This window comes from Haliotis rufescens, unplaced genomic scaffold (assembly GCF_023055435.1).
Source record: "Haliotis rufescens isolate VD_foot unplaced genomic scaffold, xgHalRufe1.0.p SCAF_3, whole genome shotgun sequence".
Taxonomy (NCBI): domain Eukaryota; kingdom Metazoa; phylum Mollusca; class Gastropoda; order Lepetellida; family Haliotidae; genus Haliotis; species Haliotis rufescens.
In genome coordinates, this window is record NW_025964001.1 from 67,655,626 (window position 1) to 67,727,372 (window position 71,747).

The 71,747-nt window shown below is 42.6% G+C and overlaps 4 protein-coding genes across 8 annotated transcripts in view; all 4 read right to left on the minus strand.

Annotated features, from left to right (window-relative positions):
* Positions 1 to 8,196: 8,196 nt before the first annotated feature.
* On the minus strand, positions 8,197 to 11,428 carry LOC125384449. The gene is made up of 3 exons (XM_048403714.1): positions 11,110 to 11,428; positions 9,340 to 9,489; positions 8,197 to 8,459 (listed from the first exon to the last, which is right to left on the minus strand). Exons 1-3 carry the CDS (start codon positions 11,285 to 11,287, stop codon positions 8,311 to 8,313), a joined length of 477 nt encoding a protein of 158 aa, XP_048259671.1. The 5' UTR covers positions 11,288 to 11,428; the 3' UTR covers positions 8,197 to 8,310.
* Positions 11,429 to 16,160: 4,732 nt separating this feature from the next.
* Positions 16,161 to 30,809, minus strand: LOC124123853. 4 transcript variants are annotated; one of them, XM_048403716.1, is made up of 3 exons: positions 30,520 to 30,809; positions 17,809 to 17,958; positions 16,161 to 16,425 (listed from the first exon to the last, which is right to left on the minus strand). In XM_048403716.1, the coding sequence occupies exons 1-3, from the start codon at positions 30,695 to 30,697 to the stop codon at positions 16,277 to 16,279; spliced, it is 477 nt and encodes a 158-aa protein (XP_048259673.1). In that variant the 5' UTR covers positions 30,698 to 30,809; the 3' UTR covers positions 16,161 to 16,276. The 4 variants fall into 4 exon arrangements, with proteins under 4 accessions (XP_048259673.1, XP_048259672.1, XP_046342995.1 ...); XM_048403715.1 differs by lacking the exon at positions 30,520 to 30,809 and adding an exon at positions 19,681 to 19,968; XM_046487039.2 differs by lacking the exons at positions 16,161 to 16,425; positions 17,809 to 17,958 and adding exons at positions 25,481 to 25,736; positions 27,007 to 27,156 and having other exon boundaries at positions 30,520 to 30,803.
* Positions 30,810 to 45,002: 14,193 nt separating this feature from the next.
* Positions 45,003 to 48,651, minus strand: LOC124123860. The gene is made up of 3 exons (XM_046487045.2): positions 48,332 to 48,651; positions 46,077 to 46,226; positions 45,003 to 45,315 (listed from the first exon to the last, which is right to left on the minus strand). Exons 1-3 carry the CDS (start codon positions 48,507 to 48,509, stop codon positions 45,167 to 45,169), a joined length of 477 nt encoding a protein of 158 aa, XP_046343001.1. The 5' UTR covers positions 48,510 to 48,651; the 3' UTR covers positions 45,003 to 45,166.
* Positions 48,652 to 62,767: 14,116 nt separating this feature from the next.
* LOC124123846 overlaps positions 62,768 to 71,747 on the minus strand; it is a 20,647-nt gene continuing 11,667 nt past the window's right edge. The window contains exons 1-4 of one of the 2 annotated variants that reach the window (XM_046487032.2): positions 71,414 to 71,576; positions 65,902 to 66,110; positions 64,927 to 65,088; positions 62,768 to 63,589 (exon numbers count right to left, since the gene is read on the minus strand). In XM_046487032.2, coding sequence (XP_046342988.2) covers positions 63,426 to 63,589; positions 64,927 to 65,088; positions 65,902 to 66,106 — 531 coding nt within the window. In that variant the 5' untranslated portion in view covers positions 66,107 to 66,110; positions 71,414 to 71,576 and the 3' untranslated portion in view covers positions 62,768 to 63,425. Of the gene's footprint in view, positions 63,590 to 64,926; positions 65,089 to 65,901; positions 66,111 to 71,413; positions 71,577 to 71,747 lie in introns of those variants that run through there. The other variant, XM_046487031.2, reaches the window with a different exon arrangement.

The following is a 71,747-nucleotide window of genomic DNA, read 5'->3' on the forward strand; positions in this document are numbered from 1 at the left end:
AGAACGGGTGATCATGTCGTCAGCGAACCACACCCTAGATTCCAGTCGTGCAGAAAGATGAGCCTGACAAGATCAGATGCGACTTTGGCTGTGTTTGACAAACTATCCAAGACGTGGAGAAGAATCCCTGAGACTGTCAGGAATAAAAGACAAAAGCACCTACTGCGAAATATCAGGACAGGATGAAGGGCAAAGTGTCTCAACATGGTGTGAAATCCACCAAAGAGAGAGACTCGAGTGACAAGCCAGTTGGGGGTGGGGGGTGGGGGTTTGCTCTTTTCAGGGGAGAGAATTCGTCACGGTTCTCGTCTGGCTGCCCAAGTCTTGTGATTCCTTCTATAGGACGCCATTTCTGGCAGGGGTCAAGCTAACTGCCGCACACCTGGCCATACACAAGCTGCTACACAAGGGAACCATCAGCGCATTAGCAGAATCAGATACCACCTAAGATTCTACTCACCAATCTTCCTGAAGAAAATTACATCGGAAATATGATACCCAACTTTAAAGGACTCAACAAGCATTATCTTGTTTGGGTCAATCAAGAAATTGAGGAAAACCCTCAGACCAGGAGATTGGATGATAGGCCTAGACTTACAGGAAGCCTATTACACGTCCCCGTTCATCCAAGTTGCCGTAACTATCTGCGATTTGGAGTCAATGGGCAGAGGTAACCCGCTCTCAATACATTGTCAATGCTGGGGCAAAATTCCAACAAGTGTGTACTATCACCTCCAGAGGACGGTAACGTAAGAGCAAAAGGAATAATCTGAAGCGCATTCCACCAGCCCATCAGGTCCCGATGTTGGCAGATGGCTGGCCAATGCATCTGACATACTCCAGGCTACAGTTATGTCCCTTACAAGCCTTTAAGAACACAACCACAGAGCTAGATTTAGACAAATTAACTCGACTTCTGTCAGCTCAGCTATATATGTGTACGCAAAGATGTATAAGCAACTATCGAAATAATTAATACTGAAATATAACTCATTCATGAGAACTGCTTATTTCCAGATGAATTTAGAAATGACAGGACAGTTCAATGGCTATCAGCGACATCACACCGGAGCACGATATGCACGTGCAGCATGCCGCACATGAATTTTTCAAACTGCAGTATCTGTACACCACATTTGAATAACATGTTGAAGAATAATATTTGAACATGGCGCAAAGAAGTTTATCAGAGGCGCAAAGATTATTGGTATGCATTCGACAGGTATGACCTTCAAAAGTAAAGGATTCCAACTAGGGTATTATTATACCATAATGAACTGACTGTTATGAAAACACCAGCAAACCAAGGCGGTACGGTATTTCACACAGACTAGACGAGGGATGCGGTACGTCAAGGTGTGGGGACATGGCCCTGCTTCGGCTAGTACGTCATCATCCCCATGCAACATCTTTTCTGAAGTGCCAATGGGGGCGGTCGGGTAGCCTAGTGGTTAAAGCGTTCGCTCGTCACGCTGAAGACCCGGGTTCGATTCCCGACATGTGTACAATGTGTGAAGCCCATTTCTGGTGTCCCCCGCCGTGATATTGCTGGAATATTGCTAAAAGCGGCGTAATACCATACCCACTCACTCACTCACTGAAGTGCCAATGGTTACCCAATAGACGGACGCCAACCAGAACGGGAATCGACATAAATCAGCGGGAATGAGGTTCTGAAGGGTAGTCAAGTGTTCTTCCTTGCCGTCCATCATCGGAGATTTTGTTCAGCATGGTTTTTGGCCCAGAGAGCTTTGAACACCGGGACATAAGACCGGTACAGACTCAATTGGAGGTAGCTTTTCACCGGGAATCTGTGCAATTGCCCATTCAGCAGATCAGACGACGTACTGAGCACACGGCTGTTATTTCCGGCCCCATAACATCACTGTACACGGACGCGCCAGACGAGGGTTGGGGTGCTCGCATGGATGACCTCACAGTATAGGGGAAATAGACTACCCAAGACAGGAAGATGCACTTCAACTGTCTGGTAATGCGAGCGATATTTCAAGCATTGCAAGTTCCACTACACCACTCGCCAGTGCTGATCGCTTCAGATGACACCACAATGGTAGTCCACATGCAGCATGAGGCCTCATCTCTTTTTGAAGGTTACTCGTTAAAATATGCCTTGGCAGAATCAGTGAGCTTCAGAATGGATGCAGGTCACATACCAGGACAGTTGAACATCCTTGTGGATTTGCATAACCCAGAAGAACAAGATCGTGTCCACAGAATGGCCCCCATACCGAGATATTCAAGTGGATAACCTCAATGTAGGATACCCTACATCTCGATCTATTCGCCACTGGGGGCACGGGTGGCCCAGTCGTCTAAGGCGCCGCGATTCGCTGTGCAGAGTTGCGTCCCTTGGGCACGCCAGAAACCTATGATTGTGGGTTCGAATCCCGGTTCGCCCCGATTATGTTTCTAGGTTTGTCAGCACCATGCCCGTGCTCGTGGGTTTCACCGAAGTGGTAAACGTCTAAGACCTGCATCACTTCGGGCTTTCCTTCCACATTAAGCTGACACGCCGTGATATGACTGGAATACTGTTAAAAGCGGCGTTAAGCCCAACTCACTCACTCACTCACTCTATTCGCCACTTGCTTCATCAACAAGCTTCCTGTGTACATCAGTCCAGTACCACACCCACTGGCCCTTCATGTGGACGCCCTACCCATGAGCTGGGAGGTATTTCAGACATGGCACTAAATGAAGGCTACATATTAACTCTGGCTTCAATCATACAACGTTCCTCTCCAGGTACTCACCCAGTACTAATTCGACTCATGAAGTTCTTGGCACTGGAAGACATCCAAATAATATGGATATTCCCCAAATTGAATAAATTGTACTTCAACATTAATGAAGCCACCATACACACCTGTAAAAAATTCTTCACTACTATATAATAGCTGCAAGAAAAACAGCTTTCCTCCAAGCTATGGCCACTGCAGCCCGGGTGACGGAGTGACACGCTATTGTTATTTTCTCAATAGCGCACACACAGGACTGGAGCACAGTATCTTTTCGGTCACTACCGGGATTTATTGCCCCAAATCAGTCATCAGTATTTGGCCCCCCAGGCACAGGAAGTAAGCGATGCCTGCACAGTGCATTATTCGGACAGTCTTCTGTGTGCTATCAGACGCCTGAGATACCACATCATAGCAACTCAAAGCCACAGATCTATTTCATGCAAGCCACGTCAAAAACATAACCATTGTTACTGTGGCAGGATGGCTCAAATCCGCCACAGCAGACAGCCAAGCACGAATTGCTACAACTAGCTCTGACAACAAGCATGGCTTCATCAAACAAGAGGTGGTGAGCTGTCAATGGAAATCCCACAGTGCGTTTTCTCCTTTCAAACCGATCTCGAAGGACCATACATTCTGGGACCCGTTAGGGCAGCTCCGTAGATAGTCACCAATTAGTCCTGCCTGGCTTTCTTCTTTCGGGAACCCTGGGTCGGGGAGTGAAAAGTACCTCAAATTCAAGATACGTTGGTCACCTGAACCCTAGTCTGTTTGTGCGCAGGCAGATCACTGCCTGACACTGAAATCATAGATCGAAGGGATATGAGGTGTTTCTCATGACAGTCAAGGATGTATCATTGTAGTGACCACCGGAAGTAGCGTCATGGGGAACATAAGAATTGAAATAACATAAATATCACCGACAGGAAACAGCAGTGACGTCATCAGTAGAAAACCTAGAACTGGTAATATAGACGAGTGATGATATGAAAGACCTCAGAACCGGAAGTGATGTCATAAATACCCCGGAATTTCACATTTCGCAACAATACTGACGTCACAGGAAGGGAAGTGACGTAATTAAATGTCGAATCTAGAAAATCTAGATCATAATATCTTACAATATACTTCCGTTTTATCCAGTGTATATATGTATTCCTACTTCACTGTTGCCAACTATCTAGGGATACTAAATGCCAGATCCAACCGATCACTCTGGTGTATACTGGCTGTAATAGAGGTAGGGTATTCGACAGAATTATAAAAACAACAGTTATCATTGTGTACAATTCTAAGAATACTACCTCTGTTACATCAGGAAATCCTGGCACAGTCAGGCTGGTTAGGCTCATCATCAGCTCAGGGCCCTTGCCCCCTCTACATGCAGCCCAGACAGCGAATGGGGCTTCTCCCAGGAAGCGCTGCCTAGTCAAACCCACCCAGAACACTTCGGACAATGTGAAGACTCCCTAACACTGCAGCCTTCTGCATTACCTAGATTGTCTGAAGGGCTGTATTCTCGTAGCAAACCCGGGTACTTTCCCAATGTCAGTCAACAGATTGGGAGGTACCCCAATATACATATACATATCCCTATATATGGTGAATAGATGTGCTGAGAGTTCGTTGCAAAGTTTCTACTTTTAACCACAGAAGACATTTTTGGATGGCACGTTACTATAATACTATTAACTTTACATTATACAAGGCCGCAGATCAGCTTTCGGTTATCTGGGTATTTTTACCCGGGAGGTTGATCTTGATTGGGTATCCACACGTTTCAGATGGATTCAGTTTCTTTATCCACTTGTTTTTTGACAATTGACTATTTTAACCTGTTTCGTAACATTCCCTAAAAATGATTTCACTAAATGAATAGTAGTATACCCGTCTGCGTCTGCTTGCAGCTCCAACTCCGGGAGGCCATTGTTCTTGGCAAAGCCTAACATTGTAAGAAAGACGCTATTTTATTAATCACCTATTTGGCGACTGTTTAAGATGAACTGACAAGGCACAACGTGCTTTTAAATTGGTATCTATCGGTATTCAAGTTTGTCACACAAACATTTCCGAATGTCCGTCAGTGAATTTCGCGATCGGCTGATACACAATAAGTTTATCTAACAGTTGTGATAGACGCTATCATTGTTTTAGTTGTAATATACGCTGTCTGGCTGGCTGTGTCTGAGCGGCAAAAGAAACGTCAACCTAAATAACATTGCATGAAAATTGTCAGTTAAATATCTGGGTACTTTTTGTCAAAGTTTCTAAAATTTAACATTAACCTTCAACATGAAATTTGATGATTACAAACAAAGTAGATGACAATAAAACCGATCGCCCAAACGCATCACGGCAACGGCCATGGTAACCCGATGCACGTGAGTTCCGTGCAAATTGAAATGCACATGCATTCCCCCCATTCCTTGCCTTATAAAAATCCACCAAGATCGGATAACATTCATTCGTTATTGAATTGCTACCACATGGCAAGATTGACAAGAAATCAGCGTAACCAAGTCCTTGGACGATTGCAAGCTGGACAAACCGCCCGGCAAGTAGCCAATGCATTTCATGTCCGCCCAAGGACCATATACAGGCTCCAGCAACGGTACCAGACCACCAACACTAGAGATGACCAAGGGTCACCTCCGACGTCAGGATCGCCAGGCCTGCCCTCAGTCCCGATTTAAATCCCATTGAGCACCTGTGGGACGAGATTCAAAGACGGCTGAATGACGTCCGACCAAGGCCGACAACTGCAACTGAACTGCGTCAGGCGTTCCTCAGAGTGCGGGCTCAAGTGCCTTTGGCCTTCATCAACCGCCTCATCCATTCCATGTATCGACGTTGCACGGCAGTCATCAATGCACATGGCGCACACACGAGATACTGACTTGTGGTGCAATTTTCTCACAGACTAGTGTTGTTTCAATTTAAGAACATTTGACACTTTAATTGCAACCTTGATGATCAGTTTTGCCAAGTTTCATCTTTTTAATATGTCTCAAAGTATGTTTACAGTGTTTGGACAAATAAGGTTTCTCATATATCTATCCATGGTGACGTTTCTTTTGTGGTTCAGTATACAAGTAACCAGCTGATACCGAGTGAGTATTCCTGCGAGTGGCCACATGCTATCCCAGCAGAGATAACGATGGATAACGCTTTCAGCATAGCAAGGGAGTTTCCTGATAATTCTTGCGATATAGCCAGGAAAACACGTCGAGGAGATTAACATTTGGACAACAGCTTGAAATAGAGGCGTACAGGTTAAGGTCTATTTGACGTAGGTGTTCCACACATCATTGTGGTCTTTTAAAGAATGGACGAAGGAAATCGTTAAACATTTGCTAATTGTTATTGAGCGTTGAAATGTCGGGATATTCAAAACGATCATCTAAAACCTTCAAAGCGATGTTTATGTTGTGTAAACATTTTCAATGAATGACATTTACATGTTATCCAAGCATTTGTTGACGGCGACATTTGTAAAATAATAAAAACACCGAGTTTCACCGAAAACTTTGTATGAGTCAAAGGAACAAGGTCAAGTTAGATGACTGAAAGTCTGTCATTAATAACACATAATGTGCATATGTGTGTCTCTCTCTATGTGTGTGTTTGTGTGTCTCTGTGTGTGTCTGTGTGACTGTGCATGTGTGTGTCTCTCTCTATGTGTGTGTTTGTGTGTCTCTGTGTGTGTCTGTGTGACTGTGCATGTGTGTGTCTTTTGTTGTCTCTATGTGTGTGTTTGTGTGTCTCTGTGTGTGTCTGTGTGACTGTGCATGTGTGTGTCTCTCTCTATGTGTGTGTTTGTGTGTCTCTGTGTGTGTCTGTGTGACTGTGCATGTGTGTGTCTTTCTCTATGTGTGTGTGTCTCTGTGTATGTCTGTGTGACTGTGCATGTGTGTCTCTATGTCTGTGCTTGTGTGTGTCTGTCTGTGTGTGTGTTTGTCTGTCTGTGTCTGTGTGACTGTGCGTGTGTGTGTCTCGCTTTATTTTTTCTTTGTCTGTGTCTGTCTGTGTCTGTGTGACTGTGCGCGTGTGTGTGTGTGTCTCTATGATTTTTGTGTGTGTGTGTCTGTGTGTGTCTGTGTGACTGTGCGTGTGTGTGTGTCTCTATGATTTTTTGTGTGTCTGTCTGTGTCTGTGTGTCTGTGTGACTGTGCGTGTGTGTGTGTCTCTCTATGATTTTTTTTTTGTGTGTGTCTGTCTGTGTCTGTGTGTCTGTGTGACTGTGCGTGTGTGTGTGTCTCTCTATGATTTTTTGTGTCTGTGTCTGTGTGCGTGGTGCGTCGTGCGTGGGGGTGGTCCTGTGAGTGATGACATATGAAGACATATCCGTTATGTGTTGCGTTGACTGCTTATTTCACCACAGTGTTTGGAGATGTTCACACCATCAGCCACTGGTACGACCCAGTTCGACCACAAATCCGTCATGCAAATACACATTGGAGTTTAATGACGTCCTCGTGAAACTGCACGTCGTCCCTCTCAGTAATCAAATAGGTAAGATACTGTCATCAACATGACCTGAGACGACAAACATATCCTAACATGCGTGAAATGGTGAATGTTTAACGCCGTATTCAGCAAGAGGTGAGGTGAAATTGGGTTTAACGTCGCGTCCAAGATAATTGCACTTATATAGCGACGTGCATGTACGTGTGTGTGCGCGTGTGTGTGTGTCTGCTTGTACTAGTCCGGACTGATGCCGATATATAGTGCTAGCTCACTGAGATACCATGTCGCAGTTAAACAAGAATACCCCACTCAGACACAGTATATTGACTCCGAGCCGACCAGTCCTTGTTTTAGCCCCTTAATGCCGAGCGCCAGACAGGGTAACAACAAGTACCATCTTTTGGTATGACGCGGCCGGGGATCGAATCCCGGACCTTCCACTCTCCCGGCGGACGCTCTACCTCTAGACCACGGAGGCGGTCTATTCAGCAAGAACTAAACTGTCAGGCAAAAGAAAGTATACACGTATGTTTGATGGTGGATAGAAGAGAAACAAGAGAGGAATGGTTATTCGATGGTGATGTATTTGACACGGGAATGATGGCTGTTTCGGACCTTATGTTTGCGGTGTTTCGGCGACTCATTCGTGACCAACTCGTGTTATTCCGGGACAAGCCGAATAGCGCAGGTTACGGAAAGGGGCAAGTGGTGACGAATGTCGGCGACTGTCTCTTCAGACAATCATCGTTTTGATAACGTTTGCAATTGTTTAGTAGAATTCAGTGTCCTGGTGTATATCACGGCGGACTGATTGTAATCACGTCAGGATAAGGCATAGCAATGGCCACGTCCTTGGGGCACAGTGACACACAATCAGGCAAGTTACCTCGATCCCATGACTTCTCATTCCGGAATTCCCAACATGTACTCTTAGAAAATGAAAACAGAAAAAGTGAACAAAACAGTTACAAACATATTTTTATTGACTCGTGACAACCTATGACAGCGAAAGGAAAGGATGGGGTGTATCTATCTTACATATGTATAATTGTATGTAAGTAAGAGGAAAATACATTGTTCTTCACCGGGATGAGAATTTATCTACTATGTTGAGGGCCCCTACACCAATCAGGAACAGACCGCTCACTATTGTCATCCCAAATGACCAACCGAATGTAACGCCCGACAGTTTAGCACCGTAGATGATGACGCCGAGGAGGATGAGTCCAGCTGAAAGAGTGAGTGAGTGAGTGAGTGAGTGAGTTGGGGTTAACGCCGCTTTGAACAGTACTCAAGTTATATCGCGGCGCGTCAGCTTAATGTGGGAGGAAAGTCTGAAAGAATGCGGGTCTCATTTGGTGAAAACCACAAGCACGGTTATGGTGCTGACAAACATAGCGAACCGGGATTCGAACCCACGATCACAGGGTTCTGGTGTTCCCAAGGGACGTAACTCTACACAGTGAACTGCGGCGCCTTAGACGACTGGGCAACCCGTTTCCCCAGCTGGAAGGAGAGCCACAGTAGCATACCTTCAAGCAGCTGATAATGCATCTTCCCGAGGCAAGAGGTTACCTGACTATAACAGTCCAGTTTCCACCCTTGCCGAACTAGACTGGATTTAGGGAGTTATATTTTGGCTTGACTAACGACTCTATGCATAGTCCAATCAAATCGCGTAACGAACTTGACAACTGGTTTGTAAGATTTCAGTCGATTGCAGGATTTGCAAAGCAGGTGTACCGAAAACTTAGCGTCAACAGATATTTTCTAAAGCTTTTGATGTTTTTAACAAAGGTTCTCACGTGATTTGATGCACTAAGTAAGACCCGTTTTGTTACAATAGAGATCTTGATAATCGATCAGGTCGTCTTCACCGGGCGACGCCATTACATTGGAAGCAAAGGAAAGTGATATGACAGTTTGATTCTGATTGAGGACATACAAGGGACATAACTCGTAATCACCCGTGCCCCCTGTAAGCGCATGTGTCCAGCGTATTGGTCGTACGAAATATTGTAATATAATACCCTCGATAACCGAGGATGTCCTCTGGGCTATACTGTTAAAGTAGTGTGTTCTGAAGGCGTAGGAATCCGTTGATACGAACCTGCAGCAAACGCCAAACCAATTGCCATAGTCTGCAAGATCGTCTGGTCATTCTTCACATGTGCGTACAGCACCATAAGCACGAAACAGCCGAGACAGGCCAGGAACCCGAGGACCTCCATCGCCATCACTGCCTTTTCCCATCCTGGCACTAAAGTAATTGCAAATATCAGTGTTAGTAAATTGTTGTCTCAAAGCTGCTTTCACAATCATTCAATCTCATAAAAATTAGATCTCAGTTCTCGCTGCCGCTAAACAAAGATCTGAGGACATCCAATTACGGGTCACGGGTAGCTGGTTACAGGGAGTGAGTATGGTTTTACGCCGCTTTTAGCAATATTCCATGAATATAACGACAGGAGACATCAGAAATGGCCTTCACACATTGTACCCATGTGGAGAATCGAACCCGGGTCTTCGGCGTGATGAGTGAACGCTTTCACCACAAGGCTGCCCCACCACCAGCCTAACGTGAGAGGAAAGCCCCAAGTAATGCAAGTATTTTCCGTTTACCTTTTAGATGAAACCATCGAGTATCAGGAAGCATATCTGGAAAGTTCTACAGCAACACACACTCGCGTACAAATAGACGCTTTATTCCAAGCTTGCTCCCATATCTTTAGAAAATACAATTCATGTTCCCTTTATTACGATTACATTTTTATACATGCTTTCCTACAGCAATGGGGGCGGGCGGGTAGCCTTGTGGTTAAAGCGTTCGCTCGTCACGCCGAAAACCCGGGTTCGGTTCCCGACATGGGTACAATGTGTGAAGCCCATTTCTAGTGTCCCCCGCCGTGATATTGCTGGAATATTGCTGAAAGCGGCGTAAAACCATACTCACTCACTCACTCACTCCAACTGCAATGTTTTATCATTGTCCAAACTTTATGTAATATCCTTTGAAACGTCGCATCCAAAATTATTGCGACCGAACAAATGATCATACATCTTTATCTTATTTTTATGGTTGGTTCAAGTTGGTGAATTACGTTACCCCTAAAAATGTAAGGTGAAACATTAGAAATGGCTGTGATTGTGACAAGAACTAGTTACAGTTGATGTAACGCCTCCTAATGATCATAAAAGGTTACTATGCATGGACATTTTAGAAGCAGATAGCGGCAGGGTAATTCCAATGTTGTTTGGGTATGCCAAATTGGGGATTGGGCCAAATGGAAGAGTCAGACAGGTAAAATCTGTACCAACTGAGAAACATCCGCACAGAGAGCCAGTGTCTAAAGCCATTTGTTCACAGTAGATAGATGATTAATTTATCTCGGGTTTCAACAAAGGGGATCATTTAGAAAACTGAAACACCTAGCCAGCTGTAACCACACATAAGGCGGTGAGGTGAAATGGGGTTTAACGCCGCGTCCAGGATTATTGCACTTATATAGCGACGTGCATGTACGTGTGTGTGTGTGTATCTGTGTGGCTGCTTGTACTAGTCCGGACTGATGCCGATATATAGTGCTAGCCAACTGAGATACCATACCGCAGTTTAAAATGAATACCCCACTCAGACACAGTATACTGACTCCGAGCCGACTAGTCCTTGTTTTAACCCCTTAATACCGAGCGCCAGACAGGGTAACAACAAGTACCATCTTTTAACGTCTTTTGGTATGACGCGTCTGGGGATCGAACCCCGGACCTTCCGCTCTCCGAGCGGACGCTCTACCACTTGACCACGGAGTGGTCGGGGTGCGGGCTTTGTGAAGTTGAATGAAACGGTTATATAACTATTTATGGACTACACTCTACTTACTTAAATCCATTGGGAGCGAAAAACATCCATAAAGGGCGCATTCCTGAAAGAGGCCTTGACTCGAGAACGGCCCCACAATCCAGTAGGGTGAGGGAAATCCGATAATGTCAGTTAAAAAACCTCCAACCGCCAACCCAAAAGCAATTCTTGTAAACTTGGATGCCTCACGAAATCCCATGTCTCCTGGTTATACGAATATCGCAGTCCGATACAGGTGGCGGTATGTGTTTGAGTATGCGAGGTGAAGGTGTGAATATGTACAGTAGCGATGTCTAAATACCTTGGAGTTGTGGTCCATTATCACCTTCCTCAACCAATTGTCGTCAGTTATCAATTGCGCAATAGCAAGCTCGTATGACGCTCGAGAAGAGCCATTGGTTTATCGCACTGGTTAGATGAGATTTTTTTCTCTTTTGCGGCGGTGTAGTACGTAGGCTTAAACGACTCCCCCTAAATTTGATTCTAGAGTCATATGGGTCTAGGAATCAAAATGGAGAAATGTGTTTACCTGCGTATTGCTGTATAACTGACATATCCGATATATTGGTTGAAATTACAAACAACATACATCATTTGTCTTTCAGACATTTGAGTTTTCATAATCTTAATGGGGGCGGTCGGGTAGCCTAGTGGTGAAAGCGTTCGCTCGTCACGCCGAAGACACGGGTTCGATTCTCCACATGGGTACAATGTGTGAAGCCCATTTCTGGTGTCCCCCGCCGTGATATTGCTGGAATATTGCTAAAAGCGGCGTAAAACCATAGTTATTACTCACTCACTCATAATCGTAATGCAAATATACTCATTCATAGCATATATAAAATATCATACCAAAAGGAGACATTTTAGGTTGTAGTAACTTCTTCTTTTGTCTACATTTATCATCCAAAACTGGCTCCCACAGGAGATATCGCTTGGGTGAGATCAAGCGATATCTATACTGTAGATATCGCTGCAATGAAATTGCATCACAATGCTTTGCAGACCATTGTGACGTGACGGTTACCATGATGTGACAATCAAATGACATCACTAATGGCTCTGCTGCTGAAGCTATTAGCAGTACTTTTTACACTTAAGACACTGCTGGTGAATCTCATCATCAGCTCAGGGCAATTGACAGCGAATGGGACTTCTCCCAGGAAGCGCTGTCTAGTCAAACCCACCCAGGACATTTCGGACAATGTGAAGACTCCCTAACACTGCAACCTTCTGCATTACCTAGATTGTCTGAAGGGCTGTATTCTCGTAGCAAACCCGGGTACTTTCCCAATGTCAGTCAACAGATTGGGAGGTACCCCAATATACATATACATATCCCTATATATGGTGAATAGATGTGCTGAGAGTTCGTTGCAAAGTTTCTACTTTTAACCACAGAAGACATTTTTGGATGGCACGTTACTATAATACTATTAACTTTACATTATACAAGGCCGCAGATCAGCTTTCAATTATCTGGGTATTTTACCCGGGAGGTTGATTTTGATAGGGTATCCACACGTTTCAGATGGATTCAGTTTCTTTATCCACCTGTTTCTTGACAATTGACTGTTTTAACCTGTTTCGTACAATTCCCTAAAAATGATATCACTGAATGAATAGTAGTATACCCGTCTGCGTCTGCTTGCAGCTCCCCCTCCGGGAAGCCATTGTTCCTGGCAAAGCCTAACATTGTAAGAAAGACGCTATTTTATTAATCACCTATTAGGCGACTGTTTAAGATAAACTGACAAGGCACAACGTGCTTTTAAATTGGTATCTATCGGTATTCAAGTTTGTCACACAAACATTTCCGAATGTCCTTCAGTGAATTTCAGTGAATTTCGCGATCGGCTGATACACAATCTAACAGTTGTGATATACGCTATCATTGTTTTAGTTGTAATTTCCGCTGTCTGGCTGGCTGTGTCTGAGCGGCAAAAGAAACGTCAACCCAAATAACATTGCATGAAAATTTGTCAGTTAAATATCTGGGTAATTTTTGTCAAAGTTTCTAAAATTTAACATTAACCTTTAACATGAAATTTGATGATTAAAAACAAAGCAGATGACAATAAAACCGATCGCCCAAACGCATCACGGCAACGGCCATGGTAACCCGATGCACGTGAGTTCCGTGCAAATTGAAATGCACATGCATTCCCCCCATTCCTTGCCTTATAAAAATCCACCCAGATCGGATAACATTCATTCGTTATTGAATTGCTACCACATGCCAAGATTGACAAGAAATCAGCGTAACCAAGTCCTTGGACGATTGCAAGCTGGACAAACCGCCCGGCAAGTAGCCAATGCATTTCAAGTTCACGCAAGGACCATATACAGGCTCCAGCAACGGTACCAGACCACCAACACTACAGATGACCAAGGGTCACCTCCGACGTCAGGATCGCCAGGCCTGCCCTCAGTCCCGATTTAAATCCCATTCAGCACCTGTGGGACGAGATTCAAAGACGGCTGAATGACGTCCGACCAAGGCCGACAACTGCAGCTGAACTGCGTCAGGCGTTCCTCAGAGTGCGGGCTCAAGTGCCTATGGTCTTCATCAACCGCCTCATCCATTCCATGTATCGACGTTGCACGGCAGTCATCAATGCACATGGCGGACACACGAGATACTGACTTGTGGTGCCATTTTCTCAGAGACTAGTGTTGTGTTTCACTTTAAGAACATTAGGCACTTTAATTTCAACCTTGATGATCAGTTTTGCCAAGTTTCATCTTTTTAGTATGTTTCAAAGTATGTTTACAGTGTTTGGACAAATAAGGTTTCTCATATATCTATCCATGGTGACGTTTCTTTTGTGGTTCAGTATACAAGTAACCAGCTGATACCGAGTGAGTATTCCTGCGAGTGGCCACATACTATCCCAGCAGAGATAACGGTGGATAACGCTTTCAGCATAGCAAGGGAGTGTCCTGATAATTCTTGCGATATAGCCAGGAAAACACGTCGAGGAGATTAACATTTGGACAACAGCTTGAAATAGAGGCGTACAGGTTAAGGTCTATTTGACGTAGGTGTTCCACACATCATTGTGGTCTTTTAAAGAATGGACGAAGGAAATCGTTAAACATTTGCTAATTGTTATTGATCGTTGAAATGTCGGGATATTCAAAACGATCATCTAAAACCTTCAAAGCGATGTTTATGTTGTGTAAACATTTTCAAGGAATGACATTTACTTGTTATCCAAGCATTTGTTGACGGCGACATTTGTAAAATAATAAAAACACCGAGTTTCACCGAAAACTTTGTATGAGTCAGAGGAACAAGGTCAAGTTAGATGACTGAAAGTCTGTAATTAATAACACATAATGTGCATATGTGTGTCTCTCTCTATGTGTGTGTTTGTGTGTCTCTGTGTGTGTCTGTGTGACTGTGCATGTGTGTGTCTTTCTCTGTGTGTGTGTGTGTCTCTCTCTCTATGTGTGTGTTTGTGTCTCTCTGTGTGTGACTGTGCATGTGTGTGTCTTTCTCTATGTGTGTGTGTCTCTGTGTATGTCTGTGTGACTGTGCATGTGTGTCTCCATGTCTGTGCTTGTGTGTGTCTGTCTGTGTGTGTGTTTGTCTGTCTCTCTCTGTGTGACTGTGCGTGTGTGTGTCTCGCTTTATTTTTTCTTTGTCTGTGTCTGTCTGTGTCTGTGTGACTGTGCGCGTGTGTGTGTGTCTCTCTATGACTTTTTCTGTGTGTGTCTGTGTGTGTCTGTGTGTCTGTGTGACTGTGCGTGTGTGTGTGTCTCTCTATGATTTTGTGTGTGTCTGTCTGTGTGACTGTGCGTGTGTGTGTGTCTCTCTATGATTTTGTATGTGTGTGTCTGTCTGTCTGTGTGTCTGTGTGACCGTGCGTGTGTGTGTGTGTGTCTCTCTATGATTTTTTGTGTGTGTGTCTGTCTGTGTCTGTGTGTGTCTGTGTGCGTGGTGCGTCGTGCGTGGGGGTGGTCCTGTGAGTGATGACATATGAAGACATATCCCTTATATCCCATATCTGCTTATTTCACCACAGTGTTGGGAGATGTTCACACTGGTACGACCCAGTTCGACCACAAATCCGTCATGCAAATACACATTGGGGGTTAATGACGTCCTCGTGAAACTGCACGTCGTCCCTCTCAGTAATCAAATAGGTAAGATACTGTCATCAACATGACCTGAGACGACAAACATATCCTAACATGCGTGAAATGGTGAATGTTTAACGCCGTATTCAGCAAGAGGTGAGGTGAAATTGGGTTTAACGTCGCGTCCAAGATAATTGCACTTATATAGCGACGTGCATGTACGTGTGTGTGCGCGTGTGTGTGTGTCTGCTTGTACTAGTCCGGACTGATGCCGATATATAGTGCTAGCTCACTGAGATACCATGTCGCAGTTAAACAAGAATACCCCACTCAGACACAGTATATTGACTCCGAGCCGACCAGTCCTTGTTTTAGCTCCTTAATGCCGAGCGCCAGACAGTGTAACAACAAGTACCATCTTTTGGTATGACGCGGCCGGGGATCGAATCCCGGACCTTCCACTCTCCCGGCGGACGCTCTACCTCTAGACCACGGAGGCGGTCTATTCAGCAAGAACTAAACTGTCAGGCAAAAGAAAGTATACACGTATGTTTGATGGTGGATAGACGAGAAACAAGAGAGGAATGGTTATTCGATGGTGATGTATTTGACACGGGAATGATGGCTGTTTCGGACCTTATGTTTGCGGTGTTTCGGCGACTCATTCGTGACCAACTCGTGTTATTCCGGGACAAGCCGAATAGCGCAGGTTACGGAAAGGGGCGAGTGGTGACGAATGTCGGCGACTGTCTCTTCAGCCAATTATCGTTTTGATAACGTTTACAATTGTTTGGTAGAACTCAGTGTCCTGGTGTTTATCACGGCGGACTGATTGTCATCACGTCAGGATAAGGCATAGCAATGGCCACGTCCTTGGGGCACAGTGACACACAATCAGGCAAGTTACCTCGATCCCATGACTTCTCATTCCGGAATTCCCAACATGTACTCTTAGATAATGAAAACAGAAAAAGTGAACAAAACAGTTACAAACATATTTTTATTGACTCGTGACAACCTATGACAGCGAAAAGAAAGGATGGGGTGTATCTATCTTACATATGTATAATTATATGTAAGTAAGAGGAAAATACATTGTTCTTCACCGGGATGAGAATTTATCTACTATGTTGAGGGCCCCGACACCAATCAGGAACAGACCGCTCACTATTGTCATCCCAAATGACCAACCGAATGTAACGCCCGATAGTTTAGCACCGTAGATGATGACGCCGAGGAGGATGAGTCCAGCTGAAAGAGTGAGTGAGTGAGTGAGTGAGTGAGTGAGTTGGGGTTAACGCCGCTTTGAACAGTACTTAAGTTATATCGCGGCGCGTCAGCTTAATGTGGGAGGAAAGTCTGAAAGAATGCGGGTCTCATTTGGTGAAAACCACAAGCACGGTTATGGTGCTGACAAACATAGCGAACCGGGATTCGAACCCACGATCACAGGGTTCTGGTGTTCCCAAGGGACGTAACTCTACACAGTGAACTGCGGCGCCTTAGACGACTGGGCAACCCGTTGCCCCAGCTGGAAGGAGAGCCACAGTAGCATACCTTCAAGCAGCTGATAATGCATCTTCCCGAGGCAAGAGGTTACCTGACTATAACAGTCCAGTTTCCACCCTTGCCGAACTAGACTGGATTTAGGGAGTTATATTTTGGCTTGACTAACGAGTCTATGCATAGTCCAATCAAATCGCGTAACGAACTTGACAACTGGTTTGTAAGATTTCAGTCGATTGCAGGATTTGCAAAGCAGGTGTACCGAAAACTTAGCGTCAACAGATATTTTCTAAAGCTTTTGATATTTTTAACAAAGGTTCTCACGTGATTTGATGCACTAAGTAAGACCCGTTTTGTTACAATATAGATCTTGATAATCGATCACGTCGTCTTCACCGGGCGACGCCATTACATTGGAAGCAAAGGAAAGTGATATGACAGTTTGATTCTGATTGAGGACATACAAGGGACATAACTCGTAATCACCACTGGTGGCGCTACGATCGAGCCCAGAGTATGATCAATTTGCATTGATATGGGATGTTGGTATTGTTGTCAGAGAATATTGTTACTGTCACTGCTAAAAAAATACACTTTCACCACCATGTCAGCGTGTGTGTGTGTGTGTGTGTGTGTGTGTGTGTGTGTGTGTGTGTGTGTGTGAGAGAGAGAGAGAGAGAAAGAGAGAGAGAGAGAGAGAGAGAGAGAGAGAGAGAGAGAGAGAGAGAGTTGGGTATAACGCCGCTTTTAACAGTATTCCAGTTATATCAGGGGGTGTCAGCTTAATGTGGGAGGAAAGCCCGAAGTGATGCAGTCTCAGGCGTTTACCACTTCGGTGAAACCCACGAGCACGGGTATGGTGCTGACAAACCTAGAAACATAATCGGGGCGAACCGGGATTCGAACCCACAATCATAGGTTTCTGGTGTGCCCAAGGGACGCAACTCTGCACAGCGAATCGCGTCGGCTTAGACGACAGGGCCACCCTTGCCCCCTGTAAGCGCATGTGTCCAGCGTATTGGTCGTACGAAATATTGTAATATAATACCCTCGATAACCGAGGATGTCCTCTGGGCTATACTGTTAAAGTATTGTGTTCTGAAGGCGTAGGAATCCGTTGATACGAACCTGCAGCAAACGCCAAACCAATTGCCATAGTCTGCAAGATCGTCTGGTCATTCTTCACATGTGCGTACAGCACCATAAGCACGAAACAGCCGAGACAGGCCAGGAACCCGAGGACCTCCATCGCCATCACTGCCTTTTCCCATCCTAGCACTAAAGTAATTGCAGATATCAGTGTTAGTAAATTGTTGTCTCAAAGCTGCTTTCACAATCATTCAATCTTATTAAAATTAGATCTCAGTTCTCGCTGCCGCTAAACAAAGATCTGATGACATCCAATTACGGGTCACGGGTAGCTGGTTACAGGGAGTGAGTATGGTTTTACGCCGCTTTTAGCAATATTCCAGGAATATAACGACAGGAGACATCAGAAATGGCCTTCACACATTGTACCCATGTGGAGAATCGAACCCGGGTCTTCGGCGTGATGAGTGAACGCTTTCACCACAAGGCTGCCCCACCACCAGCCTAACGTGAGAGGAAAGCCCCAAGTAATGCAAGTATTTTCCGTTTACCTTTTAGATGAAACCATCGAGTATCAGGAAGCATATCTGGAAAGTTCTACAGCAACACACACTCGCGTACAAATAGACGCTTTATTCCAAGCTTGCTCCCATATCTTTAGAAAATACAATTCATGTTCCCTTTATTACGATTACATTTTTATACATGCTTTCCTACAGCAATGGGGGCGGGCGGGTAGCCTTGTGGTTAAAGCGTTCGCTCGTCACGCCGAAAACCCGGGTTCGGTTCCCGACATGGGTACAATGTGTGAAGCCCATTTCTAGTGTCCCCCGCCGTGATATTGCTGGAATATTGCTGAAAGCGGCGTAAAACCATACTCACTCACTCACTCACTCCAACTGCAATGTTTTATCATTGTCCAAACTTTATGTAATATCCTTTGAAACAGACACTCGGACATCGGGCGCTTAATAAATTAAATACATTATCTAGTATCATTTGCTTCTTAGGGGGGGGGGGGGGGGGGATTTTGGGGTGAGGTGAAATTGGGTTTAACGTCGCGTCCAAAATTATTGCGACCGAACAAATGATCATACATCTTTATCTTATTTTTTTGGTTGGTTCAAGTTGGTGAATTACGTTACCCCTAAAAATGTAAGGTGAAACATTAGAAATGGCTGTGATTGTGACAAGAACTAGTTACAGTTGATGTAACGCCTCCTAATGATCATAAAAGGTTACTATGCATGGACATTTTAGAAGCAGATAGCGGGAGGGTAATTCCAATGTTGTTTGGGTATGCCAAATTGGGGATTGGGCCAAATGGAAGAGTCAGACAGGTAAAATCTGTACCAACTGAGAAACATCCGCACAGAAAGCCAGTGTCTAAAGCCATTTGTTCACAGTAGATAGATAATTAATTGATCTCGGGTTTCAACAAAGGGGATCATTTAGAAAACTGAAACGCCTAGCCAGCTGTAACCACACATAAATGAAATGGGGTTTAACGTCGCGTCCAGGATTATTGCACTTATGTAGCGACGTGTGTGTGTTTCCGTGTGGCTGCTGGTACTAGTCCGGACTGATGCCGATATATAGTGCTAGCCAACTGAGATACCATGCCGCAGTTTAACATGAATACCCCTCTCAGACACAGTATACTGACTCCGAGCCGACTAGTCCTTGTTTTAGCCCCTTAATACCGAGCGCCAGTCAGGGTAACAACAAGTACCATCTTTTAACGCCCTTTTGTATGACGCGTCTGGGGATCGAACCCCGGACCTTCCGCTCTCCGAGCGGACGCTCTACCACTTGACCACGGAGGCGGTCGGGGGTGGGTTTTTTGCGGGTTTTGTGAAGTTGAATGAAACGGTTATATAACTAACTATTTATGGACTACACTCTACTTACTTAAACCCATTGGGTACGAAACACATTCACCAAAGGCGCACACCTCAAAGAGGCCTTGACTCGATAACGGCCCCACCACCCAGTATGGGGAGGGAAATCCGATAATGTCAGTTAAAAAACCTCCAACCGCCAACCCAAAAGCAATTCTTGTAAACTTGGATGCCTCACGAAACCCCATGTCTCCTGGTTATACGAATATCACAGTCCGATACAGGTGGCGGTATGTGTTTGAGTATGCGAGATGAATGTGAGAATATATACAGAAGCGATGTTGAAGTACCTTGGAGTTGTGGTCCATTATCATCTTCCTCAACCAATTGTCGTCAGTTATCAATTGCGCAATAGCAAGCTCGTATGACGCTCGAGAAGAGCCATTGGTTTATCGCACTGGTTAGATGATATTTTTTTCTCTTTTGCGGCGGTGTAGTAGGCTCAAACGACTCCCCCTAAATTTGATTCTAGAGTCATATGGGTCTAGGAATCAAAATGGAGAAATGTGTTTACCTGCGTATTGCTGTATAACTGACATATCAGATATATTGGTTGAAATTACAAACAACATACATCATTTGTCTTTCAGACATTTGAGTTTTCATAATCTTAATGGGGGCGGTCGGGTAGCCTAGTGGTGAAAGCGTTCGCTCATCACGCCGAAGACACGGGTTCGATTCTCCACATGGGTACAATGTGTGAAGCCCTTTTCTGGTGTCCCCCGCCGTGATATTGCTGGAATATTGCTAAAAGCGGCGTAAAACCATAGTTATTACTCACTCACTCATAATCGTAATGCAAATATACTCATGCATAGCATATATAAAATATCATACCAAAAGGAGACATTTTAGGTTGTAGTAACTTCTTCTTTTATCTACATTTATCATCCAAAACTGGCTCCCACAGGAGATATCGCTTGGGTGAGATCAAGCGATATCTATACTGTAGATATCGCTGCAATGAAATTGCATCACAATGATTTGCAGACCATTGTGACGTGACGGTTACCATGACGTGACAATCAAATGACATCACTAATGGCTCTGCTGCTGAAGCTATTAGCAGTACTTTTTACACTTAAGACACTGCTGGTTAATCTCATCATCAGCTCAGGGCCCTTGCCCCCTCTACACGCAACCAAGACAGCGAATGGGACTTCTCCCAGGAAGCGCTGTCTAGTCAAACCCACCCAGAACATTTCGGACAATGTGAAGACTCCCTAACACTGCAGCCTTCTGCATTACCTAGATTGTCTGAAGGGCTGTATTCTCGTAGCAAACCCGGGTACTTTCCCAATGTCAGTCAACAGATTGGGAGGTACCCCAATATACATATACATATCCCTATATATGGTGAATAGATGTGCTGAGAGTTCGTTGCAAAGTTTCTACTTGTAACCACAGAAGACATTTTTGGATGGCACGTTACTATAATACTATTAACTTTACATTATACAAGGCCACAGATCAGCTTTCGGTTATTTGGGTATTTTACCCGGGAGGTTGATTTTGATTGGGTATCCACACGTTTCAGATGGATTCAGTTTCTTTATCCACTTGTTTTTTGACAATTGACTATTTTAACCTGTTTCGTAACATTCCCTAAAAATGATTTCACTGAATGAATAGTAGTATACCCGTCTGCGTCTGCTTGCAGCTCCCCCTCCGAGAGGCCATTGTTCTTGGCAAAGCCTAACATTGTAAGCAAGACGCTATTTTATTAATCACCTATTAGGCGACTGTTTAAGATGAACTGACAAGGCACAACGTGCTTTTAAATTGGTATCTATCGGTATTCAAGTTTGTCACACAAACATTTCCGAATGTCCGTCAGTGAATTTCGCGATCGGCTGATACACAATCAGTTTATCTAACAGTTGTGATAGACGCTATCATTGTTTTAGTTGTAATATACGCTGTCTGGCTGGCTGTGTCTGAGCGGCAAAAGAAACGTCAACCCAAATAACATTGCATGAAAATTTGTCAGTTAAATATCTGGGTAATTTTTGTCAAAGTTTCTAAAATTTAACATTAACCTTTAACTTGAAATTTGATGATTAAAAACAAAGCAGATGACAATAAAACCGATAACCCGATGCACGTGAGTTCCGTGCAAATTGAAATGCACATGCATTCCCCCCATTCCTTGCCTTATAAAAATCCACCAAGATCGAATAACATTCATTCCTTATTGAATTGCTACCACATGCCAAGATTGACAAGAAATCAGCGTAACCAAGTCCTTGGACGATTGCAAGCTGGCCAAACCGCCCGGCAAGTAGCCAGTGCATTTCAAGTCCGCGCAAGGACCATATACAGGCTCCAGCAACGGTACCAGACCACCAACACTAGAGATGACCAAGGGTCACCTCCGACGTCAGGATCGCCAGGCCTGCCCTCAGTCCCGCTTTAAATCCCACTGAGCACCAGTTGGACGAGATTCAAAGACGGCTGAATGACGTCCGACCAAGGCCGACAACTGTAGCTGAACTGCGTCAGGCGTTCCTCAGAGTGCGGGCTCAAGTGCCTATGGCCTTCATCAACCACCTCATCCATTCCATGTATCGACGTTGCACGGCAGTCATCATTGCACATGGCGGACACACGAGATACTGACTTGTGGTGCCATTTTCTCAGAGACTAGTGTTGTGTTTCACTTTAAGAACATTTGACACTTTAATTTCAACCTTGATGATCAGTTTTGCCAAGTTTCATCTTTTTAATATGTCTCAAACTATGTTTACAGTGTTTGGACAAATAAGGTTTCTCATATATCTATCCATGGTGACGTTTCTTTTGCGGTTCAGTAAACAAGTAACCAGCTGATACCGAGTGAGTATTCCTGCGAGTGGCCACATACTATCCCAGCAGAGATAACGGTGGATAACGCTTTCAGCATACCAAGGGAGTGTCCTGATAATTCTTGCGATATAGCCAGGACAACACATCGAGGAGATTGATAACATTTGCACAACAGCTTGAAATAGAGGCGTACAGGTTAAGGTCTATTTGACGTAGGTGATCCACACAACATTGTGGTCTTATAAAAGAATGGACGAAGGAAATCGTTAAACATTTGTTAATTGTTTCTAGATCGTTGAAATGTCGGGATATTCAAAACGATCATCTAAAACCTTCAAAGCGATGTTTATGTTGTGTAAACATTTTCAATGAATGACATTTACATGTTATCCAAGCATTTGTTGACGGCGACATTTGTAAAATAATAAAAACACCGAGTTTCACCGAAAACTTTGTATGAGTCAGAGGAACAAGGTCAAGTTAGATGACTGAAAGTCTGTCATTAATAACACATAATGACATAATGACTGATGTCAAGTGTAACATGGGTGAGCCTGAATGACAGATCTGCCCCTCCCCAACCATTGTAGACAATCAAGGTGTGCAAAATTGTTGAAACTCTGTTCTAAACAAATATTGCGGAGAGTTCAATTAATATAAGACCATACAAAAATCTTTAGATACGAATTAGGGGGCAGTTACGGATAGTTTTCAGATTAGCTTTTGTTTTTTTGTGTAAAAATCCAGTTGTAAACCGGTGGCTTTGAGTCTGGGCTAAGTCTGTCGGAATAAGTGAGTTCGGTGATTCATGGAGGCTGATGTGATGTGTGTGTCTGTGTTTATTTGTGTGTGTGTGTGTGTGTGTTTGTTTGTGTCTGTGCGTTTTTGTATGTGTCTGTGTGTGTGTTTGTGTGTTTGTGTCTGTGTGTCTATGTGTGTGTGTGTCTCTGTGTGACTGTTCGTGTGTGTCTCTGTGTGTGTGTGTCTGTGAGTCTATGTGTGTGTCTCTGTGTGACTGTTCGTGTGTGTGTATCTCTGTGTGTGTGTCTGTGTGTGTGTCTGTGTTTATTTGTGTGTGTGTGTTTCTGTTTGTGTCTGCGCGTGTTTGTATGTGTATGTGTGTCTGTGTGTGTGTTTGTGTCTGTGTGTCTCTGTGTGACTGTTTGTGTTTGTCTCTGTGTCTGTGTGCATGTGTGTGTCTCTATGTTTGTGCTTGTGTGTGTCTGTCTGTCTGTGTGTGTATTTGTGTGTGTCTCTGTGTGTCTGTGTGACAGCGCATGTGTGTGTCTCTATGTTTTTCTTTGTGTGTGTCTGTCTGTCTCTGTGTGTCTGTGTGACTGTGCGTGTGTGTGTCTCTCTTTGTTTTTGTTTGTGTGTATCTGTCTGTCTCTGTGTGTGTCTGTGTGACTGTGCGTGTGTGTGTGTGTCTGTCTGTCTCTGTCTGTCTCTGTGACTGTGCTTGTGTGTGTGTGTCTCTGTGTTTTTGTTTGTGTGTATCTGTCTGTCTCTGTGTGTGTCTGTGTGACTGTGCGTGTGTGTGTGTGTCTCTCTGTTTTTGTTTGTGTGTGTCTGTCTGTCTCTGTGTGACTGTGCGTGTGTGTGTGCTCTCTATGTTTTTGTTTGTGTGTATCTGTCTGTCTCTGTGTGTGTCTGTGTGACTGTGCATGTGTCTCTCTATGTTTTTGTTTGTGTGTGTCTGTCTGTCTCTGTGTGTGTCTGTGTGACTGTGCGTGTGTCTCTCTATGTTTTTGTTTGTGTGTATCTGTCTGTCTCTGTGTGTGTCTGTGTGACTGTGCGTGTGTGTGTCTCTCTCTATGTTTTTGTTTGTGTGTGTCTGTCTGTGTCTGTCTGTGTCTGTCTGTGTCTGTGTGCGTGGTGCGTCGTGCGTGGGGGTGGTACTGTGCGTGATGACATATGAAGACATATCCCATATGTGTTGCGTTGACTGCTTATTTCACCACAGTGTTGGGAGATGTTCACACCATCAGCCACTGGTACGACCCAGTTCGACCACAAATCCGTCATGCAAATACACATTGGAGGTTAATGACGTCCTCGTGAAACTGCACGTCGTCCCTCTCAGTAATCAAATAGGTAAGATACTGTCATCAACATGACCTGAGACGACAAACATATCCTAACATGCGTGAAATGGTGAATGTTTAACGCCGTATTCAGCAAGAGGTGAGGTGAAATTGAGTTTATCGTCGCGTCCAAGATAATTGCACTTATATAGCGACGCGCATGTACGTGTATGTGCGTGTGTGTGTGTGGCTGCTTGTACTAGTCCGGACTGATGCCGATTTATAGTGCTAGCTCACTGAGATACTATGTCGCAGTTAAACAAGAATACCCCACTCAGACACAGTATATTGACTCCGAGCCGACCAGTCCTTGTTTTAGCCCCTTAATGCCGAGCGCCAGACTGGGTAACAACAAGTACCATCTTTTGGTATGACGCGGACCTTCCACTCTCCGGGCGGACGCTCTACCTCTAGACCACGGAGGCGGTCTATTCATCAAGAACTAAACTGTCAGGCAAAAGAAAGTATACACGTATGTTTGATGGTGGATAGAAGAGAAACAAGAGAGGAATGGTTATTCGATGGTGATGTATTTGACACGGGAATGATGGCTGTTTCGGACCTTATGTTTGCGGTGCTTCGGCGACTCATTCGTGACCAACTCGTGTTATTCCGGGACAAGCCGAATAGCGTAGGTTACGGAAAGGGGCGAGTGGTGACGAATGTCGGCGACTGTCTCTTCAGACAATTATCGTTTTGATAACGTTTGCAATTGTTTGGTAGAATTCAGTGTCCTGGTGTTTATCACGGCGGACTGATTGTAATCACGTCAGGATAAGGCATAGCAATGGCCACGTCCTTGGGGCACAGTGACACACAATCAGGCAAGTTACCTCGATCCCATGACTTCTCATTCCGGAATTCCCAACATGTACTCTAAGATAATGAAAACAGAAAAAGTGAACAAAACAGTTACAAACATATTTTTATTGACTCGTGACAACCTATGACAGCGAAAAGAAAGGATGGGGTGTATCTATCTTACATATGTATAATTGTATGTAAGTAAGAGGAAAATACATTGTTCTTCACCGGGATGAGAATTTATCTACTATGTTGAGGGCCCCGACACCAATCAGGAACAGACCGCTCACTATTGTCATCCCAAATGACCAACCGAATGTAGCGCCCGATAGTTTAGCACCGTAGATGATGACGCCGAGGAGGATGAGTCCAGCTGAAAGAGTGAGTGAGTGAGTGAGTGAGTGAGTGAGTGAGTGAGTGAGTGAGTTGGGGTTAACGCCGCTTTGAACAGTACTCAAGTTATATCGCGGCGCGTCAGCTTAATGTGGGAGGAAAGTCTGAAAGAATGCGGGTCTCATTTGGTGAAAACCACAAGCACGGTTATGGTGCTGCCAAACTTAGCGAACCGGGATTCGAACCCACGATCACAGGGTTCTGGTGTTCCCAAGGGACGTAACTCTACACAGTGAACTGCGGCGCCTTAGACGACTGGGCAACCCGTTTCCCCAGCTGGAAGGAGAGCCACAGTAGCATACCTTCAAGCAGCTGATAATGCATCTTCCCGAGGCAAGAGGTTACCTGACTATAACAGTCCAGTTTCCACCCTTGCCGAACTAGACTGGATTTAGGGAGTTATATTTTGGCTTGACTAACGAGTCTATGCATAGTCCAATCAAATCGCGTAACGAACTCGACAACTGGTTTGTAAGATATCAGCCGATTGCACTTGCAAAGCAGGTGTACCGAAAACTTAGCGTCAACAGATATTTTCTAAAGCTTTTGATGTTTTTAACAAAGGTTCTCACGTGATTTGATGCACTAAATAAGACCCGTTTTGTTACAATATAGATCTTGATAATCGATCAGGTCGTCTTCACCGGGCGACGCCATCTTATTTGAAGCAAAGGAAAGTGATATGACAGTTTGATTCTGATTGAGGAAATACAAGGGACATAACTCGTAATCGCCACTGGTGGCGCTACGATCGAGCCCAGAGTATGATCAATTTGCATTGATATGGGATGTTGGTATTGTTGTCAGAGAATATTGTTACTGTCCCTGCTAAAAAAATACACTTTCACCACCATGTCAGCGTGTGTGTGTGTGTGAGAGAGTTGGTTTTAACGCCGCTTTTAACAGTATTCCAGTTATATCACGGGGTGTCAGCTTAATGTGGGAGGACGGCCCGAAGTCATGCCAACGAACACGGGTATGGTGCTGACAAACCTAGAAACATAATCGAGGTGAATCGGGATTCGAACCCACAATCATAGGTTTCTGGCGTGCCCAAGGGACGCAGCCCTGCACAGCGAATCGCGGCGCCTTAGACGACTGGGCCACCCGTGGCCCCTGTAAGCGCATGTGTCCAGCGTATTGGTCGTACGAAATATTGTAATATAATACCCTCGATAACCGAGGATGTCCTCTGGGCTATACTGTTAAAGTAGTGTGTTCTGAAGGCGTAGGAATCCGTTGATACGAACCTGCAGCAAACGCCAAACCAATTGCCATAGTCTGCAAGATCGTCTGGTCATTCTTCACATGTGCGTACAGCACCATAAGCACGAAACAGCCGAGGCAGGCCAGGAACCCGAGGACCTCCATCGCAATCACTGCCTTGCCCCATCCTGGCACTAAAGTAATGGCAGACATCGGTGTTAGTAAGTTGTTGTGAGTTTGTCTCAACGCTGCTTTCAAAATCATTTAACCTCATTAGAATTAGACCTCATTAAAATCAGATCTCAGTTCTAAAACAAAGATCTGACGACATATGATTACGGGTCACGGGTAACGGATTACAGGGTGTGAGTATGGTTTTACGCCGCTTTTAGAAATAATCCAGCAATATAACGGCGGGAGACACCAGAAATGGCCTTCACACATTGTACCCATGTGGAGAATCGAACCCGGGTCCTCGGCGTGATGAGCGAACGCTTTCACCACAAGATACAGGTTCGGTTCCCGATATAGGTACAATGTGTGAAGCCCATTTCTGGTGTCCCCCGCCGTGATATTGCTGGAATATTGCTGAAAGCGGCGTAAAACCATACTCACTCACTCACTCACTCCAACTGCAATGTTTTATCATTGTCCAAACTTTATGTAATATTCAGAAGCTTAAACTCAAAAAGCTGTCATTAATCCGTTCTTTGAAACATTCATTTGAACATCGTGCTCTTAATAAATCAAATACATTATCTAGTATTATTTGCTTCTGGGGGGGTATTGAGGTGAGGTGAGGTGAGGTGAAATTTGGTTTAACGTCGCGTCCAAGATTATTGCGACCGAACAAATGATCATACATCTTTATCTTACTTTTTGGTTGACTCAAGTTGGTGAATTACGTAACCCCTAAAAATGTAAGGTGTAACATTAGAAATGGCTGTGATTGTGACAAGAACTTGTAACAGTTGATGTAACGCCTCCTAATGATTATAAAAGGTTACTATGCATGGACATTTTAGAAGCAGATAGCGGCAGGGTAATTCCAATGTTGTTTGGGTATGCCAAATGGGGGATTTGGCCAAATTGGAAAGTCAGACAGGTAAAAGCAGAAACATCCGCACAGAGAGCCAGTGTCTAAAGCCATTTGTTCACAGTAGATATAGATGATTAATTTACCTTGGGTTTTAACAAAGGGAATCATTTAGAAAACTGAAACGCCTAGCCAGCTGTAACCACACATAAGGCGGTGAGGTGAAATGGGGTTTAACGCCGCGTCCAAGATAATTGCACTTATATAGCGACGTGCATGTACGTGTGTGTGTGTGTTTCCGTGTGGCTGCTGGTACTAGTCCGGACTGATGCCGATATATAGTGTTAGCCAACTGAGATACCATACCGCAGTTTAAAATGAATACCCCACTCAGACACAGTATACTGACTCCGAGGCGACCAGTCCTTGTTTTAACCCCTTAATGCCGAGCGCCAGACAGGGTAACAACAAGTACCATCTTTTAACGTCTTTTGGTGTGACGCGTCTGGGGATCGAACCCCGGACCTTCCGCTCTCCGAGCGGACGCTCTACCACTTGACCAATGAGGCGGTCGGGGTTGGGTTGGGGGTGGGTGGGTTTTGTGCGGGTATTGACGTTGAATGAAACGGTTATATAACTAACTGTTTATGGACTACACTCTACTTACTTAAATCCATTGGGAGCGAAACACATTCACCAAGGGCGCACCCCTGAAAGAGGCCTTGACTGGATAACGGCCCCACAACCCAGTATGGGGAGGGGAATCCGATAATGTCAGTTAAAAAACCTCCAACCGCCAACCCAAAAGCAATTCTTGTAAACTTGGATGCCTCACGAAATCCCATGTCTCCTGGTTATACGAATATCGCAGTCCGATACAGGTGGCGGTATGTGTTTGAGTATGCGAGGTGAAGGTGTGAATATGTACAGTAGCGATGTCGAAATACCTTGAGATTTGTGGTTCACTATCATCTTCCTCAACCAATTGACGTCAGTTATCAATTGCGCAATAGCAAGCACGTATGACGCTCGAGAAGAGCCATTGGTTTATCGCACTAGATAGATGAGATTTTCTTCTCTTTCGTGGCGGTGTAGCAGACTCCCCCTAAATTTGACTCTAGAGTCATATGGGCCTAGGAATCAGAGTGGAGAAATATATTTACCTGCGTATTGCTGTATCACTGACATATCAGATATATTGGTTGAAATAACAAACAACATACATCATTTGTCTTTCAGACATTTGAGTTCTCATAATCTTAATGGGGGCGGTCGGGTAGCTTAGCGGTGAAAGCGTTCGCTCGTCACGCCGAAGACACGGGTTCGATTCTCCACATGGGTACAATGTGTTAAGCCCATTTCTGGTTTCCCCCGCTGTGATATTGTTGGAATATTGCTGAAAGCGGCGTAAAACCATACTCACTCACTCACTCCAACTGCAATGTTTTATCATTGTCCAAACTTTATGTAATATTCAGAAGCTTAAACTCAAAAAGCTGTCATTAATCCGTTCTTTGAAACATGCATTTGAACATCGTGCTCTTAATAAATCAAATACATTATCTAGTATTATTTGCTTCGGGGGGGGGGGGGGGGGGGGGGTATTGGGGTGAGGTGAGGTGAAATTTGGTTTAACGTCGCGTCCAAGATTATTGCGACCGAACAAATGATCATACATCTTTATCTTACTTTTTGGTTGGTTCAAGTTGGTGAATTACGTAACCCCTAAAAATGTAAGGTGAAACATTAGAAATGAATGTGAAAAGAACTAGTAACAGTTGATGTAACGCCTCCTAATGATTATAAAAGGTTACTATGCATGGACATTTTAGAAGCAGATAGCGGCAGGGTAATTCCAAAGTTGTTTGGGTATGCCAAATTGGGGACTGGGCCAAATGGAAGAGTCAGACAGGTAAAATCTGTACCAACTGAGAAACATCCGCACAGAGAGCCAGTGTCTAAAGCCATTTGTTCACAGTAGATATAGATGATTAATTCATCTCGAGTTTCAACAAAGGGAATCATTTAGAAAACTGAAACGCCTAGCCAGCTGTAACCACACATAAGGCGTTGAGGTGAAATGGGGTTTAACGCCGCGTCCAAGATAATTGCACTTATATAGCGACGTGCATGTACGTGTGTGTGTGTGTGTGTGTGTGGCTGCTTGTACTAGTCCGGACTGATGCCGATATATAGTGCTAGCCAACTGAGATACCATACCGCAGTTTAACATGAATACCCCACTCAGACACAGTATACTGACTCCGAGGCGACCAGTCCTTGTTTTAACCCCTTAATGCCGAGCGCCAGACAGGGTAAGAACAAGTACCATCTTTGAACGTCTTTTGGTGTGACGCGTCTGGGGATCGAACCCCGGACCTTCCGCTCTCCGAGCGGACGCTCTACCACTTGACCAATGAGGCGGTCGGGGTTGGGTTGGGGGTGGGTGGGTTTTGTGCGGGTATTGACGTTGAATGAAACGGTTATATAACTAATTGTTTATGGACTAAACTCTACTTACTTAAATCCATTGGGAGCGAAACACATTCACCAAGGGCGCACCCCTGAAAGAGGCCTTGACTCGATAACGGCCCCACCACCCAGTATGGGGAGGGAAATCCGATAATGTCAGTTAAAAAACCTCCAACCGCCAACCCAAAAGCAATTCTTGTAAACTTGGATGCCTCACGAAACCCCATGTCTCCTGGTTATACGAATTTCACAGTCCGATACAGGTGGCGGTATGTGTTTGAGTATGCGAGGTGAAGGTGTGAATATATACAGTAGCGATGTCGAAATACCTTGGAGTTGTGGTCCATTATCATCTTCCTCAACCAATTGACGTCAGTTATCAATTGCGCAATAGCAAGCACGTATGACACTCGAGAAGGGTGTGAGTGAGTGAGTGAGTTTGGTTTTACGCCGCTTTTAGCAATATTCCAGCAATATCACAGCGGGGGACACCAGAAATGGGCTTCACACATTGTACCCATGTCGGGAATCGAACCCTGGTCTTGGGCGTGACGAGCGAACGCTTTAACCACTGGGCTACCCCACCGCCCCCGCTCGAGAAGGGCCATTGGTTTATTGCATTAGTTAGATGAGATTTTCTTCTCTTTCGTGGCGGTGTAGCAGACTCCCCCTAAATTTGATTCTAGAGTCATATGGGTCTAGGAAGCAGAGTGGAGAAATGTATTTACCTGCGTATTGCTGTATAACTGACATATCAGATATATTGGTTGAAATAACAAACAACATACATCATTTGTCTTTCAGACATTTGAGTTCTCATAATCTTAATAGGGGCGGTCGGGTAGCTTAGTGGTGAAAGCGTTCGCTCGTCACGCCGAAGACATGGGTTCGATTCTCCACATGGGTCCCCCGACGTGATATTGCTGGAATATTGCTAAAAGCGGCGTAAAACCATACTCACTCACTCACTCGTAATGCAAATATACTCATTCATAGCATATATAAAATATCATACCAAAAGGAGACCTTTTAGCTTGTAGTAACTTCTTCTTTTATCTACATATGTACGTACACATGTGTGGCTTTCCAGTTCATTCCAGTTATTTGCTCTGAGTCACAAGGCGTCCACTCATGAATAAAATACACTATAAGTATCCAAGATACCCGGATCAATTGATTTCGTCATTTCGCGATATTGCGACAATACAAAGCCATTTTGCAGTGCGACGTAGCCCTTGTGTCCCGCCGCTCTATCGCATCCTACTATCGTTCTCTATCTGGTTGCTAACGTGTTATCGTACTCGTCGGCGCGGGGCTTTTCGCGAACACCTGTTATCATCAAGTTGTCCGACTCCCCGTTGTTCTCGCTTGCCTTCCGAAAGGTTCTGGGTGGGTTTGACTAGGCAGCGCTTCTTGGGAGGAGTCCCATTCGCTGTCTGGGCTGCGTGTAGAGGGGGCAAGGTCCCCGGGCTTATGATGAGCCTAACAAGCCTTTCTGTGCCAGGATCACCCAAACCGTCTTTGCTACATTTTTTATTTTAATCTGTTCTTTGCATGACATTAACTGTTGCGTGTATGCTGCTACTCGAACATTGGAGGAACACCATACAGTTTCCAAAGACTATGAACCACAAAAGGGTAATAAAAAAAATCTTCCAAAGAAAAACCGGCTCCAAATTAAAATAAATGGATCAAGGAAAGACATATACTAGATAGAAATTTGCCTAAAATTACATTCCTCGGGGCAATCAATGTCAACACGGCAAAAATCAATTTGGAAAACTTTAAAAACAAAATACAAGACAACAAAACAGAAGATCTTTAATCAAATTCCAAAAATTAAAGGTTTGGACAGAAAGAAAAAGAAAGTGGGACAAGAAAAATAATTTTATCAGACAAAACAAATTTTTTAATTCTAATGAAAAACAATTTTACAGGCAACTAAATACATCCAATGGCAGTGATGAGAAAAGACCCACCATGATTTCCAGTGAAAGGTTTTGGAAACAGTTGTGGTCTACACCCGGCATCTGTAACCTCGAGGAACCATGGGTAGAGGAATATAATGATTGTGTACACGGAAAAATAATATCATCATTGTTGTGTTTCATTATAACTGATTGCCTGAAAAATGTAATTAAAAAGTCCAAATCTAATACGGCGCCAGGACCTGATAGTATTCGAAACTGGTTTTGGAAACTGTTCCCTTGTGTCCAAACACCATTACTTCACTGTTTTAATTCTCTTGTGGATACAGAGGATGTTCCGCCTTGGTTGTGCAAGGGTCGAAGAATACTTCTCCCAAAGAAAGATCCCAAACAGACTGATCCCAAACACTTCCGCCCTATTACTTGTCTGAATACACAATACAAAATATTTACAGGATGTCTTACAGATATTGTGTCTTCATACTGCGCATTTTTTACATGGAGCAGAAAGAAGCCAGAAAGGGATGTTGGGGTTGTAAGGATCAATTGCTGGTTCAGTAAATGATCCTTGAAGAGGCTAAAACTTACTCGATGTTTTCATTTCACCACTTTTGGAGGTACAAGTGAGCATGCCCTTTCTACGAAGATTCAAAGAGCGTCATGAGAAATTATCTCTACTTTGTACATTTGTCTAAATTCATTGAGCATGTAGTCCTTGTGGTTCATAATAAACAGCTGGTGAACACACATTTTGCTCATTTGCAGTGAGTGAGTGAGTGAGTTGGGTTTAACGCCGCTTTTAACATTATTCCAGTTATATCGCGGCGTGTCAGCTTAATGTGGGAGGAAAGCCCGAAGTGATGCAAGTCTCAGACATTTGCCACTTCGGTGAAACCCACGAGCACGGGTATGGTGCTGACAAACCTAGAAACATAATCGGGGTGAACCGGGATTCGAACCCACAATCATAGGTTTCTGGCGTGTCCAAGGGACGCAACTCTGCTCAGCGAATCGCAGCGCCTTAGACGACTGGGCCACCCGTGCCCCCCATTTGCAGTGAAGAATGACGTACAGCCAATCATTGATCGTGTTGATTGAAGTTAGAACAACCTTGAAGATGTTTCAAAACACTTTGGCTGTTAAGTAAAGTGATTAAAAAGTTCAGTATTTCCGTGTTGTTTGAAGTTGTTTGATCAAGGTTACAACATTCAAGGCCTTAGTAAAGCTTTCAAAAAGTTTTATGGTAGACATGTGGAGGACATTTCCAAATTTGACGAATTAGTGACAAAAATTATGTCCGACGCAATTCTCTGTTTTGATTTGTGACCTGTGACACGGAAGAGCAGGAGACGCTCACCCTTTCGCGAAAACCTGGTATCATCACTATTTGATAGTGATTCATAAACACATGCTCATGATATATCCGGAATCATACTATCGACTTTTCTTTATTTGGATATGGAAAGGGTTTTGTCGCTTTATCTAGATGTGCCCTGGAGGGACGAGGCCGACATCGATGCCCTCGTGGATGGTTTCCTCCTGGCTACTGAAGGGGCGGTCGGGTAGCCTAGTGGTGAAAGCGTTCGCTCGTCACGCCAAAGACCCGGGTTCGATTCCCGACATGGGTACAATGTGTGAAGCCCATTTCTGGTGTCCCCCGCCGTGATATTGCTGGAATATTGCTAAAAGCGGCGTAAAACCATACTCACTCACTCACTCCTGGCTACTGAGTCTTTGAACTACAGGTGTGGTCAGGATATGACCACCTGAAATCGTCGTATGAACTTTGCAGCTCCAAGCTTGAAACAAAAGTCCCGTTAGTCCCCATGGTCCCTAGTATGGCGATCTACCTTCAGTTGCCGGCGGTAATAGCTTGTTTTTATAATGTATTGTTCTGAAAAGTGGTGTATTTTTATGGTTGGCTGTTTGTTTGTTTGTTGTTTAACGTCGCACTCAGCAATATTCCAGCTATATGACGGCGGTCTGTAAATAATTGAGTCTGGACCAGACAATCCAGTGATTAATATCATAAGCATCGATCCACGCAAGGGATGGACAACTGATGCATATGGACAGCCTACTGCTACTGCCATCTGCTACTATCCAAGGTATATTTAAGTTGGTATATAATACGGTAATTGTTGTTGATTACCAGGATGGCAATTTTGAGTACTTCTTCGACCTAACTACGGTAATCCCCTCGTTTCTGGTGCTGACGCTCGGGGACGAGCGAGAGGTACAATGTCAGTACCCGAGGGCCTTGGATTTATTACCGTAGTTACTCCAACAACTACAAAGAGTGATCTTCGTTCAACAGCTTTTATTCACTCTAGTGTTGTTGGTCAACCCACTCTATGGTCACTTGATAATTACGGGACTTCGGCCGCAAGGCTTCAATCCCTAGTCAAAATACTGGAGGTTTGTAAGTTTCTTTTCGAATATTAGAACGCGACCACAGTGTTCAAGTGGGAACCTCCAGCCGTCCCGAACCTCCCGTTTCCTTGTCTTTTTACTCCCGACTTACGTCATGGCCTTACTCATTTTTTCCATTGTCATTGGCCATCCACCTATCTCCCCTGACATTAGGTCGTCCTAGCCCACTGTTGTCTAATCTCTAGGTTCTTTTTAGGACTTGTGGTAATGTGACCGTCTTGACTTCCAGAGACTGTACTGTCACCCCCCAAACCATATATGAATCCGAGGGCAATTTCCCCTACGTTTCCTCTCCCAATCTATTTTGTCTTTGGCAACCTGTATGTTCCCTTGTTATGTTACCTTTATTGTTTTGCTCTATCACCCCGACCCTCGACCTAGTACTAGTACTGTCACACCTGGTTAACAGTGACCCAGTATGTCTCCTGTGTTCAATTCCTATATCGCCTGCCCTTCCTATATCCTCCCATGTGTTATACCTATTTCTTACTCTGTTAGCCCCTCATCTTGTTTATTTATATAATTACTATGAGTGTCTTAATGACTTGTTAATTACTATTCTTTTATCTATTATTTTATGCCTATAATACTACCGCTGTGGACAACCTGGTCACGTCAGCTGCTAGTGTACAGTTAGGATGGACCACAGCTGGAACCCGTTAAACTAAGGAGGATCAATAATGTGGGACAAGCTATGGATTTCAGTGTACAGGGTCCCAAAGATGATGATATAACTGGCCTTGTGGGTACTGCATCAGAAGTGGAAGTTGCTGTTCATGGAGTGAACACTAAAACACTGCCGGATACCGGAGCTACAGTATCAACCATGAGCGAGTCCTTCCATCGAGATCACCTGTCCCACCTCCCTACACAGCAACTTAAAGGTATCCTGCATGTAGAGTGTGCTGATGGTAAGCCACTACCATATCTTGGATATGTGGAGACACCGCTTAAGGTAACCAGAATGTCACCATCCGACCAGCACGGTTTATTTCTTGTTGTTCCTGACAGTGATTACAATGAGACTGTACCTGTTCTTATTGGCACAAACATTTTGAATTGATTTTTACAATCTCATTAAAATCATACCTTAGTTCTCGCTACCGCTGAACAAAGATCTGAGGACATCCCATTAGGGGTCACGTCAGAACGACCTATCATCCGACCAATCAGAGCGTCGCTTACCAGATTATGAAAGTGACAGTCAGAATATATTAATGTGATTTCTACTCATGCATCCTCGAAAACTTTAACATGGTGTATTCCGAACAATAGTTACGGGTTTAACGACTGAATCCATACCATCTAGACCATCTATAAGCCATTAAAGAATGTTCTTTTGTTCATTTTCAAATTTGTAATCGAAAATGTGTCAAAATATGTTTCAAAGCGTAGTCGCCAATTTGAAATTAGTGCCGTAACCCATGAGAAAGCTGCCTTCTGATTGGTCATTCCATGGTCGGTCAAAGTTCGCGCAAGCGAGCATCCCTTCAGCGACACAGATGGATCCCGGCTTAAGTCCGGACTAGTACAAGCCGCACGCAAGCACGGACACACGTGCGTGCACGTCGCTATATAAGTGCCATAATCTTAGACGCGACTTTAAACCTCATTTCATCTCACACAACACATGCTTGTGATATTGTCAGAATCGTAAATAAGATTTCTTATCATTATGGAAATGGTTTTGTCAATGACTACTCTGGGGTCTTCACAACATTCGTGCCGGGTGTGGATCATTTGTCTTCAGCTGCGGAACCCAGCTTCTTCAGCTTGTGTCATCAGCTGACTTCACGTCACACGTCACACGTCACTACCGGGCCTTCCACCGACCGCATGTATCCACGGGTTATGGAGGAATGTAGCTCATACAAAGCCTGTGAGGTAATACGAATCCACGACCAGTGAAAAATTAAATTCAAAACGTCAAGGTCACAAAGTAATCCATTTCGAATATCTAACAGAGTCCACAGGGCGCAAAAGTTCAAATAGTGATGAAACTTTTAACTTTTAATTTTTAATCTGTTTGTGTGTACAATTTCTGTTTACAACAGGAGGCTTAAAAAAAACCCGACTTAACTCACTAATGTGAGTCGTTGGCAGAAAAATGTGATGACTGGTTGGCCACAATGGCTGTTGTGTGCCTGAATGCCTGTCTCTATGTCTGTATGTATGTTTGCGTGTTTGTCAATGTGTGTGACTGCCTGTATGTAGATCTGTATCAGTGTGGTTCTTTATGTGTGTGTCTGTTTGTGTCTGTCTGTGTTATGTGTGTCTAGATCAGTCGCTGTCTCTCTGTGTATATATGTGCTTCTGTATGTGTCTCCATATGTCTATTTGTGTATCTGTGTCTGTGTGTCTGTGTATGCATGTCTGTGTATGTGTGTATGTGTGTTTCTGTGTATGTGTTTGTGTGTCTGTGTATGTGTGTCTGTGTATCTGTGTCTGTGTATGAGTGTCTGTGTCCGTGTGTCTGTGTCTGTGTATGTGTGTCTGTGTCCGTGTGTCTGTGTATGTGTGTCTGTTTGTATGACTGAGTATGAGTGTCTGTCTGTGTCTGTGTATCTGTGTCTGTATCCGTGTGTCTGTGTATGTGTGTCTGTGTATCTGTGTCTGTGTCCGTGTGTCTGTGTATGTGTGTCTGTATATGAGTGTCTGTGTATGAGTGTCTGTGTATGTGTGTCTGTATATCTGTGTCAGTGTATGTGTGTCTGTGTATGTGTGTCTGTTTGTATGACTGTGTATGAGTGTCTGTCTGTGTCTGTGTATCTGTGTCTGTGTATGTGTGTCTGTGTATGAGTGTCTGTGTATGAGTGTCTGTGTATCTGTGTCTGTGTATCTGTGTCTGTGTCCGTGTGTCTGTGTATATGTGTCTGTGTCCGTGTGTCTGTTTATTAGTGTCTGTGTATGAGTGTCTGTGTATGAGTGTCTGTGTATGAGTGTCTGTGTATGAGTGTCTGTGTATCTGTGTCTGTGTATGAGTGTCTGTGTATGAGTGTCTGTGTATGAGTGTCTGTGTATGAGTGTCTGTGTATGAGTGTCTGTGTATGTGTGTCTGTGTCCGTGTGTCTGTGTATCTGTGTCTGTGTATGTGTGTCTGTGTCCGTGTGTCTGTGTATGAGTGTCTGTGTATTAGTGTCTGTGTATGAGTGTCTGTGTATGAGTGTCTGTGTATTAGTGTCTGTGTATGAGTGTCTGTGTATTAGTGTCTGTGTATGAGTGTCTGTGTATTAGTGTCTGTGTATGAGTGTCTGTGTATGAGTGTCTGTGTATTAGTGTCTGTGTATGTGTGTCTGTGTATTAGTGTCTGTGTATGAGTGTCTGTGTATGAGTGTCTGTGTATGAGTGTCTGTGTATGAGTGTCTGTGTCTGTGTCTGTGTCTGTGTCTGTGTATGTGTGTCTGTGTCCGTGTGTCTGTGTATGAGTGTCTGTTTGTATGACTGTGTATGAGTGTCTGTCTGTGTCTGTGTATCTGTGTCTGTGTATGTGTGTCTGTGTATGAGTGTCTGTGTATGAGTGTCTGTGTATCTGTGTCTGTGTATCTGTGTCTGTGTCCGTGTGTCTGTGTATATGTGTCTGTGTCCGTGTGTCTGTTTATTAGTGTCTGTGTATGAGTGTCTGTGTATGAGTGTCTGTGTATGAGTGTCTGTGTATGAGTGTCTGTGTATCTGTGTCTGTGTATGAGTGTCTGTGTATGAGTGTCTGTGTATGAGTGTCTGTGTATGAGTGTCTGTGTATGAGTGTCTGTGTATGTGTGTCTGTGTCCGTGTGTCTGTGTATCTGTGTCTGTGTATGTGTGTCTGTGTCCGTGTGTCTGTGTATGAGTGTCTGTGTATTAGTGTCTGTGTATGAGTGTCTGTGTCTGTGTATGAGTGTCTGTGTATGAGTGTCTGTGTATGAGTGTCTGTGTATGTGTGTCTGTGTCCGTGTGTCTGTGTATATGTGTCTGTGTCAGTGTGTCTGTGTCCGTGTGTCTGTGTATCTGTGTCTGTATATGAGTGTCTGTGTATCTGTGTCTGTGTCAGTGTGTCTGTGTATGTGTGTCTGTTTGTATGACTGTGTATGAGTGTCTGTCTGTGTTTGTGTATCTGTGTCTGTGTATGAGTGTCTGTGTATGAGTGTCTGTGTATGTGTGTCTGTGTATCTGTGTGTGTGTCCGTGTGTCTGTGTATGAATGTCTGTCTGTATGACGGTGTATGACTGTCTGTCTGTGTCTGTGTGTATGTGTATGAGTGTCTGTGTATGAGTGTCTGTGTATGTTTGTCTGTGTATGTGTGTCTGTGTATGTGTGTCTGTGTATGTGTGTCTGTTTGTATGACTGTGTATGAGTGTCTGTCTGTTTCTGTGTATGTGTGTCTGTGTATGTGTGTCTGTGTCTGTGTGTCTGTGTATCTGTGTATGAGTGTCTGTGTATGTGTGTCTGTGTATCTGTGTCTGTGTATATGTGTCTGTGTCTGTGTATCTGTCTCTGTGTATATGTGTCTGTGTATGTGTGTCTGTTTGTATGAGTGTGTATGAGTGTCTGTCTGTGTCTGCGTAGCTGTGTCTGTGTATGAGTGTCTGTGTATGAGTGTCTGTGTATGAGTGTCTGTGTCCGTGTGTCTGTGTATCTGTGTCTCTGTATGAGTGTCTGTGTATGAGTGTCTGTGTATCTGTGTCTGTGTATGAGTGTCTGTGTATGAGTGTCTGTGTATGAGTGTCTGTCTGTGTATCTGTGTCTGTGTATGAGTGTCTGTGTCCGTGTGTCTGTGTATCTGTGTCTGTGTATGAGTGTCTGTGTATGAGTGTCTGCCTATGAGTGTCTGTCTGTGTATCTGTGTCTGTGTATGAGTGTCTGTGTATCTGTGTCTGTGTATCTGTGTCTGTGTATGAGTGTCTGTGTCCGTGTGTCTGTGTATCTGTGTATGAGTGTCTGTGTATGAGTGTCTGTGTATGAGTGTCTGTGTATCTGTGTCTGTGTATGAGTGTCTGTGTATGAGTGTCTGTGTATGAGTGTCTGTGTATCTGTGTCTGTGTATCTGTGTCTGTGTATATGTGTCTGTGTCCGTGCGTCTGTGTCCGTGTGTCTGTGTATGAGTGTTTGTGTATCTGTGTCTGTGTCCGTGTGTCTGTGTATGTGTGTCTGTTTGTATGACTGTGTATGAGTGTCTGAATGTGTCTGTGTATCTGTGTCTATGTATGAGTCTCTGTGTATGAGTGTCTGTGTATGTGTGTCTGTGTATCTGTGTGTGTGTCCGTGTGTCTGTGTATGTGTGTCTGTTTGTATGACTGTGTATGAGTGTCTGTGTATGAGTGTCCGTCTGTGTCTGTGTATCTGTGTCTGTGTGTCTGTGTATGAGTGTCTGTGTATCTGTGTCTGTGTATGTGTGTCTGTGTATGTGTGTCTGTTTGTATGACTGTGTATGAGTGTCTGTCTGTGTCTGTGTATCTGTGTCTGTGTATGAGTGTCTGTGTATCTGTGTCTGTGTCCGTGTGTCTGTGTATGTGTGTCTGTTTGTATGACTGTGTATGAGTGTCTGTCTGTGTTTGTGTATCAGTGTCTGTGTATGAGTGTCTGTGTATGAGTCTCTGTGTATGAGTGTCTGTGTATGTGTATCTGTGTATGTGTCCGTGTGTCTGTGTATGTGTGTCTGTTTGTATGAGTGTCTGTGTATGAGTGTCTGTGTATGAGTGTCTGTCTGTGTCTGTGTATCTGTGTCTGTGTGTCTGTGTATGAGTGTCTGTGTATCTGTGTCTGCGTATGTGTGTCTGTGTATGTGTGTCTGTTTGTATGACTGTGTATGAGTGTCTGTCTGTGTCTGTGTATCTGTGTCTGTGTGTCTGTGTATGAGCGTCTGTGTATGAGTGTCTGTGTATGTGTGTCTGTGTATCTGTGTCAGTGTATGTGTGTCTGTGTATGTGTGTCTGTTTGTATGAGTGTGTATGAGTGTCTGTCTGTGTCTGTGTATCTGTGTCTGTGTGTCTGTGTATGAGCGTCTGTGTATGAGTGTCTGTGTATGAGTGTCTGTGTATCTGTGTCTGTGTATGAGTGTCCGTGTATGTGTGTCTGTGTATGAGTGTCTGTGTATGAGTGTTTGTCTGTGTCTCTGTATCTGTGTCTGTGTCTGTGTATCTGTGTCTGTGTCTGTGTATCTGTGTCTGTGTGTCTGTGTATGAGCGTCTGTGTATGAGTGTCTGTGTATGAGTGTCTGTGTATCTGTGTCTGTGTATGAGTGTCTGTGTATGAGTGTCTGTGTATGAGTGTCTGTGTATGAGTGTCTGTGTATGTGTGTCTGTGTATGTGTGTCTGTGTATGAGTGTCCGTGTATGTGTGTCTGTGTATGAGTGTCTGTGTATGAGTGTTTGTCTGTGTCTCTGTATCTGTGTCTGTGTCTGTGTATCTGTGTCTGTGTCTGTGTATCTGTGTCTGTGTGTCTGTGTATGAGCGTCTGTGTATGAGTGTCTGTGTATGAGTGTCTGTGTATCTGTGTCTGTGTATGAGTGTCTGTGTATGAGTGTCTGTGTATGAGTGTCTGTGTATGTGTGTCTGTGTATGTGTGTCTGTGTATGAGTGTCCGTGTATGTGTGTCTGTGTATGAGTGTCTGTGTATGAGTGTGTATCTGTGTATCTGTATCTGTGTCTGTGTCTGTGTATCTGTGTATGTGTCTGTGTCTGTGTATCTGTGTATGAGTGTCTGTGTATGAGTGTCTGTGTATGAGTGTTTGTCTGTGTCTCTGTATCTGTGTCTGTGTCTGTGTATCTGTGTATGAGTGTCTGTGTCCGTGTGTCTCTGTATGTGTGTCTGTTTGTATGACTGTGTATGAGTGTCTGTCTGTGTCTGTGTATCTGTGTCTGTGTGTCTGTGTATGAGCGTCTGTGTATGAGTGTCTGTGTATGTGTGTCTGTGTATCTGTGTCAGTGTATGTGTGTCTGTGTATGTGTGTCTGTTTGTATGAGTGTGTATGAGTGTCTGTCTGTGTCTGTGTATCTGTGTCTGTGTGTCTGTGTATGAGCGTCTGTGTATGAGTGTCTGTGTATGAGTGTCTGTGTATCTGTGTCTGTGTATGAGTGTCTGTGTATGAGTGCCTGTGTATGAGTGTCTGTGTATGTGTGTCTGTGTATGTGTGTCTGTGTATGAGTGTCCGTGTATGTGTGTCTGTGTATGAGTGTCTGTGTATGTGTGTCTGTGTATGAGTGTCTGTGTATGAGTGTCCGTGTATGAGTGTCTGTGTATCTGTGTGTGTGTCCGTGTGTCTGTGTATGAGTGTCTGTGTATCTGTGTCCGTGTATGAGTGTCTGTGTATCTGTGTATCTGTGTATGAGTGTCTGTGTATCTGTGTCTGTGTATGAGTGTCTGTGTATGAGTGTCTGTGTCCGTGTGTCTGTGTATGAGTGTCTGTGTATGAGGGTCTGTGTATGAGTGTCTGTCTGTGTATCTGTGTCTGTGTATGAGTGTCTGTGTATCTGTGTCTGTGTATCTGTGTCTGTGTATGAGTGTCTGTGTATGAGCGTCTGTGTATGAGTGTCTGTCTGTGTATGAGTGTCTGTGTATGAGTGTCTGTGTATATGTGTCTGTGTCCGTGTGTCTGTGTCCGTGTGTCTGTGTATTAGTGTCTGTGTATGAGTGTCTGTGTATATGTGTCTGTGTATCTGTGTCTCTGTCCGTGTGTCTGTGTATGTGTATCTGTTTGTATGACTGTGTATGAGTGTCTGTCTGTGTCTGTGTATCTGTGTTTGTGTATGAGTGTCTGTGTATGAGTGTCTGTGTATGAGTGTCTGTGTATGTGTGTCTGTGTATCTGTGTGTGTGTCCGTGTGTCTGTGTATGTGTGTCTGTTTGTATGACTGTGTATGAGTGTCTGTGTATGAGTGTCTGTGTATTTGTGTCTGTGTGTCTGTGTATGAGTGTCTGTGTATGAGTGTCTGTGTATCTGTGTCTGTGTATCTGTGTCTGTGTATCTGTGTCTGTGTATCTGTGTCCGTGTATGAGTGTCTGTGTATCTGTGTCTGTGTCTGTGTGTCTGTGTATCTGTGTCTGTGTCTGTGTGTCTGTGTATGAGTGTCTGTGTATGTGTGTCTGTGTATCTGTGTCTGTGTCTGTGTGTCTGTTTATTAGTGTCTGTGTATCTGTGTCTGTGTCTGTGTGTCTGTGTCTGTGTCTGTGTATGTGTGTCTGTGTATGAGTGTCTGTGTATGAGTGTTTGTGTATGAGTGTCTGTGTATCTGTGTCTGTGTATCTGTGTCTGTGTATGAGTGTCTGTGCATCTGTGTCTGTGTCTATGTGTCTGTGTATCTGTGTCTGTGTCTGTGTGTCTGTGTATGAGTGTCTGTGTATGTGTGTCTGTGTATCTGTGTCTGTGTCTGTGTGTCTGTGTATGAGTGTTTGTGTATCTGTGTCTGTGTCTGTGTGTCTGTGTCTGTGTCTGTGTCTGTGTGTCTGTGTCTGTGTGTCTGTGTATGAGTGTCTGTGTATTAGCGTCTGTGTAAGTGTGTCTGTGTATCTGTGTCTGTGTATGTGTGTCTGGGTATGTGTGTCTGTTTGTATGACTGTGTATGAGTGTCTGTCTGTGTCTGTGTAGGTTTGTCTGTGTATGAGTGTCTGTGTATGAGTGTCTGTGTATGAGTGTCTGTGTATCTTTGTCTGTGTATGTGTGTCTGTGTATGTGTGTCTATTTGTATGACTGTGTATGAGTGTCTGTCTGTGTCTGTGTTACTGTGTCTGTGTGTCTGTGTATGAGTGCCTGTGTATGAGTGTCTGTGTATGTGTGTCTGTGTATCTGTGTCTGTGTATGTGTGTCTGTGTATGTGTGTCTGTTTGTATGACTGTGTATGAGTGTCTGTGTATCTGTGTCTGTGTCCGTGTGTCTGTGTATGTGTGTCTGTTTGTATGACTGTGTATGAGTGTCTGTCTGTGTCTGTGTATCTGTGTCTGTGTATGAGTGTCTGTGTATGAGTGTCTGTGTATCTGTGTATATGTGTCTGTGTATGTGTGTCTGTATATGTGTGTCTGTATATGAGTGTCTGTGTATGAGTGTCTGTGTATCTGTGTCTGTGTCCGTGTGTCTGTGTATGTGTGTCTGTTTGTATGACTGTGTATGAGTGTCTGTCTGTGTCTGTGTGCATGTGTCTGTGTAAGTGTATGTGTACATGTGTATGTGTGTCTGTGTATGTGTGTCTGTGTATGTGTCCCTGTATCTGTGTCTGTGTATGTGTGTCTGTGTCTGTGTATCTGTGTCTGTGTATCTGTTGTGTGTCTGTGTCTGTGTGTCTGTGTCTGTGTGTCTGTGTATCTGTTGCGTGTCTGTGTATGTGTCCCTGTATCTGTGTATGTGTATGAGTGTCTGTGTCTGTGTGTCTGTGTATGAGTGTCTGTGTATCTATGTTCGTGTGTCTGTGTATCTGTGTCCGTGTATCTATGTTCGTGTGTCTGTGTATCTATGTCCGTGTGTCTGTGTATCTATGTTCGTGTGTCTGTGTATCTGTGTCCGTGTATCTATGTTCGTGTGTCTTTGTACCTATGTCCGTGTGTCTATGTATCTATGTTCGTGTGTCTGTGTATGTGTGTCCGTATATCTGTGTATGTGTGTCCGTGTATCTGTGTATGTGTGTCTGTGTATCTATGTTAGTGTGTCTGTGTATCTATGTTCGTGTGTCTGTGTATGTGTGTCTGTGTATCTATGTTCGTGTGTCTGTGTATGTGTGTCTGTGTATGTGTCCCTGTATCTGTGTATGTGTATGTGTGTATGTGTGTCCGTGTATCTGTGTATGTGTGTCTGTGTATGTATGTTCGTGTGTCTGTATATGAGTGTCTATGTGTCTGTGTATGAGTGTCTGTGCCTGTGTGTCTGTGTGTCTGTCTGTGTAGATATGTCTGCATGTCTCTGTGTCTACATCTATGTCAGTGTGGCCAGATCAGTTTTTGTGTGTCACTCTTTCTCTGGATGTGTGTGTCTGTGTATGCATGTGCGTGTGCGTGTGCGTGTGCGTGTGTGTATCTGGGTGTCTTCATCTGTCTATGTGTCTAGTAACATTTAAGCTGCATCACGATCGCCTTTAAACAATCGACCCCGGACCAGACAAACCAGCGATCACTGAATTGACGAAATGGTCCTCTTTTGTCTTCTCGAAGACGCTCATTGTGCACATCGACCTGCCGTCCTGGAATTCCCACCAGAATATAATAATCGAACAGAACAAGCGAACAGTTTTATTGATCCAAGACAGGGAAACTAAAAAATACCCCGCATAAACCTTACATGTGTACATTTGGGCTCCAACATACGTCAGAGAACGTTGAGAACACCGACACCAATATGGAACAGGCCACTAGACAGTGGCAAGCCCGCTGTTCTCATTCACTGTGGTGAGAGTTTGTCCATTACGTTCAGAACACCAACACCAATATGGAACAGGCCACTCACTATGGTCATCCCAAACGACCAGCCGAACGAGGCGCCCGACAGCTCCGAACCGTAAATGATGACTCCGACGAGGATGAATCCCGCTGAAAGGAGAAGACTATAGACTCAAGTACCTGCACATGTTCCTATGGACGGTCATTCGTTACGAGGGGGCACGGGTGGCCCAGTCGTCTAAGGCGCCGCGATTCGCTGTGCAGAGTTGCGTCCCTTGGGCACGCCAGAAACCTATGATTGTGGGTTCCAATCCCGGTTCACCCCGATTATGTTTCTAGGTTTGTCAGCACCATACCCGTGCTCCTGGGTTTCACCGAAGTGGTAAACGTCTGAGACCTGCATCACGTCGGGCTTTCCTCCCACATTAAGCTGACACGCTGCGATATAACTTGAATACTGTTAAAAGCGGCGTTAAACCCAACTCACTCACTCACTCATTTCAAGTTAGAAGTAGACACTAACGCATCCTTGTTACGGAAGTAATGCTGTGGCTGGGGTTTGGATACTTACACCAGAAACGTAAGGTAAGTGGAATTGCGACATTTTAACAAGATGTTTTTTACAAGCCTTCTTATGTTCTTCGACTGCAGAGCTGAAATTTGATTGACGGGTCTCCGCTAGAAGTTCGTTGTTGAATGGGATTACTCGTGTTCACTCGATATTTACACTAGTAACCGCCACTCTCAAATATCTCGTGATACTCTCGTAATCCGATTCAACAACAAACACATGTACTTAGGGACCGCCCATAAACTATTCGGCATTAAAATACATTCGTATGTTCCTTTACATTGTGGCTATTGTAACAATTGTTTGCATGACTTTGCGATAGGAATCCATTAACACGAACCTGCAACAAACGCCAACCCAGTTGCTGCAGTCTGGAGAATCTTCTGGTCATTCTTCACATGCACGTACAGCACCATGAGGACAACACAGCCCAGGCAGGCCAGGAACCCGAGGATCTCCATTGCAATCACTGCCTTGGCCCAGCTTAAAACTAAAGACATGGTTGACGTAAGTGTTTGTAAGATGTGTTGATGATGTGTTAAGTTAGTCACTGCCTTGCCCCAGCTTAAAACTAAAGACATGGTTGACGTAAGTGTTTGTAAGATGTGTTGATGATGTGTTAAGCTAGTCACTGCCTTGGCCCAGCTTGAAACTAAAGACATGGTTGACGTAAGTGTTTGTAAGATGTGTTGGTGATGTGTTAAGTTAGTCACTGCCTTGGCCCACCTTGAAACTAAAGACATGGTTGACGTAAGTGTTTGTAAGATGTGTTGATGATGTGTTAAGCTAGTCACTGCCTTGCCCCAGCTTAAAACTAAAGACATGGTTGACGTAAGTGTTTGTAAGATGTGTTGATGATGTGTTAAGCTAGTCACTGCCTTGCCCCAGCTTAAAACTAAAGACATGGTTGACGTAAGTGTTTGTAAGATGTGTTGATGATGTGTTAAGCTAGTCACTGCCTTGCCCCAGCTTAAAACTAAAGACATGGTTGACGTAAGTGTTTGTAAGATGTGTTGGTGATGTGTTAAGTTAGTTGGTATTAACTGTTTGATAGGCATTGATTAGAAATGATGGGGTTGACGGATGACAAAGTAGACACAATTTATGGATAACAACTTATCTTCGCTTGAGAACGGTATAAGGATCTATGCCGAATCGTCTCCTTTACAGTATTACAGAAGTTGTTATCCATACATTGTGTCTACTTCGTTCGTTGGTATTTATGCCGCTTTCAACATTGTTTAAGGATGAACATGGTGAGACAGCTTAATATTGGAGTGAGTGAGTGAGTATGGTTTTACGCCGCTTTTAGCAATATTCCAGCAATATCACGGCGGGGGACACCAGAAATGGGCTTCACATATTGTACCGGGTCTTCAGCGTGACGAGCGAACGCTTTAACCACTAGGCTACCCGACCGCCCCCTTAATATTGGAGAAAGATAAGCAGAATGTTGACATTTACCAAAAGCCACTAAAGCTCTGTCTCTACTCTGTTACTCGGCATAGTGACATATCTGAGATCGCCTCCATGTTTTAAGAAATTATTTATACATCACCTTCCCGTTCCTAACTTAAAGTGAGGTGAGGTGAAATGGGGTTTAACGTCGCGTCCAAGATTATTGCACTTATATAGCGACGTTCATGCACGTGTGTGTGGCTGCTTGTACAAGAAACAGTAACAGCAGCAGTCACAAAGCGATCTTGAAGATGCTGTTGCACAATCTGACGATACTGACGTCTTGCAATCGTGCAAGGGCTTGGTGTCGCTGATTCCTTGTCAACCTTGGCATGTGGTAGCAATTCAATAACGGATGAATGTTATCCGATCTGGGTGGATTTTTATAGGGCAAGAAATGGGGGAACGCATGTGCATTTCAATTTGCACGGAACTCACGTGCATCGTGTTACCATGGCCGTGCCGTGATGCGTTTGGGCGATCGGTTTTATTGTCATCTGCTTTTTATCACCAAATTTCATTTTTCCGGACAAGGTAATTTTAAAGTTTAGAAACTTTGACAAAAATTACCCAGATATTTAAATGACAACTTTTCATGCAATGTTACTTGGGGTGACGTTTCTTTTGCGGTTCAGTATACTAGGACCTTATCTAATAAAGTGTCGATTTACATAGGTTTAGAACAGATCTTTCTCGATTTCGTTGAAGCTCACATGAAACAGACAGATATGTAGCTATAGGTATTGCAAGAGAACATAGACTGTGTAGGATTTGTAAAACGGATTGTATTGAAGATGAATATCACTTTTTATGTGGATGTCCAGTGTATAATGATTTAAGAGCAAAATATGTACATAACTATGTCTACCACAACCCAAATGTTAACAAATTTTGTAAATTAATGTCACAGAAAGTAGGAGAAATTTATCTTTGTTCATTTACCATGCTATGTTACTGAGAAAATGTTTGAATTTGTAACACGCCCCAGGCAAAGAACTACATGCCATTGACCTCATTAGTACCATGAATAATGATTGATTGATCTGGAAAGGTCACATATTGAATCAAGCAACTTTTCGTCTGTTGCTGCTTATAGCGTTTAATAATCGTTCTGGAAGTAAACAATACTTTACTTACGTGACTCAGACGGGTTTTTAATGCAGCCAAGAATTGTACACGTCTGAAATAGGCCCTGGGAAAACCCATCGCCCGATACCCAGTAGGGTGTTGGAAATCCGATAATCTCAGTTAAAAAACCTCCAACCGCCAACCCAAAAGCAATTCTTGAAAACTTGGATGCCTCACGAAATCCCATGTCTCCTGGTTATACGAATATCACAGTCCGATACAGGTGGCGGTATATGCTGGAGTATGCGAGATACAGGTGGCGGTATGTGTTTGCCTGGGTGGAGGGGTGTGAATAAATACAGTAGGGATGGCGAAATAGTTTGGGTGTGACTTGACTGTTCTCAGCCTATGGAAGTCGGGTATAAGTTACACAATAGCAAGCATGTATGAAGGCGGAGAAGGGCCATCGCGTTTATCTCGCTAGTTAGATTGTGGCGGCCTCAAATGGAGTGGAGAATTAGGTATACATGTGTATTGCTGTGTCATTGAAATATCAGGTATTAACTAACAATTAACGCATATCCTTTGTCTCTCAGACATTTGACTTCACTTACTCTTAATGTAAATATTATCAATCATTCATAGCATATACTATGCAATACCAAAAGGAGACATTTAAGTTGAAATAACTTCTTTATAACCTTCATATCTTTTTAATAAGTTTGTACACGTGTGAGAATGTATGTTTCAGTGGTTTGCTTTGAGTCATGAGGCGTCCACTCATGAATAAAGTAGACATACGTAATTATCCAAGGTATGGCTTATCGTGTGTTCCAACTATTCACATCCTGTCTCCGTATTTGTTTGCTTTACCAATTTTAACTTCTTTTGCAATTAGAAGTTGAAGTACAAAGTAAGGATAAGATTGATGGATGACTTGCTTGATAACGGTATTAGAACCTACACCGAAACGTCGCTCTTAATTGTAATAAGGAAGTTGTTCATCCATAAATATTTTTCTTTCTACATTGTTTGGTTGGATTCAAACCAAAGCCTCAGTAATAGGCGTAACTTTATGCGTTGCCTACATATAAGGACATGATGTTAATGCCACATATAAGGCCGGTATGTTGACTAAACCCTCAACTTTTGACTTGACTCTAAACCGGAAGACATGTCCATTCCTCTTTTGTACAGTGACGAAATTAACTGGAATCGAAAGCTCCATTAAAATCCGAACAAATATTGCTGGATCCAACAAATGTACAACACCATTATTTGAGACAAGTGGAATTAATACTATGTGGATTCTCACGGAAAAGAACCAGGTTCAATTCTGTCGAAACGTTTGATTTTTTAACTTTGTACACCTCTATCCCACATGACAAACGACATTCCTTGAACCATGGGGCTGTTGTTACTAAACGAGGTGGTCATAGATATAGTTACATATCTGTCTAGGTTCCGGACAATTTGTCAAAAATGAAAGCAAATGCGATCTGAAGTTTACTGAGAAATGCTGGACTTCCTCATTGATAACATCTATGTGAAATTTGTGGGTAAACCACTAAGGCAAGAAGTAGGCATCCCCATGGGCACCAATAGCTCCCCTTCTTGCTGATGTTTGTTTGTTGTTGTTTTGTTTGTGTTTTTTGTTGGTTTTGTTTTGTTTGTTTTTTGTTTTTTTGTTGTTGTTTTGTTTTGTTGTTTGTTTGTTTTTTGGTTGTTTTTGTTGTTGGTGTTGTTTGGTGTGTGTGTGTTGTTGTTTGTTGTTTGTTGTTTTTGTGGGGTGTTTTTTTTTTTGGGGGGGGGGGGGGGGGCATGTGAATCAGAATTTCTGCTCGGACTTGCAAACTAAGTGCAAGGTAATTTGGCCAAGAAGCTGAACCTAAGCTGCAGGTATATCGATTGTCTAATTCCCTTCCACTGATCCACCCACCTAAAATAGAAATTAATGAGACCAGTGAGACCGCCTCGTCTGTTTCATATTTAGATCTATGCATACAAATTCAGGGTGACAATGACGAGAGGGATGACTTCAACTTGCAATAGTAAACTTTTCCTTTGTGTCGAGCAATGTTCCTGCAGCTCCAGCCTTTGGTGTGGACATTTCGCATCCTTTGAGGTACAATCGAACATGCTCGTTTTTCCAAGATTTCAAAGAGCGTCATACGACTATTACTCAGAAGTTGTTTGATGAAAGTTGCAACATTCAAGGCCTCAATTAAACTTTCAAAAAGTTTGATGATGAGCCTAAGCAGCCTCACTGTGCCAGGATCACCCGAACATTTCTGCACTTCGTTTGGTTGGTTGGTTTGTTGTTTAACGCCGCACTCAGCAATATTCCAGCTATATGACGGCGGTCTGTAAATAATCGAGTCTGGACCTCACAATCCAGTGATTAATATCATGAGCATCGATCCACGCAATTGAGATCGATGACATGCATCAACCAAGTCAGCGAGCCAGACCACCCGATCTCGTTAGTCGCCTCTCACGACAAGCAAAGTCACCTTTTACGGCAAGCATGGGTTGCTGAAGACCTATTCTACTCCGGATCTTCACGGGTGCAGACAAGGAAAACAACGTCGTTGTGTCAGTGATGAGTGTGCCTATTGTTCCGTTGAGCACATGCTGTGCAGATACATGTAGTCATCTGTGTTGGCGGATCAGTGTGTATTGTTGGCAGTGTGTGCTTAACCTTTACTTTGGGGGGAATGAACCTAACTGACTTGGATCTTTGGCTTAACACGTCAACCGATTGTCGCAAACACAAGGGTCCTACACATATATTAGATGAGTAAACTGTGAAATATGATACATCCTTAACCAGTCACATGGACACGCTGGCGTAATGACTTGTGTCGAAACGGCGTGTCGTGTTGCAAGCTGGATCTTAATCCTTGAATTGTTTGAGCAACTTTGAAGGAGTATATCGGATGACGTTCTGGTGAGAAAGGCCGCATTTTGGACTGTGATACTGATTAATTGCATATTTTGCAACGTGTGTGTGTTTGTTGTTTAAAGCCGCACTCACCAATATTATATATATTTAACGGAGGCACGTCTATAATAAAATCAGGACCAGACAACCCAGTCATCGATATTGATCCATTTGGTCGCACTTTACGACCACTTTACCAGGATATTACCGAGTGTGGCTTTGAACACCGGGTGTCTTGATGTTACTTTAATCCCGTAATTGGGTCAGAAAGAAAGAATTGCATAATTTGAATTTGACAATTTGAATTTTACTTTATTTTTTTATCACAAGGCTTTTGAAAGCTAACGAGGTAACACAGGTCTGGTACACTTTACGTCTTCAAAGAAAAAGAATATTTATTTTTTTGCGCGTAAATGTCAAGGCATTATGCTTAAGGTGTACCGGGTACTATTAAATTACACTCCTGCGTCACGGCAATGCTACACTGTCTGTATTAGTTTTAGTATATAAGAGCTCAGCTGATTGTGTTAGATACAGGCCACGCCCCCTATAGCTGCCACATTCAGCAAATTAATCATGTAATTACACTGTCTGATTATAAAAGTGTTCATTGTATATCTGGACTTATGTTTGTAACCTATTTCGTTAATTGTATTCAAAATTTAATTCACTTTTGTTTACATTAATTTCGACGAAATCGTTTGTGAAGTGATCGGTAGATCGCACAACTGACCGTTATTTACAGCAACCATGGTCAGATTACCGCAACTAATATTTTAGCTCCAGTTGAGATGCGCCACCCCCTAGCTTAATGTGATGCTCACTAATGTTTCAGATCCAGCTGAGATGCGCAAAATCCTATATGTATTATTTGTTGGTCGTTTAATGCTTGAGTTCCAGTTAAGACGCGTAACTTCCTACTATAATAAGTTGTTTTATGATTCATATCCAGTTTGAGACGAGTCACCTAGGCGAAGCAGATTATTTTTCCTGACAGAATCATTTTTTTTCAATATTGTGGTTTAAATTTGGTGCCACTTTAACTCCATATAGTTTCTGTAGTCACGGTGACTTTAACTGAATGTAAACATGTCCTTCTACAATTGTAGGTTATACCTAGACGACCAAGGTGCCTGGACATGGGTTACACATTGCAACTGTCCGTGGTCACGTGGGCTCCATTCTGAGAAAGCCATGCTATGCTGGACTTTCTCTGTGAAGACTGTGTTCAGTAGATATAGTGTATTTTGCTGGTCAGAATGTTCCGATTAGTGGGGAAAGTATAACCTTCCGCATCCATGGTGAAGTGTAAGAATGAGTTGCGGGTGCTGTCCATACCCAATGATACCCCAGTTACCGTAGAAAGGCAGTTGTAGTGTCAGCTGAGGTCGTCTGGAAGTCGATCTTTTGCACTTATATTGAGAGCTATTAAAAAGTTCTAAGCTTCTGGATGAGACGCACCCCTTATATAACGAGTTAGTCTTTTAATGTTTCAGATCCCGTTGAGACGAGCCACTTTCTGGTAAAAAGGTCTTTTAATGTTTCACATCTCGTTGTGACGCGCCGCGTCCCATAGTTAATGGCTCACTTTTGTTTCAGCACCACTTCCTATTATAATGATCTACTTGGTGTATACTGGTTTAGCTGTTTTAGCACCAAATGAGTCCAGCCAACTTCCATAATGAGTTTGTCATTTAGCGTCGGTTGAGACGCGCCATTTCCTACTCTGATAAGTTGGTCATTTAGCGTCGGTTGAGACGCGCCATTTCCTACTCTGATAAGTTGGTCATTTAGCGTCGGTTGAGCCACGCCACAGATGAGTTGGTCTCTAATGTTTTATCTCCCGTTGAGATGAGCTACTTCCTATAAGGAGTTAATCTTATAATGTTTCAGTTCCAGTTGAGACGCGCCATTTCTCATTGTAATGGTCTTACCTCCCGTATTCATGGTCAAGTGAAGGAATGAGTTGCAGGTGTTCCAAATGATGGAGGGTGCCAACCCTAGGCATCCGGCATACCACTTAATTTGCCTTGGCATCCAATTTAGGAACTCTTTGAGTGTTATCAATGTTCACAGCTGGTACTAGTAAATCAGATAGAATGCAAGACCACGCGAGCTCTTTAGCTAAGGGCTATACATTTTATATATGTTTGTCACTCTTTGCATCATTAACAATATTACGAAAATAAAATTTCAACGAAAGGGGGGTTGGTACCCTCTTGACACCTCAGTTACTGTACAAAGGCAGGTGTGGTGTCAGCTACCTTCATCAGGAAGCATGATTTCGATTCGATCGTGTGTTGAGATAGCGATAGATAAGGAAGATGCAATTTCGGTTGGCCTATCAATGTTGCACAATAGTGGAGAGACAGCCAACACTCATTACAGAGCTTGCACAATCCTCTCTCCCAAATGATCTAAGATCAGGTGTCAACCTGGACGCCGAATATCTTTTCGGGTCCATGTTTTCCTCCTGACACAAAATACCTTTCTGTGTATCCGTCTCCAGGTTTGAGAGGTTTAAAACAATTTTGGTACCCCTACCAGAAGATTGCAAGGAAAAAATACAACAAATATGTCTTCAGTAAATTTACGAAACTGTTTACCACAGGTATGCACGGGATATGAATGTTTAGAATTTAGATCCAATCTGAACATTTATATTATTGATTTAGTTTTTCGCGCAATTTCGGTTTCTGTAAGCAAGAAGTTTCATATGTGCGTTTAGCGGTACGGTTTTTATAGGTCACACGACGTCGACATTCGTCACAACTCGTCACTCTCCGTAACCTGCAATTGGCTATAACAGTTTCAACGTGCCAGTTATTCCGTTCATACTTGACAGTACATGGTGTATTTTCTAATCGTACGGTATCCTTTACATCATCTATGAGATATAAGATTACAGGCATATGATTAGTCTCAACGCTGTTGTTTTTGTAACAGAAAAGTTCAACAGGAAAGGAGATAATCGATGACACTACATCCTTGTTAACTGATAAAAGTAAAAGAACCACCACTGTCTCCGACAACACGCCCATTGACTATTTAGAATCTAAATATATAGGAAAATATCAAAAGTAAATTTCCGAATGTATTAACCCAACTATCATTTGAATATCGGTATATTGATGGATCACGGACTCATCTGGAAAAAAAATATTTGTACGCTTCATTCTGTACAAAAATAGGAGGCTGATTTCCACAGTCGACTTGGGCGTAAGAGGCGACTAACGGGATCGCGTGGCCAGACTCGCTGACTTGGTTGATGCATGTCAACATTTGCTATTGTCAGTCGATCACTGTCTGTATCAACACACAAAGTTTGTAAAATTCAGCTCTCAGACAGTATTAAAGATTTTAAAGAAACTTGAGTGAATTAATCCATTTATAGATGAGCGCTTTCAGCTTCAACGCGCCTCTTTAGGCCATACATAACATACTGTCCGTCAGGATCCGACTATATTTAACAGCTAGTGCTCATAAAGAAAAATGTGCAGATGACCTTAAAGCGCCATTGACCTTGTTCTAGATGCACGCACTGCTAATTATAACCGCTTGCAGTCATCCGGTTTGTAACCACGACAGCAAAATGGATATTTCTTGAGTGAGTGAGTGATTTGGGTTTAACGCCGCATTAAACAGTATTCCAGTTATTACAGCGTGCCAGTTTAATGTGGGAGGAAATCCCAAAGTGATGCAGGACTCAGACGTTTACCACTTCGGTGAAACCCACGAGCACGGGAATGGTGCTGACAAACCTAGAAACATAATCGGGGCGAACCGGGATTCGAACCCACAATCATAGGTTTCTGGCGTGCCCTAGGGACGCAACTCTGCGGCGCCTTGGACGACTGGGCTACCCGTGCCCCACGGGTATTTCTTGAAAAACGCTATTTGCAAATTATTGTCACAACTGAAAGTAATATTCCTTTATAGCCGGAATGGTTTGTTTTCACTTTATAAGTATTAGCACACGTAGCTGTCTTCGTTGATAAATAATTGCGATATTTAGTGGCGATGAGGTGTAGAAGCAAGTTATGAAGCAAAACGTCATTTAGCTTGGCTAAATGTATAACGCGTTAATTAAATATTAGGTTTGATCAACATCAGAACTGCCTTGATTGACAACGGTATAAAATTATATATCGAAAGGTCGCCTCTACAGTAATTAAAGCAGTTGTTATCCATTAATTGTGTCTACTTGTCAGAACAACTTTGATTTAGTTTTTTACATTCGAAAAGGCGGGTTCACTCTCTCCTTCACAGCGTTTTTTTCGGTCATCTCTGTACTTCTGCCACAGACCAGAGAGTCTGTAGACACATTTAGAGAAACATCGTTTGTGAAATAGTTATCTTCCTTTGAGAAAATATTCTAGAACGTGGAACTTGGGGTTTTATTTACGTTTGTTTATAAAGCCTTCAATTAGCCGGTCCTGCTCAGATTTCAGAATAAGCGCGTGTAAAATGAAAATGGGCCGGACTGATAAAGTTTCGATTTTAGAATGTTGAAAAACATTTTGTGTTTTAAGATTCCTGGTCATCGAATATTCAAAAAGCCATAATGTTTACCTTCTAAATATTCACCTATTATAGCGACGTGATCAGGATTTGCGTCCCAAGACATACCCATTGTGTTAGTTTAACAGCCCTCTTGGTACCCTAGATGTCAAACAACAAGTGTACAGAGCATTGTAAACATCATCCCAATCTCTGGGTAGCCTAGTGGTTAAAGCTTTCGCTAGTTACGCCGAACACCCCGGGTTCGATTCCCCACATGGGTACAATGTGTTAAACCCATGCTCTCCGCCGTGATATTGCTGGAATGTTTCTGAAAGCGGCGTAAAACCATACTCACTCACTCTAGTGTCGTGCTGCACATTTGTATAGAGTCTGTGTCATGGCAATTTGGCATTTCCGCTAGACACGAAACGATATTGCAGATTGTCATTTTGTTTATGATGTGGGGCCTAGCCTTTCGAAACGATCTTATTTAAGATTTATCTTAACACCTTACGATCAAAAATAAGATATCTTAAGTATACGATAAGAAACAGCTTCGAAACTATCTGAACCTGTCTTATATCGTACAAAGGTACGATACTTATCGTAACTCTGAGAGAACTCATTTGTGTTGGAGACTAAAAAAGCGTGGTGTTTACAAATGACAGCACGGGGATTTCCCACCCGCAAACAATAACATGGAGAAATAACTCGGAATAAATGATCGGCTGATGGTTGTCAACTGGTCACATTGTTCAACACGCATCTATTTCAGTTCTTCCCGTTAATAAAATGTTTAGTGACTCCCAAAATACCATTTGTCAAAACTGGCCGATTAAGTAGGCTTTGCATGTTTGTATCCAACAATAATGGCGAATATTCGGGTAAGACAAGGCCACAGAATAGATCAGAAACGCGGAAAAACACGAACAGCTCTGTGCATTTATTAGACGTGTCGTCAATAAGTAGTTGTCTATATATAAATGTATTGCGGCAAATGCAATATGACCATAACAACTGTATGTAATTCATTTGTAGTCAACTCGTTCACATGGACAGCCGTACACACCAACCTCTTCACAAAAGATTATCCATTTGGCATCCACTGTAAAACAGATGCGCACTAATGCATGTTAGCTACATTTATCAGAACTTTCTGAATGTTTGCAAGCTACAGTCACATTTATGACATCTTTGTAAGTCTACGTATCACATCTAGCTAGATTCTAGTCGTTGATGGGGCGGTGGGGTAACCTAGTGGATAAAGCGTTCGCCTGTCACGACGAAGACCCGGGTTTGAATCTCCACATGAGTACAATGTGTAAAGCCCATTTCTGCTGTCCCCCGCCGTGATAGTGCTGGAATATTTCGTAAAACCATACTTACACAATCTCGTCGTTGATGCTTTTCTTTGTAGTATATGTGTGTCATGTAAAGACATTTTAGAAAAGAAAAAATATTAATATAGTGTTACTACACTATAGCTATTAGAACAAGAGTCATCCGAAGATGACATATCCCCCCGACGTGGCATGTTGGTAAACTGTGTGTACCTTCAATCGATTAAAATTGGCAAGGAAATATTTTTCCTTGATGCCAAAACTAGAAATATAATGAAGGTTATTAAATATTTGTTCATGTAGCTCACTTTCTGATGATCTCTGTAGTAGCCTCATGACACAAAGGCATAAAGAGAATGTACTAGGCTATGTAGCTCACATCATATATAGTATATGATATCGGTAAATAGTACACCTTAGAATTATATTTCAGGGGATACAAATTAAAAAGATTAAAATCTATAAATAACAAACTGCACTACTAGTGAACATGATTGATATGTGCATAAAGTTTGGTGAATCTCTGTCGCATGGTTTAGAAGATATGCTCCAGACGAGGACATTTCCCAAGTTCATCATATTTCCATGGAAACGACAAAAATATAAAATTCTAAAAATCTCTCAATAGCAAAAGGCACTTCTACAGAGCCTGATTGTTAAGTGTACCAAGTTTTGTAGACTAAAATCTAGTCTCTGAAATGAACATATCGTACATAAAAAAAACAGTTGTTCAGTTATCTTAATAAAAATATAATAAAAAGGAGCCCAGTGACTCTCTTCATTTTCAGATACTGCAGTGATCTAGACTTGCCAAACATTATAGACTTGCATGGGCTGTATTTGATATATATTTGTATCAGGGTCTGTAAGACAGACTACAAGTTTTGCGTAGCTAGGTTGTACGGTTTAGGAAATATGCCCCGGACAAACAATGATTACAGACGGACAGACAGACAGACGGGCGGACAGACGGACATACTGATGGCTATTTCCCCCCGTCATTATATGTCGGGGGGGGGGGGGGGGGGGGGGGGGGGGGAGATAATAAGAATAATGTGAGAAAGGATACTTTACTATTCTTGCTTGAAATGGTCTTTTCGCGAATGCGCCGTTGCGTAAAAACATGGCGTAAAAAGTCAAGGACGAAAGTAAGGGAAGTTATAACTGACAATAGTGAACCCTTTGATCGAACAGCAGATATTCAGCATTATTCACGTCTGTTGTATACTGGATCAGTTTGAAAATGCTGCTTATGTTTTTGTTCATGACCAAAGTCACGTAACTGGCGAAAACCTCAACATTACACCTTGAAACACAGAGGAAACAGCGCACACTTGAACTTGTCATTAATGTCAAGCTGGTTATTTTGTTGTGTTATATATGTCTTCAATGTATTACATGAATTATCAACGGAGACAATTATGATATCAAGCTGTTTGTGTGTACATGTAGGTTTGCCGTCATCTCGAAACCTTATAGGCCATGTTCGTGCTGAGGAAATATTGTTCTATAGGGTTACATCTATAACCTGTTACTTTCAGCAGGGAAGGATCGACACAGATGTAAGTAGCTAAAAGCAGTAGTGTACAGGGTAGGTTATTGAGGATCGTGTAAATGGAGAATGAATGCACAGGCCTTCAAGTGTTGCTCTTGTATTGTGAGCATTTCACGTCGGTGTACACCGATAATGGGATTCACACGTTGAAACTCCGTGATACTACCAGTCAGCCATAAATCACACCATTTAGCATTATGACTATCTGAATGGTATGAATACACAATACCATTTAGAAAGTGGTCAGATGTAGCAAATGTTATATTTGGGATAACACTTTCTTTGTAAAGTACAGATTCTCGTCCTTTTTTCGGGATTCGAACCCACACGGTCAGAGTGAGGCACTTAATCGCCATCTGAATGATGTTGTATGGTCAGCAGCTACCCAGTTTTCGTTGCGAAATGGCCAAAGGTGCCACCATTTACAACGTATATGTCAGATCCTTTCCTTTGCAGCTGGGTTTCAGCAAAGAATGAAAACATTAGACATCTACTTCTTGCGTTTCATTTACAATGTCGAACCCAACTCACCAACTGTATGTGTGTAAAAATACACACCAGGAACTGACACTCATTTATGTTTCATGTGATACAAACACAAAAAGATTTCAACAAATACATTGTTACATGGTATTTGAGCCACATGAACGTTAATCAACATATTGTTACAGACTATTTTATTCAAATGGAGTTCAACCGATATTGTGAAAGTATATTTGATACAAACGAATCGAACGTACACACTGTCCAGGATTCCAGACGTGCCCAAAGTTTCTAGGTAAGAATGAGGATCACCCTGATGGAAAAGGTCAACAATGTCTGGCATCCTTGCTGCCAGGTCGCTGTGCTCAGTGGGATCTTCTGTATTCAGGAGACCGCCTCCGTTGTCTAGTGGGAGGGCGTCCTCAAGAAGAGTGGAAGGTTCGGGCTTCGATACCCGGCTGCGTCATGACAAAAGATATATACGGGTCGTGAAACCAAAATTATCTCATCAATAATACTAGCCATTTTGTAATTATCATAAGACTATGGCACCACACTAGCCATTATGAGGATATGCGAACGGAGTCCGTCCGTCAGTCAGTTCGTCCGTCCGCGTCTTAATGTCGACAAATTTTCTCGAAAACTATTCAAGTTAGAGAAATGATATTTTACACACTGATGCTACTGGTCACGGTCTCAAATGAGTTCGAACATAGGTGTCGCACATATGAACAAACAAAATTCTAATGTACCGCATGCCGGGGAATAGTGATAATGCTGTTTACTTGTTAGTAGTACCGTGGTGTGACTTCACAATTAGAACACTCGTCTTGCAGCTTTCTGGCCCTGTATAATTGCGGTAAGGGTTTGCTGCTTATAAATATGGTCGGAATCGTACAAACGACTCTGGGTTTTTGCAGAGAATTTTTGGGAAGGGTTTTGTCGCTTTTATTTAATTTCATATTATGTGAATAAGTTGTGTTTAACGCTTCTTTAAATATTATTTCAAAACCTGGAGTGACGATTGTCTTGATTGAAAGTTTACGGTTTTGCGTTCCCAGTTTCGAAATGTTTCAAGGCAATATTACTTACATCCTTATCATATATGTCAGGTATGCAAATAGGTCATCTGTCCGGTGCAAACGTCGGAAGCTACAAAGTAACATCATTTTACAGATATGTCAGGTATGTCAACAGGTCGTGTGTGGGTATGTGTGTAGCAAGGGTCTGTCAAACAGAGAATGCTTAAAACGGGTATTCTTATCACAATGTGCAAGAATACATTTAATCAAACTAAGCCTTTGGATGATTTTGGAAGCTTTTGAAAGATTGAGAGATTATCAATATTTCCTTCGGTTTGGCTGTATTTGATTCTTTCCCTCGTCTGTTACCATGGGTTGCGGTTTGACGTAGGGTCATCATAACTATTAATAGGGACTACTATGACAAGGAAACTGATTTTCACATATATTTTCCCATAGTACATAAAGGGTTTTACTAGATGCAAATGGGGGTGGTGGGTTGCCTGGTTAAAGTGTTCGCTGTTACCCTGAAGCCTGGGTTCGGTTCTTCACATGGGTACAATGGGTGAATAAACAAGACAAAACCTTTTCTATAATTAATAGATATCTCTGCTTACAGCAGAGTCCATTTACTATTCCGACTATTTCATAAGAATGTGTTTATGAATCACTACCAAAATGGTGCTCGCGAAAAGGCGATCGTATCCTGCCACGTTGGTGAAAGTCATTTCTTATGTTCCTCGTCGTAATATGGCATGGCGAATGCCTCAGCGGCGCACTGACTCCGATAACTCCCCAGGCTCAAATGACGCCCCTATTTGTTTTGAAGAATACAAATGTTTTGACACTAATTGTGCAACAGACTGTGAATGTCGTACACAAATAATATATTTTCGATGATACAGCACAGTATTTTCGATGATTGCACCCCATTTATTTTACATATTGTAAAATTACCAGATGTTTTGCATAATAAGATTTTATGTGATAAATTTGAAGGACATTATCAAGTCATTTCGTGTAAACTGTTAAAATACTGTTACACATTAGGAACTATATTTTCTAACATAATGGCTGGATATGATGTGATATTGACGCTTTACTGCATTATTTGTTTAACTGAGAAGAGATTTGTATTCACTATTCTGTTTGATTTACTAATTTTGTATTTCAAATAATACTGCACCTGATGTTTGATTGTAATGTCTGTAATATTTTAAGAAAGATAATTATATTGGCACTATGACCTGCATGACAACCTTATTTCTTCATGTAAAATGTTAATATGCATGCACGATCATTATGTAACAAAATTAATGGAAATCTGGAGTAGTTTGAGCCTGATACTCAAGAATCGGATATAGAATAGGGGGAGTAGTTTGAGCCTGATATTAAAGGATTGAATATAGAATAGGGGGAGTAGTTTGCGACTGATAGTCAAGAATCGGATATTGAATAGGGGGAGTAGTTTGCGCCTAATATTAAAGGATTGAATATAGAATAGGGGGAGTAGTTTGAGCCTGACATAAAAGAATCGGATGTAATACAGGGTATGTAGTTTGCGCCTGATAATAAAGAATCGTATGTAGAACAGGGGGAGTAGTTTGAGCCTGATGTTCAATAATTGGATATAGAATGGGGGGGGGGGGGGGGGGATGGGGAGATTTAAACCTGATACTTAACAATCGGATATAGAATAGGGTTATTGTTCATTTCATGACATGATTAATTTGGTAAAGAAAAGTAAATATCATTTTGGTAGAAATATTGTTTACAAGATTGCAGATCAAATTATACTTCACTTTAAATATTTACACACCCTTTATGTAATGATTCAGTTGAAATATTACACCTCATGCTATCAAATCGGTCAACAGTGACAATTAAAATAACCATAGTTCACAATCACAGCAGCACTAGTAGATCTCGAGGTCTAATATTTTATTGGGATGTATTTGAGCCCATTACAATTTACATTAAATACACAACTGATGCAAAATTCTGATTTGTTTATGATTGCTAATTCTTATTAGGTTACAATAAGATAAATGAAATCAACATCAATTTAGTTACTTTCTGACATCTATCTAGATATGGTCAAAAGGTCAATATTTTCTACTCGACTTCAAATACAACTTGCAAAATTATTTAAACTCACACCTTCACTAAATCACATAAATAAATAGTTTGGGTTATTGGTGTGTAAACAATGAATTATTCTTTACACGATCCCAGTAGGATTTGTATTAAGTCTGTTCAGCTACCATAAACTGCCATGGGGGTTACCAGGTTGCCATGGATATTTGAAATTGAAATCACAACAAAACAGCCAGACCCACTTGCTAAATATATATCAGTAAGGAGACCAGATAACAGTAGAATATTTTGTCAATGATAAGAATAAGAATAATGTTGAATACTTACGATAAATGTTGCCGTGATAGTACCGGAATGGTTAAAATGTCACCGTTTGTCCCAATTGGGTGCCTTGTTGACATCTCCATGTGTATCATGTGCTATCCAGCCTTCACCTTCTGCTCTCCAAGCCTCGCTTTCAAACCGGAAGTAAAAAGGTCAATAGCCTCTTAATAAGAATCTCTTGTGTTGGATGACCCACATCATGTCCTTGTACATTTTCTTCAAAAAGGACAAAACGTAAAAGCGCTTCATATTTTATTATCAAATGTCAACTTTTGCATGACCCTCCGAAAATATGTGCATCATTTGTCATGACCCTCCATTCGAGCTTGTGACACACTCCTAATACTCCCTGAAATCCACCAACCCACGCAGACCTGGTTAGTCAGAATTTCACCAAAGGACTAGGTAATTGTCCGCAATCAGTCTGACAAGCACTAGGTAGGATGGCCGCAATCAGCCTGACAAGCACTAGGTAAGATTGCCGCAATCAGCCTGACAAGCATTAGGTAAAATGGCCGCAATCAGTGTGACAAGCACTTGGTAAGATGGCTGCAATCAGCATGACAAGCACTAGGTAAGATGGCCGCAATCAGCCTGACAAGCACTAGGTAAGATGGCCGCATTCAGTCTGACAAGCACTAAGTAAGATGTCCGCAATCAGTCTGACAAGCATTAGATGAAAAATAATTAGTACCCCTCTTCGTGATGGTCATATCCAGTTTACACAATCAATGTGAAGAACATTTGTAAAATAGATCCAATTGATTTGCATTTTATTGTTCAGTACCGCCCATCTCGTTTTGTTCATCTGAAGGTAGGGGAACACAATTCACGTTGTCCTTTCATAAAGCTCGCTGTGCTTTGCTTGAATCCATGTCCTGAGATTAGAGAGCGTTCACCCGGCAACGACATCAACAGCCAGGTCAACACCAGCAGCCAGGTACAACATACTACTCAGGAGGGTGAGGGTGAAGGCCCCCGCGAGGTCATAACCGACCAGCACACCCTCTTGCTTTGATTTGATGCCGAAGATGATGATTCCAGTTAAGGTGACTCCAGCTGCAACAAGAAGAGACCCTCACCACGGTTACAGAACACGTCTGAGAAGAGGGCCTTCAAAGGGCAGAAGTATTGTTAATTACCACTAAAGCATTGCGATTGGTTTCAAGTAGCTTTTCGGCCAAGTGTCATTTTATTGTTGAGGCAAGCTCAAAGGGACCAATGAACATAGGTTTAGTGTTAATAGATCAAAGATAACCGATCATGGCAAGATTAAGGGTGGCAACTCTAGTACTACTCTAACCTGAGTCGGTCACAGAGCATGAGCATTGATCTACGCAGAGGTAAGATGACCGCAATCAACCTGACAAGCACTAGGTGAGATGACCGCAATCAGCCTGACAAGCACTAGGTAAGATGACCGCAATCAGCCTGACAAGCACTAGGTAAGATGACCGCAATCAGCCTGACAAGCACTAGGTAAGATGACCGCAATCAGCCTTACAAGCACTAGGTAAGATGACCGCAATCAGCCTGACAAGCACTAGGTAAGATGACCGCAATCAGCCTGACAAGCACTAGGTAAGATGACCGCAATCAGCCTGACAAGCACTAGGTAAGATGACCGCAATCAGCCTTACAAGCACTAGGTAAGATGACCGCAATCAGCCTGACAAGCACTAGGTAAGATGACCGCAATCAGCCTGACAAGCACTAGGTAAGATGGCCGCAATCAACCTGACAAGCACTAGGTAAGATGACCGCAATCAGCCTGACAAGCACTAGGTAAGATGGCCGCAATCAACCTGACAAGCACTAGGTAAGATGACCGCAATCAGCCTGACAAGCACTTGGTAAGATGGCCGCAATCAACCTGACAAGCACTAGGTAAGATGACCGCAATCAGCCTGACAAGCACTAGGTAAGATGACCGCAATCAGCCTGACAAGCACTAGGTAAGATGGCCGCAATCAACCTGACAAGCACTAGGTAAGATGACCGCAATCAGCCTGACAAGCACTTGGTAAGATGGCCGCAATCAACCTGACAAGCACTAGGTAAGATGACCGCAATCAACCTGACAAGCACTAGGTAAGATGGCCGCAATCAGTCTGACAAGCACTAGGTAAGATGGCCGCAATCAGCCTGACAAGCACTAGGTAAGATGGCCGCAATCAGTCTGACAAGCACTAGGTAAGATGGCCGCAATCAGCCTGACAAGCACTAGGTAAGATGGCCGCAATCAGTCTGACAAGCACAAGGTAAGATGGCCTGTTGCGACCCGGATATACACGGGATCCAACATTAAACGCTGCTACTCAAAATGAACAACGAATAGAGGTTCGTCTGTTTGTATGTTCTCTCATGAGAGTGAACTGTCTTTTCAAATTACATACCTGCAGCTAATGTGAGAAACATACTAATAATCTTGAAACGTCTGTTGTGAGACATGTTTGCCACGTGCAGCAGGATTAAGATGCAGCCTCCGACACCGCTGAAGAACCCGAGGAAGACAAACGCCTGCACAGCAACCATCCAGCTCATGCCCATTGCGATATCTACAGAAAACAGGTGATGTGTAGTCAGATGTCGTAAAATTAGTTACGTACGCGTTGAAAACATCTATAGTATTGGCCAAAGGTGACTGTCATATTGTTTTCTTGATCAAGTTGTGATTTGTAAAGAAGCACTCTTTAAACTCTTCACTTTTTCTTGATTTGTATTGGTTGAATTGGTCAACAGATTGACCCGATAGACACTCGAAAACTTCTTTATACTTTGAATGAGACGGTTTGTTACAGATTCTGGTGTAGGTGGTCTTCATTGATAAAGATTCTAAAGGACATTTAAAAATACGAATTGGTAGCATGTGACCACATTTATGTTAGACTCACTAATCATAATTGATCCGGTAGTTTTTTAATACATTTCATTTAATATCACATTGTTAGCAATTCGGATATAGCCGATTTTGATATGATATGCATACTTCCGGGCGGCTAGACATTTTATATGCGATCCCACCATGAACAAATCAAAGTAACACTTTGGTTCAAAACACTGTCTGGTCAACCAGCCACAATGTCTATATTTGAATCATAAATCTTTCTTTAAGTGGCGGCTTTCATTTTTAAGGTTATGAACAACCCGAGTCTTATTGTGACATCCTACTAGACTTTCAGACTCAGTCCATCAGCCGGTCCGGTGTTCAATAGTTAAAGGTCAGACGAACGGACAAAATGTCATGGCATAAGTTCATTCAGATTTCGGGCCGGGTGAGCTAATACGTGAACTAAAAATGAATAAAAAACTATCTTTCCTACCTATTTTAATAGAAAATAATGATTTGCCTGTCCCATATAGATACTTACATTCCGATGTGCTGAATGCCGTGCAAATCTTGCCCCACGAGCAGGATTGGAACAAACCCACATTAGTATCCGTCAACGCACCGGTAACCTCAAGCGTCTTCATCATCCAATAGGGTGTTGGAAACGCAGCAATGTCAAACAGCACGGCAAGAATGGATATTCCAAGTCCTACTTTTGACAGTGTCGATGCTTCAGAAAACGCCATTTCCCTTTCATACAAAAAAATTATATACAGGGAATTCAAGATGAAGAAAAAACAGAAATGAAACATACAAAAAAGCCTGCCGTTTGTGACGAAATCTGATTTTCTACGATAACGTCAAAAGACGACAGAGAGGTTACACACATACGCATAAAGGGGTCATAACTCCGTTATTCTTAGCCCTAGGTCACTTGGTGAGAATTAGCTGTGGATAAGGATAATATATTTTCGTGGTATTTTGTTCACGAGGAACCAAACTTCCAACACAAATATCGATATTGAAACTGCATATGTGTAGGTATAAAAATAACGTAAGAAATTATGAAATCGTACTTCATAAAAAGGAAGTAATAGCGAAATGGATGGCCCTATCTAACCTACTAATTAGTCCTTAGATTCCAACATTCTCTGATTGTGTAATTGTAATTTGACTTATGTTGCACCATTCAAATTGGAGAACTAGCCTTTTCACCAAATTTAATGAATTACTGAAAATGTGACACCATTTTATTTGTCGTCGTGGCTGGGTTTATGTCTTTGAAAACGTCGGAGAAAGACGACATTGGTATTTTAATTAATATATATCTCCCCTAATTTTCGTTCATAGTATGGAAAATGTCAATGAGTAGAACGGCATATGACGGTTTTTCGACTCAACATAAAATGAATGCTTTTATCATTAAAATTATGTCTTGAATACCTAAACCATTTAGTTTACCGTGTATATTGATTAGACAAGACACACGTCTGTTTGGCATAAATCTTACGTAATCAAATACCCAAAAGAATATTTTGAAACAAACAAAATTATCTTCAATACTGGACATGTCTTTGCTAATTATTATGTGATTATTTCTCTTTATCTCGTCTCAAAATAATACGATAGGAAGGATGCGAAGAAAGCTTCTTTGGTGTAGAATTATCAGGATAATCGTATAAGGTTCGACCAACAGTGTACATGTCACGGTTTATATATTTTATACTTTTTTTTACACTTATTGGAGAAAATAAAAAAAATCATTTTAATTCACACAATATTTACACTTGTGAGAGAGGTACTCAAAGTACGTGTTCAAGACTACCAGTTGTCGTACTGTCATGTTTGTGGAAGCCTCGGTGCCTGACTGGGTTTAGATCGCTGCCTTTGGGTGCTGGCGATGAGGTGTCTCACTCTGGCAAGTGTGGGTTCGAATCCATAACGCGACTCAACCCCCCCAAAAAGTACGAGAACCTGTACTTTACTAAGAAAGTGTTATCCCAAATATAACATTTGTTAAATTTGACCACTTTCCAAATGGCATTGTTTATTCATATCTTTTTTCAATTTTCCTAATTCTTGCTACCATTCTCTCTCCATGCATATTCTGTTAATGTTGAACCAATTTCACACCTAATTTATATTGCATGTTTTCATCTAGACACTTTTTAGAGTGACAAAGACCATTTGTCATTTGATTCTAAAATGTATGAGGAACTTAAGGAAGTATGTATCACAGCTGAGTTTGAAATATACGTGATGTTAAAGGCGTCTCATTACCGGTGTCCCGGTATAAACTCTCCCCCGTACAAATTCTCCCCCCGGAGATTTTATACCAGTACAGATTCTCCCCCGGAGAATCTGTTCTGAAATAAAATCTCCCCCGGGCGCATATATTTCGCGCCCCCCTCAGTATAAAGTCTCCCCTCTGATTATTCGGTTTGTTGCAATGTCTTTAAGTACTATATTCTTTAAGTAGTTATCTTTAATGTAAGGAGGGTTACTTTCAAAAATAGATTATGAAATATGGTCATAATGAATTGATATTTCAGCATATTTTATTTGGTAACTGAACCTTCCATCCTAAAATAATTATAAGACATAATCATACCAAACAAATTTGAATGAAATGACTTAATGTGACAAATACATGTACGGTTACTGTCGTAACTGAAATTCAGAAATCTTATTAATCCTCGCAAACACTAACTACTTAAAAACTGTCAACATATCCACGCGCGCCTCCAGCTCAGGCTGTCCGTTATACTCTGATTTAAGATTTGAAAATGGTATCAATGTAGGTGAGGTGAGGTGAAATTGGTTTAAGGTCGCGTCAAAGATTATTGCACTTATATAGCGACGTGCATGCACGCGTGTGCGTGTGTGTGGCTGCTTGTACTAGTCCGGACTGATGCCGATTTATAGTGCTAGCTCACTGAGATACCATGCCGCAGTTTAACATGAATACCCCACTCAGACACAGTATACTGACTCCGAGCCGACCAGTCCTTGCTTTAAACATACAACATAATAAGTATCTAATTCAGCACTGATTAAATCTACTTTGTCTTTAAGACAGCGTACGTTTAGATGTATAATCTTTAAATCTGGACTTTGCAAAGGTCCTGGATTCGGATGGATATCACCGCATCAAAAGAGAAAAAGTAAAACTAAGATTGATAATCGGAAATTATATAAGCAAAGTAACCCAAAATATAGAGAAATGTGTATCATCTTCCCGAAATGATTAGCATGTAGAATAGATTCTAAAACACCCTTCGCCAGCTTGTATTGACCGGCATCGTCAAAGCAAAGTGCACATGTAATTGTTACAATCGGGCTGGCGGTGAATCTTAATGAAAAACACCTTGTTAAAAAGACACATCGAAACTGACTTGCATAACTGATGACCACAACATATTGCAAAATCTCAAAACAGTAAAAATGATACAGTATAACCTCAAACTCAATCGCCAGCTGTCAATATACAAAACAGAATAATACATCAAGATGACAGTTTTCATGTAAAGATTTACGTATTTCTAAGCAAATTAAAGATACATATATCTAGATATTGTGCATATCTTTAAGTTGCTTAGAAATACTTAATCTTTACATGGAAACTGCCATCTTGATGTATTATAATGTATTGTATATTGACAGCTTGTGATTAAATGTTACCAGATGGCTCCAGCTGGGGTAGCAGACGACACACTTTCCAACAATGGGGAAAAGGGTAAAAATATGAGTAAGCTGGATATCATCGAGCAGACGACTCACCAGTCTAAGATGTATTGAAAAAACACACACTTAATTCTCTACCTTATCTAATGTTAATTCAACAATTTATCATATACTTAGCAGTGGGATATTCTGATAATAATCTCTCATAATTCTATTGAATGGTTCTGTACATTCTATCAATGTTTATTTGTACAAAGCTGTTTTATGTATGTACAGAAGTGAGACATTAATAAACTATTGTCTGTCTGTCTACAATGTCTACCGTTCAATTTAACCGATTACACACGCATGGCAAGTATTTATTAAACGACCAAAGGAGGGGGGAGAGTTTATTTCGAGAGGGGCGGAACTGTACCGGTATAAATTCGCCGGGGGGAGATTTTATTCTGGGGGCGAATATATTTCGTGACACCGGCATACGTGAAACGTGATTATGTACACACTCTCTTATATGGCGGAAAGTTCATTTCGGCGTTCGTGTTTGCGTATTTTCCAAAACATTCCAAACGATTCTCAAAGTGAGGGTTGAAGAGGAGGGACATGTCCCTCTGGCACCCTTGGGGGGGGGGGGGTGGGGGGGGGGGGGGGGGGGGGGGTGGGGGGGTGGGGGGGGTGGGGGGTGGGGGGGAGGGGGTGGGGTGGGGGAGGGGGGGTGGGGGGGGGAGTAGTTCCCCCATTTATCGTATATATTCTTCAGGTGCTATTTAAAACACATCGGAACTTTCACTATTATACAATATGATTGACCACATTTAACTGTATCTTGGGTATATATTTCAATGCAAGACATGTAAGACCAATCATCATTCCTGAGGGATTCTTTGATCGAAGTACTTGAAGTCACACGCGCGTGCTGATTGGTTTGTCGTATTTTCGCACATAACATTCATGGATAGGGGGACGAGTCTTCTTGCAGGGTTACGGAAAGGGGCGAGTGGTGACGAATGCTTAATGTGGGAGGAAAGCCCGATCAGTGATGCGGATCTCAGAATCAGGTCGAACTGGGATTCAGCCACGATCATGAGTTGAGAATTGCGGCGCCTTCGACAATTGAGCCATTCTCATCCAAACAATGTCATAACCCTTATACAAGATAGCTTTGTGGAAAAAGGACAACATTAATTGTAACACATGTCTCACTCAACGCAAAGGTATCACAAATTTTATCGAAATAATATTATTTTTATGAGTGCGGATTGACACTTTCTAAATTTTCCGTTATTTTGTATTTACTTCTATGTATACAGTAAACATTTGAAAATTAAACCGTAAGTGAATGCTTCGTCATTTTAAGTATTCATAAACATAGGTTCAATTACTTTTCATCGCACGTGACATATATGTTATCAATCATATTTTTAATGTTATACTTCAGACGTTACCTGGAGGAGATTCCGAACAACCTATACTAGTCGTAAGAGGTGATTAAATGCATCGGGTATCTGACTTGTATGTCATCGTACCCCAACACTTGACACTTGATATTTCATTGATGTGAACATAACGCTTTGACGGAACTACGTTCAAACAAGAGTTACCTCCCCATCAAAATGTCTCCCTTTATCACAAGTGACACAAACTGTTGACTGCCTTCTTACGTTCGTTCCACATTGACAAAGCCAAATAATGACAGATGGTCGTTTATGGAGTTAATATCGCTTGATGCCGTTTGTTATTCTCTTGAAAATATTTCGTTATAAACTGTAAATTTATCATTTAACTCGTCAATCGAGACTGTTCGTTTCGCAAAGCGCCATTTTTGTTACTTGGCCAGCGTGTATTCCTTCGTAGTCTTGTAGCTTTCAAGAATATATTTTTAAGTAGATTTTGTTATTTGTTCAAATCCAAATGTATGATAAAGAACTTTTGTGACCTCAATTGATTTTTATTAATTTTGTTTATATTTTGTTTTTGTAAACTCGGGACTATTTTTTAAGTCGCAATTACAAGAGGTGTTGTCACGTCCCTGCTTGTTAGGTAGGAGAATTTACGTTTCACGGTTTTACATTGGTAATGAAACGAAATAAGTTGCCGGTAGACAACTACACAAAAAGAAAATAATAAATAGGATATTTCATCTGTCTCATGAAATATCATGTTTCTCTCATCTCGTGACAGGGGAAAGATGTTTTCACTCGTGGATACGCCAGTCGTGAAACTATCGCCTTTCACTCAATAAAGTAACGTGATATTTTACTCTACACATGAATAACTGTATATGAAGGATTGGATCTACTAACCACTAGATGTATTTGCAATATCCTCATGACGATCAGAAAACATATGTACTGATAAACCACTTCACTCACCTCTACTGCCGCTAACGTGTCTCCACATCTGCTATGCGGACGTTGTAACGTTAGACTTATTGCAGTTGAATGCTCAAGAATATGCATTGATCTCTATTGTGTGTCTAACTAATGTGCAGTGTTAGGAATCGACTGAGATCTAAAGGCTTCATGCATGCCGTGTGACTGAAAGGACTATCGACTATGAATTGACCGCATGACTATATGTGGATATGTTACATTCAGTTGTGTCCTTTCTCCCATGTCTTCACTTCAGGACAATATGTGGTCATTTAAGAGGGGATGGCAAACATTGCTTTCATATTATGATATTTCTATTACATTAGAAGAGTTG

Bases quoted from the DNA above. Each gene is read 5' to 3' on its own strand.
- LOC125384449 (XM_048403714.1), bottom strand. From the start codon at position 11,287: ATGGGATTTCGTGAGGCATCCAAGTTTACAAGAATTGCTTTTGGGTTG. The intron at 9,490-11,109 runs GTAAGTAGAGTG...CAATTACTTTAG, and splicing joins TTCGCTCCCAATGGATTTAA to TGCCAGGATGGGAAAAGGCA. The intron at 8,460-9,339 runs GTTCGTATCAAC...TCACTCTTTCAG, and splicing joins TGGTTTGGCGTTTGCTGCAG to CTGGACTCATCCTCCTCGGC.
- LOC124123853 (XM_048403716.1), bottom strand. From the start codon at position 30,697: ATGGGGTTTCGTGAGGCATCCAAGTTTACAAGAATTGCTTTTGGGTTG. The intron at 17,959-30,519 runs GTAAGTAGAGTT...CAATTACTTTAG, and splicing joins TTCGCTCCCAATGGATTTAA to TGCTAGGATGGGAAAAGGCA. The intron at 16,426-17,808 runs GTTCGTATCAAC...TCACTCTTTCAG, and splicing joins TGGTTTGGCGTTTGCTGCAG to CTGGACTCATCCTCCTCGGC.
- LOC124123860 (XM_046487045.2), bottom strand. From the start codon at position 48,509: ATGGGATTTCGTGAGGCATCCAAGTTTTCAAGAATTGCTTTTGGGTTG. The intron at 46,227-48,331 runs GTAAGTAAAGTA...CCATGTCTTTAG, and splicing joins TAAAAACCCGTCTGAGTCAC to TTTTAAGCTGGGCCAAGGCA. The intron at 45,316-46,076 runs GTTCGTGTTAAT...TTCTCCTTTCAG, and splicing joins TGGGTTGGCGTTTGTTGCAG to CGGGATTCATCCTCGTCGGA.